This window comes from Eleutherodactylus coqui, chromosome 8 (genome assembly GCF_035609145.1).
Source record: "Eleutherodactylus coqui strain aEleCoq1 chromosome 8, aEleCoq1.hap1, whole genome shotgun sequence".
Classification (NCBI taxonomy): domain Eukaryota; kingdom Metazoa; phylum Chordata; class Amphibia; order Anura; family Eleutherodactylidae; genus Eleutherodactylus; species Eleutherodactylus coqui.
This window is the reverse complement of record NC_089844.1, coordinates 31,442,522-31,502,176: the sequence shown is the minus strand read 5'-3', so window position 1 is coordinate 31,502,176 and position 59,655 is coordinate 31,442,522. Positions and strand designations below refer to the sequence as shown.

Genomic DNA, 59,655 nt, shown 5'->3' with positions numbered 1-59,655 from the left:
AATAAGCCCTAGCCTTTCTTTTTCAGGATTTTCGGGGAGGCTTTAAATATATATCCCCTACCCCCAAAATAAGCCCTAGTTACACTACATTAGAAAAAAGGAATATATTACCTAGCAGGCTCGGTCTAGGTCCATCCCACTGCTCTCCAGAGCTCCGACGTGGTTCCCGCAGTCCTCGGCCACTCATACAACATCACTTCATGGTTACGGGATTTATAAATCCCATCTCCAGGAAGCAATGGCTGTGATTGGTCCTTCAAGCGCTGCATTAATTGTCTGAGCCGTGGCACTCAAAGAACCAATCAACAGCTATCGCATTCTGGAGGCAGGATTTATGAATTGGCCGAGCCGCTATATGAGTTGGTTCGGCCAATTTATAAATACCGCCTCCACAACGTGATAGCTGTTGATTGGTTCTTCGAACGCTGCTCAGCCAATTAATGCAGCGCTCAATGAACCAATGCGACGGCTTTGATTTGTTCAATGAGTACTGCATTGATTGGCTGAGCAGCACTCAAAGAACTAATCAGAGCCATCGCTTCCTGGAGGCTGGATTTTTGAATCCCGTAACGGGGAAGTGATCATCTGCGGGTCGGGTGAGGACTGCAGAAATCGCACCGGCGCTCTGGATAGCAGCGGGAGTAACCTGGACCGAGCCTGCTAGGTAAGTATAATAAGACATTCCCCAGAAAATAAGACCTAGTACCTCTTTTGGGGCAAAAATTAATATAAGACAGGGTCTTATTTTTTGTGAAAACACTGTATATACAGAACTTTTGTAGTGACAACTTTGGGCCATTACACGTGTAAAGACACCTTTACTTGTTACTGCGTAAACAGCATTTTGGTTCTTGTTTGTTTTTTTTAGAGGGGCGCTGCTTGACTTTTTTTGGAGATTAAAGGGGTTGCCCAGGCTTTAAATAATAATGGCCTATCATCAAAATATAGCATCCTCTGGGTAAGGTGTTTTTCCTGGTATTTTTCCCATAGGCTTCTCTATAAGGGTTAAGGAAGTTTTTTGAGACTCACACAAATTTAATAAAAGCCATGTATCATTAAAGAAGAAGCCTAATTCACCTTATCATTCCACCTCTAATTCATCACTGCTGCTCCAGTGTCCCCAACATTACCTAATACCCATGTGATCGCTGCAGTCAGTCACTGGCGTCACGGGTCATATAGGTAGGTGGTAATGTCATCACTGCAGCGCTGAAAACAAAGACCAGCAGGTGCCCTCTAGTGGCGGCACAATGATCAGGTAACAAGATTTTTACCTTCACACATAAATCTTCCATTTCCAGCAAAGTACAAGAATCTGGGTTTAAAATTCTCACTCGCTGCCCTCTCGCCTGCACGTGACGTTCCCTTCCATTTTCCCCTTTGTGTTGGAGATGTGGAGAAGAACAAGATACAATGCTGAATATATTTTGGGAATGCCCTACACTGACTAGCTTTTGGTTTGAAGTTTGGCGAATTACCTCCAAATTCATGAATTTCATCCTACCCAAATCCCCTGTGCTACTTTGTTGCATCTCAGTGTGTGCCATTGTCCACCTACAAGTCTTCGGTGTTGCACCATCTGGTGAACACAGCTAGGGCGTGTATCCGAGGCTCTGGCAGCAGACCTTGCCTCTTTCCATTTCAATGTAGTTCAATGTAATACAAGAGAGATGGAGGACCTGACTGCCTCACTAAAAGCCACACAAGATACATTTATGAAAACATGGCACTGCTGAATCGAATTTCAAGACTCTATGAAATTCCGTAATATATATAATCTATAAGTGCCCAGGGGCTCTGAACTACACTATCCTCAGAATCAGAAGTATCCAATTCCATCCCTCATGTCTGTTCAATCTCCTGTTCTTCTCCTCTTCCAACTTTTCACGATAATCCTTATCTCTTCTCCTGACCATATCTCCCCCCACCCCTCTTTTTTTTCTCACCCTATCCCTCCACTCAGTTTCTTTCCACTACATCGGGGTTGGGGCAGCAGCTTCCACTCCAACCCCTATGAGTAACAGTGCTAACAGTAGGCACTTACTCAGCAGACTCTGGCCGATCAACTATTGATGACCTATTCTGAGGATAGATCATCAAAATTGGCAAAACCCTTTCAAATTGGAAACCTAATCACATTACATAATACAATTCCATTAAGTATACTTCAAACATCTCAGCAAACTCAAGAATTACCAGGCATGGCTCTATATTACTCTGCATTATATACCAGGTGCCACTGTCTGCTCACTATGTCCTGACATCAGTACATTGTGTTCACCACTGGACACTGCATCCTGACGATATACAGCATTAGGACCCAGTCCAGCGTGGAACACATGGATCAGAAAAGAGGGAGTGGTGTGTGGTTTTGCAGCATTGATCCATTGGCCCCAATATTACTTTGTGGGATCCATCGGTTCATTGGTGGGTTAGTATGAGCCCTTATTTAATGGATAAAAGATTTGGGCATAGTAGTACAGAAAATTGTCATAAGGGCTTGCATGAAGCCGACCCTGGGCCTTATACCACCATACAAGGCCTTTATCACACAGCTTAGGGGCTACAGTTGCAAGGAAAAGTAAGTGAACCCTTTGGTATTTACTGGACTTCTGTATTGAATACTTATAAAATGTTATCTGATTCTTATCTAACTTAGAATTACAGACTAACACAATCTAAGAAACACAAAGTTGCACCATTCATGTCTTTTATTGAGCACATTGAGTAAACCTCTATAGTGCATGTAGTAAATGTAAGCGAACCCTTGAATTTAATCATCTGTAGATCCCCTTTAGCAGCAGTGATCCACATCAAATGTTTCCTGTAGTAGACTTGCATTGGGCTGAGGAATTTTGCAAATGCGTTTCAGTTCATCAATATTTCTGGGATGCCTTGCCACGTATGCACAGGTCAATGGAAAACGTATGGCTGTACCTTTTCTATACAAAACTCTATTAAGAAAAATTGTTTACACTAAAAAACCTATGATTTTTAAAGGTACAAGCAGACACAAATGTATGGCTATCTGTTTAATGTATATGTTTAAAAAACGTACATGAACGTATGCTTAAAATGGCATGCATTTGTATATATTTTTCAGGTATGTTTAACATATATGTTAGACATACATGTAGATTTTAATGTGATAAGCTCCTTATTGTTAATGTTGTGCTTCTAGGTTTCCTTCTGCACATCTTCACAGGTAGGGGTTAATTGAGCTGGCTGGGTGTGGTATTCTCCACAAGCCATTCCCCTTGCCTGCGGAAGATAAATACCAGCAAACTCTTGTGAGAAATTGCTGGTCATTTTAGTGCTTTACTGTTTTCCTCTGTGTTGAGCCCACTCAGAGCTGGTTGTATGCATGTCTAGTCTGTAGTGTCCCTGTCTCCTCCCCTGAAGACAGTCTGGACACCTGTAGTCCTTGTCTGTTTTTTTATATGCAGACCCCCTCTTCCCTTCCCTTTGACAGGTGCGGCCTCCAGACGTCTGATGTCCTACGTGTGTGACAGATGGGTGATGCCTGACACTGTTCCCTATGTCAGCACGCTGTCTGACTCTCTATTCCCCTGGTGTGAGAACACTTGGACTGGATATGGTTGACCATCTGTATGCATGTGAGCTCTGGGTGGGGTTCCTGTTATAAGTTGTATGTACAACCTGGTATGTTGGTGTGAACAGTGACGTGTTTTGTATGTCTGTGCAAGTGGCCAGACATATGCTTTATATGCGGTCCTGTTCTGCGTTCAGTGTGTGTGAACAATGTTTTGTCATGTCCTATGTATGTTTTGAGCTTCTCTTCAGGCTTCTAATCAGATATAGCCAGGACCTTATCGGGGTGATCACCCTGCTTTTAGGCAGGTGTTCCTCTTTTTTCCTGGTTAGTGAGGGACAGGGGTCCTGTTACGGCACTCTGCCCCCCGAGCGCCAAGTGGGATGCCCTGACCTTCCCGCACCCCACTGTCCCTGCCTACTTGCCTCGGCCCTGGCTAACCCCAGGCGGACAACTGGACGGCGGTCCCTGCACTGGCTAGGGACCTGGCGGCTGACCAGCAGGAAACTACCTAATGGGGGGAACAGAGTGCCGACAGAGGAGGCAGGTGTAACAGACCAAACAAACTGACAAGGCTGGAGATGGAGCTCACAGGCAAACTGGCAGAGTGCTGGATAGCAACTAGTGCTAACTGGGCCAGACTAGATTAGAGGCAAACAGAACCAACAAAAACAGACTGAGTAATAGGGGACCAGAGGGAGCTGACCGACAACTAGGGACTGGCTGAGGCGAACCGCAGACAGACTGGCTAGGTGCATGCAGAACCAATAACTGGCAATGAGCTCAGTTCACCGCCAGTCTTTTAACCACAAGGTTCCGCCCAGGGGCGGAGAGTGGGAGGAGGCAACTCCACCCACTGCTGTATAAGAAGCACAGAGGAGTGCGGGCGTCACCCTACGGGCGGGCACGCCCACGCCGCCGCCCACTGGCCAACCCAAGCTGCTGGGATGACCTCGACACAGGGCTCCAGGCTGCTGGAGCCGACGCCGGAGCGACGCGCGCCGACTGCGGGACCCCATGCCGCACTGTATGGTAACAGGTCCTTCCATCTTGCCTGGAGAGGTGTAGTTTGTAAGTGCAAATACTTTATAAGTGTGTCTGTGGGTTTTAAATTGATACACTTGCATCCATTCTGAGGATCGTCGCTTTAGTGCGTCGAGCAGACGTAACATAATGACCAGCCTTATTATTTGCCACAGACTGCTGTCTGGTATGTACCTGTGTTTTATTCCCTCTGCTGATTGGCTGGCGTCCGCACTAGGCCCATACGGATAAGTCCTGCGCCACGCTATGTCAGCAGGAGAGGTTTCCATCTTTTTTCCCTCTGGGCTGTGCACTCTTTTGGCAGACTTCTGTGACTGAGGCCGGTTGTGTAAGGCGCAGTGGTTCTGCTTAGAGGTGCACATTAATTGACTCTGTCCCATTTTAAAGGCAATACCTGAATGTATGTAGCGAGCTCAGCCCCCAACCCGGCTCCATACAAGCCCTGGGCACATTCATCATTTATATGTGGTAGGTGCCATAAACGGATTAATAAATGTTTGTTAGACCACCTTCACCCATGCAGGATCCACTGCGGAATGCTCACAGCGATTGCGCCGCCTGAGAAGACGGCCTTATGGCCCATTTAAACGCAACAATTATTGCTCAAAAGATGGCTTTTGAGTGATAATCGTTGTGTGTAAATGTGCATTGTTTGGCAGAACAGCTGATAAGCAGGACTGCATACTGTGTCTGCTGTCCATGGTGCTGAATTCTCCATGGGAAGCTAAAGATTACTTGTTTTCTTTTAGCAACCCCTGGCTGAACAATGGGGCTAATTACAGAGCTCAGACCTCATGCTGAGTTCTGCAACAGGTCCCAGAAGCTCATTTGCATGTATATGAAGCTGATAAGGTACTAATAGCAATTAGTGCCTATTGGTACTTTATGCAAAACTATCGCTGATCTTTCAATCTTTTGAAATATTAACTTTGTATCTAAATAGGCCCTTATAAGGCAATTAAAAAAGCATAACATAATTTTGCTGCCACTACAGCGCACCCTGCTGGTCTTTGTTTTCCAGCGCTACAGTGATGACATTACAGCCTACCTATATGACCCATGAGGCCAGAGACTGACTGCAGCGATCACATGGGTAGTTGGTAATGTTGGGGACATTGGAGCAGCGGCGATGAAATAGCGGTGGAATGGTAAGGCGAATTAGGCTTCTTCTAATACATGGGTTTTATTAAATTTGTAGAAATCTTGAAAGATTTCCTTAAGGCCGGCTTCACACTGGCGAAAGCCATATCGGGCTGTGATTCACGGCCCAATATTGCCCTCGCAATCCATGTGAAACCCCTCTCATCATTGCAGGAAATCCCTTCATCCCCGCGGAGAATCCCTTCACCCCCCTGTGGTTGAAAGGATTTCCCTGCCACTTTTGAAGGGATTCCCCACAGGGGTGAACGGAGTCCCTGGTCCAGCAGAGAATCGCAATGTTCTCCCATTGTTTTCACCACCATTGTGGTGGCTGTATTTACACTGAATGGCTATTGTTTGAATTAGCTCTTCCGAGCAATTATTTCCCCAATAGTACATCCTATATATTGTACATCGCATATCTTATATTTGATTAAACATCTTACATTTGATGTACTGAAATTTATCTAACTACAAAAATTATATTGTGGCGATGTGCTGCAGGAAATAAGAGATTTATCTGGATTAGCAAAATTACAGGCTTTGCAAATGGAAAGACCACAACGGTAAAAACCAGTTACTGAAAGCCAGATGTTATTAGGTTTATTGTCACTAATGAATAGAAAGAGAGATAACGTGCAGCCTATTGTCGGGGTGGTTTCGGCTCCATATTTAATCTTGCTGGTTAATATGTGATATAGTTTCAGGCAACATATGTATATTTTTTAAACAATATTAATAATTTCACTATACTCTTCTCTATTTGCACAGCCCCCATTGGACAGACCATCAGGAGATTTGGTTTCCAGTATCATCTCTATGCTGATGATACCCAGCTATACACCTCCGCCCGGGATGTCACAGCAACATTCCTTCAGAGTGCCACCGACTGTCTGCCTGCTGTCTCTAACACTATGTCCTCTCTCTACCTAAAACTGAACCTCTCAAAAACTGACCTGCTGGTGTTTCCTCCTTCCACTAACTGACCTCATCCTGACATCTCCATCCCAGTGTGTGGCACCTCCATAACTTCCAGACAGGACTCCCGCTGCCTTGGGGTCATATTCGACTACGATCTCTCCTTTACCCCCTACATCCAAGCTCTGGCCCGAACATGTCAGCTGCATCTCAAGAACATCGCAAGAATCCGCTCTTTTCTCACTGTGGACACGCTAAAAACGCTCACTGTTGCCCTCATCCACTCTCGGCTCAATTATTGCAACTCTCTGATAATTGGCCTCCCCTGCACCTGACTCTACCCTCTCCAATCCATCCTGAATGCGGCAGCCAGGCTCATCTTTCTGTCCAGCCGCTACTCGGACGCCTCTGCCCTGTGCCGGTCACTGCACTGGCTGCCCGTTAAATACAGAATTCAATTTAAACTTACCACCCTCATCCATAAAGCCCTCCACAGCACCATACCACCCTACATTGCTTCCCTCATCTCAATCCATCAACCAGCCCGGGCTCTCCGCTCTGCAAATGAAATCAGACTGAGCGCCCCTTTAATTCAAACCTCTCATTCCTGCCTCCAATACCTCTTCAGAGCAGAAGAAAAACTATCTGGGCAATCACTGACACACTAAGGCCTCATGTCCACGGGGAAAATAAGAATTAAAATCCGCAGCGTTTTTCCCGCACGCGGATCCGCGCCTCATAGGAATGCATTGACCACCAGCGGGTAGATAAATACCTGTGGATGGTAATTAAAAAATTTCTGGAGCATAAAAAAAAATGGACATGCTCCATTTTAGTGCGGATCACGTGTGCGGGAGCTCATAGAGCACATAGCTCAATTGATCTCCTGTAGAGATGAGCGAACACCAAAATGTTCGGGTGTTCGTTATTCGTAACGAACTTCCCGTGATGCTCGAGGGTTCGTTTCGAACAACGAACCCCATTGAAGTCAATGGGCGACCGGAACATTTTTGTATTTCGCCGATGCTCGCTAAGGTTTTCATGTGTGAAAATCTGGGCAATTCAGGAAAGTGATGGGAATGACACAGTGACGGATAGGGCAGGCGAGGGGCTACATGTTGGGCTGCATCCTAAGTTCACAGGTCCCACTATTAAGCCACAATAGCGGCAAGAGTGGGCCCCCCCCCCCTCCCAACAACTTTTACTTCTGAAAAGCGCTCATTAGCATGGCATACCTTTGCTAAGCACCACACTACCTCCAACAAAGCACAATCACTGCCTGCATGACACTCCACTGCCACTTCTCCTGAGTTACATGCTGCCCAACCGCACCCCCTCCCCCCCACAGCGCACACCAAACTGTCCCTGCGCAGCCTTCAGCTGCCCTCATGCCACACCACCCTCACGTCTATTTAGAAGTGCGTCTGCCACGACGAGGGACCGCAGGCACACACTGCACAGGGTTGGCACGGCTAGGTAGCGACCCTCTTTAATAGGGGCGGGGCGATAGCCCACAATGCTGTACAGAAGCAATGAGAAATACAATCCTGTGCCACCGCCATCAGGAGCTGCACACGTGGGCATAGCAATGGGGAACCTATGTGCCACACACTATTCATTCTGTCAAGGTGTCTGCATGCCCCAGTCAGACTGGTTATATGCACCTTAACAGTAACCGCGTTGGTGGTAATGTGGTGGTGACTGCGGACCTAGTACCACGGTTGTATTTTGTTGGTTTTCGGAATGTGGCCAGGATTAAGTGGGCCGTGGCGGGGGGATGGTGGGGGGGCTCTCTAGTAGTGTCGGTAAAGGTGAAATTCTTGGACTGCCGCCAGACGAACCAATGCAAAGGCATTTGCCAAGAATGTTTTCCCTGTTGGAGGAGGAGGGGGATGTTTTTGAGGCACTACGTGTCCTCTCCACGTGTCCGTGGTTATATGCACCTTAACAGTAACCGCGTTGGTGGTAATGTGGTGGTGACTGCGGACCTAGTACCACGGTTGTATTTTGTTGGTTTTCGGAATGTGGCCAGGATTAAGTGGGCCGTGGCGGGGGGATGGTGTGGGGGCTCTCGTTGTGTCGGTAAAGGTGAAATTCTTGGACTGCCGCCAGACGAACCAATGCAAAGGCATTTGCCAACAATGTTTTCCCTGTTGGAGGAGGAGGGGGATGTTTTTGAGGCACTACGTGTCCTCTCCACGTGTCCGTGGTTATATGCACCTTAACAGTAACCGCGTTGGTGGTAATGTGGTGGTGACTGCGGACCTAGTACCACGGTTGTATTTTGTTGGTTTTCGGAATGCGGCCAGGATTAAGTGGGCCGTGGCGGGGGGATGGTGTGGGGGCTCTCGTTGTGTCGGTAAAGGTGAAATTCTTGGACTGCCGCCAGACGAACCAATGCAAAGGCATTTGCCAACAATGTTTTCCCTGTTGGAGGAGGAGGGGGATGTTTTTGAGGCACTACGTGTCCTCTCCACGTGTCCGTGGTTATATGCACCTTAACAGTAACCGCGTTGGTGGTAATGTGGTGGTGACTGCGGACCTAGTACCACGGTTGTATTTTGTTGGTTTTCGGAATGTGGCCAGGATTAAGTGGGCCGTGGCGGGGGGATGGTGTGGGGGCTCTCGTTGTGTCGGTAAAGGTGAAATTCTTGGACTGCCGCCAGACGAACCAATGCAAAGGCATTTGCCAACAATGTTTTCCCTGTTGGAGGAGGAGGGGGATGTTTTTGAGGCACTACGTGTCCTCTCCACGTGTCCGTGGTTATATGCACCTTAACAGTAACCGCGTTGGTGGTAATGTGGTGGTGACTGCGGACCTAGTACCACGGTTGTATTTTGTTGGTTTTCGGAATGCGGCCAGGATTAAGTGGGCCGTGGCGGGGGGATGGTGTGGGGGCTCTCGTTGTGTCGGTAAAGGTGAAATTCTTGGACTGCCGCCAGACGAACCAATGCAAAGGCATTTGCCAACAATGTTTTCCCTGTTGGAGGAGGAGGGGGATGTTTTTGAGGCACTACGTGTCCTCTCCACGTGTCCGTGGTTATATGCACCTTAACAGTAACCGCGTTGGTGGTAATGTGGTGGTGACTGCGGACCTAGTACCACGGTTGTATTTTGTTGGTTTTCGGAATGTGGCCAGGATTAAGTGGGCCGTGGCGGGGGGATGGTGTGGGGGCTCTCGTTGTGTCGGTAAAGGTGAAATTCTTGGACTGCCGCCAGACGAACCAATGCAAAGGCATTTGCCAACAATGTTTTCCCTGTTGGAGGAGGAGGGGGATGTTTTTGAGGCACTACGTGTCCTCTCCACGTGTCCGTTCCATGTAAGCAATAGTAGCACTCAAGACAGGCCCCAGTAACAATTCTGAAGCAGCAGTATAGCGGGAGCGCAGTCTTCGTTCCATGTAAGCAATAGTAGCACTCAAGACAGGCCCCAGTAACAATTCTGAAGCAGCAGTATAGCGGGAGCGCAGTCTTCGTTCCATGTAAGCAATAGTAGCACTCAAGACAGGCCCCAGTAACAATTCTGAAGCAGCAGTATAGCGGGAGCGCAGTCTTCGTTCCATGTAAGCAATAGTAGCACTCAAGACAGGCCCCAGTAACAATTCTGAAGCAGCAGTATAGCGGGAGCGCAGTCTTCGTTCCATGTAAGCAATAGTAGCACTCAAGACAGGCCCCAGTAACAATTCTGAAGCAGCAGTATAGCGGGAGCGCAGTCTTCGTTCCATTTCAGTAGCCTTAGTATAGCCAAGGCACAAGTGACATTTATGTAGCTAAACTGTAGGCCAACCCCACACACCTTTCTGTACCATGAGTGCAGGCGAAGAACATAGAAATTACTATGATTACACTGTAGGTGAGGGCCCCAAAAAATTGGTGTACCAACAGTACTAATGTACCTCAGTAAAAATTGGCCATGCCCAATCAAGATGGCAGGTGAATCGCTTTGGTTAATGTGGCTTAAGTGGTAACTAGGCCTGGAGGCAGCCCAGTGTAACGAAAAATTGGTTCAAGTTAAAGTTCCAACGCTTTTAAGCTAATTGAAACTTAGAAAAATTGTTCTGAAAAATTATTTGAGTGAGCCTTGTGGCCCTAAGAAAAATTGCCCGTTCAGCGTGATTACGTGAGGTTTCAGGAGGAGGAGCAGGAGGAGGAGGAGGAGGAATATTAGACACAGATTGATGAAGCAGAAATGTCCCCGTTTTGGATGGTGAGAGAGAACGTAGCTTCCATCCGCGGGTGCAGCCTACGTATGGCTTACGTATCGCTGCTGTCCGCTGGTGGAGAACAGAAGTCTGGGGAAATCCAGCCTTTGTTCATCTTGATGAGTGTTAGCCTGTCGGCACTGTCGGTTGACAAGCGGCTACGCTTATCGGTGATGATTCCCCCAGCCGCACTAAACACCCTCTCCGACAAGACGCTAGCCGCAGGACAAGCAAGCACCTCAAGGGCATACAGGGCTAGTTCAGGCCACGTGTCCAGCTTCGACACCCAGTAGTTGTAGGGGGCAGAGGCGTCACCAAGGATGGTCGTGCGATCCGCTACGTACTCCCTCACCATCCTTTTGCAGTGCTCCCGCCGACTCAGCCGTGACTGGGGAGCGGTGACACAGTCTTGGTGGGGAGCCATAAAGCTGGCCAGGCCCTTAAAGACTGTTGCACTGCCTGGGATGTACATGCTGCTCGATCTACGCACATCCCCTGCAACATGGCCCTCGGAACTGCGCCTTCTGCCACTAGCGCTGTCGGCTGGGAATTTTACCATCAGCTTGTCCGCAAGGGTCCTGTGGTATAGCAACACTCTCGAACCCCTTTCCTCTTCGGGAATCAGAGTGGGCAGGTTCTCCTTATACCGTGGATCGAGCAGTGTGTACACCCAGTAATCCGTAGTGGCCAGAATGCGTGCAACGCGAGGGTCACGAGAAAGGCATCCTAACATGAAGTCAGCCATGTGTGCCAGGGTACCTGTACGCAACACATGGCTGTCTTCACTAGGAAGATCACTTTCAGGATCCTCCTCCTCCTCCTCCTCCTCCTCAGGCCATACACGCTGAAAGGATGACAGGCAATCAGCCGGTGTACCGTCAGCAGCGGGCCAAGCTGTCTCTTCCCCCTCCTCCTCATCCTCCTCATGCTCCTCCTCCTCCTCCTGTACGCGCTGAGAAATAGACAGGAGGGTGCCCTGACTATCCAGCGGCATACTGTCTTCCCCCGCCCCCGTTTCCGAGCGCAAAGCAGCTGCCTTTATGGTTTGCAGGGAATTTCTCAAGATGCATAGCAGAGGAATGGTGACGCTAATGATTGTAGCATCGCCGCTCACCACCTGGGTAGACTCCTCAAAATTACCAAGGACATGGCAGATGTCTGCCAACCAGGCCCACTCTTCTGAAAGGAATTGAGGAGGCTGACTCCCACTGCGCCGCCCATGTTGGAGTTGGTATTCGACTATAGCTCTACGCTGTTCATAGAGCCTGGCCAACATGTGGAGCGTAGAGTTCCACCGTGTGGGCACGTCGCACAGCAGTCGGTGCACTGGCAGCTTAAAGTGATGTTGCAGGGTGCGCAGGGTGGCAGCGTCCGTGTGGGACTTGCGGAAATGTGCGCAGAGCCGGCGCGCCTTTACGAGCAGGTCTGACAAGCGTGGGTAGCTTTTCAGAAAGCGCTGAACCACCAAATTAAATACGTGGGCCAGGCATGGCACGTGCGTGAGGCTGCCGAGCTGCAGAGCCGCCACCAGGTTACGGCCGTTGTCACACACGACCATGCCCGGTTGGAGGCTCAGCGGCGCAAGCCAGCGGTCCGTCTGCTGTGTCAGACCCTGCAGCAGTTCGTGGGCCGTGTGCCTCTTATCGCCTAAGCTGAGTAGTTTCAGCACGGCCTGCTGACGCTTGCCCACCGCTGTGCTGCCACACCGCGCGACACCGACTGCTGGCGACATGCTGCTGCTAACACATCTTGATTGTGAGACAGAGGAGGAGGAGGAGGAGGAGGAGGGTGCTTTAGTGGAGGAAGCATAGACCTCCGCAGATACCAGCACCGAGCTGGGGCCCGCAATTCTGGGGGTGGGTAGGACGTGAGCGGTCCCAGGCTCTGACTCTGTCCCAGCCTCCACTAAATTCACCCAATGTGCCGTCAGGGAGATGTAGTGGCCCTGCCCGCCTGTGCTTGTCCACGTGTCCGTAGTTAAGTGGACCGTGGCAGTAACCGCGTTGGTGAGGGCGCGCACAATGTTGCGGGAGACGTGGTCGTGCAGGGCTGGGACGGCACATCGGGAAAAGTAGTGGCGACTGGGAACTGAGTAGCGCGGGGCCGCCGCCTCCATGATACTTTTGAAGGACTCCGTTTCCACAACCCTATACGGCAGCATCTCAAGGCTGATGAATTTTGCGATGCGGACGGTTAACGTTTGAGCGTGCGGGTGCGTGGCGGCGTACTTGCGCTTGCGCTCGAACACTTGCGCAAGCGACGGCTGAACGGTGCGCTGAACTACACTGCTGGATGGGGCCGAGGACAGCGGAGATGAGGGTGTGGGTGCAGGCCATGAGGCGGTAGTGCCTGTGTCCTGAGAGGGGGGTTGCATCTCAGTGGCAGGTTGGGGCACAGGGGGAGAGGCAGGGGTGCAAACCGGAGGCGGTGAACGGCCTTCGTCCCACCTTGTGGGGTGCTTGGCCATCATATGTCTGCGCATGCTGGTGGTGGTGAGGCTGTTGGTGTTGGCTCCCCGGCTGAGCTTTGCGCGACAAAGGTTGCACACCACTGTTCGTCGGTCGTCAGGCGTCTCTGTGAAAAACTGCCAGACCTTAGAGCACCTCGGCCTCCGCAGGGTGGCATGGCGCGAGGGGGCGCTTTGGGAAACACTTGGTGGATTATTCGGTCTGGCCCTGCCTCTACCCCTGGCCACTGCACTGCCTCTTGCAACCTGCCCTGCTGATGCCCTTGACTCCCCCTCTGAAGACCTGTCCTCCTGAGTAAGCGTTGCACACCAGGTGGGGTCAGTCACCTCATCGTCCTGCTGCTCTTCCTCCGAATCCTCTGTGCGCTGCTCCCTGGGACTTACTGCCCTTACTACTACCTCACTGCAAGACAACTGTGTCTGATCGTCATCGTCCTCCTCACCCACAGAAAGTTGTTGAGACAGTTGGCGGAAGTCCCCAGCCTCTTCCCCCGGACCCCGGGAACTTTCGAATGGTTGGGCATCAGTGACGATAAACTCCTCTGGTGGGAGAGGAACCGCTGCTGCCCAATCTAAGCAGGGGCCCGAGAACAGTTCCTGGGAGTGCTCCCGCTCCTGAGCAGGTGTTATTGTAGTGGAGTGAGGAGGCTGGGAGGAAGGAGGAGCAGCAGACAGAGGATTCGGATTGGCAGCAGTGGACGGCGCAGAACTGCGGGTAGACGATAGGTTGCTCGAAGCACTTTCTGCCATCCAGGACAGGACCTGCTCACACTGCTCATTTTCTAATAACCGTCTCCCGCGTGGACCCATTAATTGGGCGATGAATGTGGGGACGCCAGAAACGTGCCTCTCTCCTAATCGCGCAGCAGTCGGCTGCGACACACCTGGATCAGGAGCTTGGCCTGTGCCCACACCCTGACTTGGCCCTCCGCGTCCTCGGCCACGTCCACGTCCACGTCCTCTAGGCTTACCCCTACCCCTCAGCATGCTGTATTACCAGTGATTAGATTTCCCAGGCAGGAAATAAATTGGCGCAAGACTGCAGGCCAAATATAATTTTTGCCCTTTTTGGAAAACGAAAGGCCCCACTGCCTCTAGTGAATGAATTATCTAAGTTTAATAACTGTGCTGTGTCCCTGCTTATGTGTCACAGAACGTGAGGGTAGCAGAGTTATTATAACTCTTGGAGAGCAGGTATTTTTTTTCCCAATTAAGGAAAGCAAATGGCGAACCCAGCAGTAAAGCGTAGCTGGCTGCGTATGATTTAGCAATGTTTTTCACGCAGCTCACACGTCTCCACAGGCGTAAGGACGGACACAGGCTGGACAAATAGATTTGTTTTCAGTTTTTTCCCACCAACAGGCAGCACTGCGTATATTCAATGAACCTGCGAAGTTTAATAACTGCGCTGTGTCCCTGCTTATGTGTCACAGAACGTGAGGGTAGCAGAGTTATTATAACTCTTGGAGAGCAGGTATTTTTTTTCCCAATTAAGGAAAGCAAATGGCGAACCCAGCAGTAAAGCGTAGCTGGCTGCGTATGATTTAGCAATGTTTTTCACGCAGCTCACACGTCTCCACAGGCGTAAGGACGGACACAGGCTGGACAAATAGATTTGTTTTCAGTTTTTTCCCACCAACAGGCAGCACTGCGTATATTCAATGAACCTGCGAAGTTTAATAACTGCGCTGTGTCCCTGCTTATGTGTCACAGAACGTGAGGGTAGCAGAGTTATTATAACTCTTGGAGAGCAGGTATTTTTTTTCCCAATTAAGGAAAGCAAATGGCGAACCCAGCAGTAAAGCGTAGCTGGCTGCGTATGATTTAGCAATGTTTTTCACGCAGCTCACACGTCTACACAGGCGTAAGGACGGACACAGGCTGGACAAATAGATTTGTTTTCAGTTTTTTCCCACCAACAGGCAGCACTGCGTATATTCAATGAACCTGCGAAGTTTAATAACTGCGCTGTGTCCCTGCTTATGTGTCACAGAACGTGAGGGTAGCAGAGTTATTATAACTCTTGGAGAGCAGGTATTTTTTTTCCCAATTAAGGAAAGCAAATGGCGAACCCAGCAGTAAAGCGTAGCTGGCTGCGTATGATTTAGCAATGTTTTTCACGCAGCTCACACGTCTACACAGGCGTAAGGACGGACACAGGCTGGACAAATAGATTTGTTTTCAGTTTTTTCCCACCAACAGGCAGCACTGCGTATATTCAATGAACCTGCGAAGTTTAATAACTGCGCTGTGTCCCTGCTTATGTGTCACAGAACGTGAGGGTAGCAGAGTTATTATAACTCTTGGAGAGCAGGTATTTTTTTCCCCAATTAAGGAAAGCAAATGGCGAACCCAGCAGTAAAGCGTAGCTGGCTGCGTATGATTTAGCAATGTTTTTCACGCAGCTCACACGTCTCCACAGGCGTAAGGACGGACAGAGGCTGGACAAATAGATTTCTTTTCAGTTTTTTCCCACCAACAGGCAGCACTGCGTATATTCTATGAATAATAACTGTGTTGTGGCCCTGCCTATACAATTCTTTCCCTGCAGTATCAATGGAGGGTGCAATGCTCTGCAGAGGCGATTTTGAGAAGCCCAAAAAAAATGCAGCACAGCCAACAGCAGCCTGGACAGTACTGCACACGGATAAATATGGCCCTAGAAAGGACCGTTGAGGTTCTTGAAGGCTACACTCACTCCTAACACTCTCCCTGCCTATGCAGCACTTCTGTCCCTAATGCCAGGTGCAACGGTCTGCAGAGGCGATTTTGAGAAAGAAAAAAAAATCCCACTGCTAACAGCAGCCAACACACAGCTATCAGTGGCCCTAATAAGGACCTTTGGGGGGTCTTGAAGCCTACACTAACTACCAATTCTTTCCCTACAGCAGCTCCGGTATAAACAGCACTGTCCCTCATCTAACTCACACCGCATCTGAGGCGAACCGCGGGAGGGGCCGACTTTTATATTAGGCGAACACCTGATCTCGCCAGCCACTCACAGCAGGGGGGTGGTATAGGGCTTAAACGTTGCAGGGGGAAGTTGTAATGCCTTCCCTGTCTTTCAATTGGCCAGAAAAGCGCGCTAACGTCTCAGGGAAGGAAGTGAAAGTAACCAGAACACCGCATGGTGTTCGTCACGAATAACGAACATCCCGAACACCCTAATATTCGCACGAATATCAAGCTCGGACGAACGCGTTCGCTCATCTCTAATCTCCTGCATGAAAAATAAAAGACAATTACTGCATCCGCAGCCCAAATTCGCGTTACAAATCCGCAGCGGATCTGATTTTCCCCGTGGACATAAGGCCTAAACTTCCGGCGTGCTCTACAAACGCACCTCTTAAGGAAGGTATACCACATCCCCGAAACCAAACCCCTCTGTACTCCGCCTGATAACGTGCTCCCTATCCTACTGAGTGCAATCCCTGCTAGCTGTAATCAACCACCCCTGCAGTCATACTGATTCAGCCACTATACGGCCTCACCACTGTCTATGTGTATAGCATCCCTCACTCTCCATACTGTGCACATCTCCAGCCCCTTTACCTTCTGTATCACCCCATTACCTGTAGTATGTAAGCTCGTTGGAGCAGGACCCTCACCCCTACTGTTTCCATCAACTGATTAATATGTAACTGTGGTCTTGTTTTTATTTCCCCTGTATTGTAAGCGCTGTGGAATATGTTGGCGCAATATAAAGATTATTATTATATTGCTTACTTTATATAGTAGAAAAAAATAACAAATCCTGTTTTTTAACTTTGTGTTATTTGTTTTTTAATAAACCATCCCAGCTATAGAATAAACTATATATATATTAAACACCATTGGGGATATTGATTTTTGGATACTTTGTTTGCTTCTATATACGGCTGCTTGTAATGTATAAACTTGACTTTGTGAAGCGTTGTGTTTTATTTGGACAGGTTCGCCAACGAGGATATTTTAATAACACCAGGGTGATGACATTGAAGGCCGGCTTCACATAGATGTATTTGAGCGTGCATTATCCAGTAAATAGCGCCCATTAACCTCAATGGGTTTGTTCACACGCACGTATTTTGTGTGCGCATTTTTGGTTGCACAAAAAAAATAGAACATGCTCAATCTCTATACGTATTTGCGCTAAAAAAAGATCCCCATAGAAGTCAATGGGGGTGCGCAAAATGCACGTGTGATACGCAAGGAGATACGTGAAACACTGCGTAATTCTGTTGGGAAAAAAACATCTGGAACTAATGAGCCCTTTTCTATTGGTGCATTTGAAATACAGTAAAAAACACGTGCAAAAAGGTTGCACTAAGGCGCTCTGTCCTTACGCTGGTGTGAAGCCGGCTTCAGACACTACCCGCTGCTTTGACCACTGCTGCCCAGTCAGAGCTGCATGTAGTGTCTACATTACTGACGCATCTTAGTTAGAGAGGCCGTGCCACCATCTTTGTTTCTCCAGGTCCAGACGGTCACTTTAAAGGAGTTGTGCCTCAATTCCAGGTTATTCCCTATCAACAAGATAGGGAATAATTTACTGATGGTTGGGGGGCTCACCACTGAGACCCCCGCCGATCTGGAGAACAGGATCCCTTGTCCCTTTCACTACGGGGTCACTGCAATGAATGCAGCGGTGGCTGTGCATGCTCGGAGACCCTACAGTGATGGGGGGGGGGGGGGCACTGCTCTCTGGGCAGCGGGGATCTTAGACCCCACTGTGATAGGGGACTGCTGCTTTCCGGGCGGCGGGGGTCTCAGACCACACTATGATAGGGGACTGCTGCTTTCCGGGCGGCGGGGGTCTCAGACCCCACTGCGATAGGGGACTGCTGCTTTCCGGGCGGCGGGGGTCTCAGATCACACTGTGATAGGGGACTGCTGCTTTCCGGGCGGCGGGGGTCTCGGACCACACTGTGATAGGGGACTGCTGCTTTCCGGGCGGCGGGGGTCTCTGATCACACTGTGATAGGGGACTGCTGCTTTCCGGGCGGCGGGGGTCTCAGACCACACTATGATAGGGGACTGCTGCTTTCCGGGCAGCGGGGGTCTCAGACCCCACCCAGCAGCACATTGTTCCTTGGATAGGGGATTCCCTGTTAGTCTGGAACCCCTTTAACTTGCAGCATCATTGAAATGAATGGAGCAGTTCCTATTCCAGTGATTATTGGGGGGGCTGACCCTTACTGATCAGATAGGGGGAAACTTTATTTTGTGGGACAACCTCCTGTAATGGAGAGGACTGCATGCTGGGAGTTGTAGTTCTGCAGAAGTTGTAGTGGCACAGGCCGGCTGCCACCGGGTCACTGTATGTATATATACATATATATGCACAAGTCATAGAGTTTCTTCGTTTTTACATTGGGACAAAGAACAATTCGCTGCCGCTGGAGTTTCCCGCTTTCCGATAGTCAGAGTGCGGAATAGGAGGAACTACAGGATGACGTCACCAACACCGGGAGGAAGTGACGCCAGGACTAGAATCGGAAGTTGAGGCGCGGACTCGGGCGGCGCGCATGCGTGTTGGTGCTCAGGGTCACACGTGTCTGGTAGCGAGTGTTCGGGTTTAGCTCTCCCGGTCGGACTCGGGCGGCGGCGGTCCTGCAGCAGTCATGTTGGTGCTTTTTGAGACCGCGGCGGGTTACGCCATATTTAAGGTAAGTTGGGGCGATGTAGATGTCAGATGAACTTGTACAGTGACGGGGCTCGTCGGCGCACGTGTCTGCTGGACGGACACTGCTAGATCGCCGGCGGACTCCTCATTGGCCAGGAGGGATCTGTGATCTGCTGCAGTGCAGACGCTTGTGCTCAGCTGGTGCTAGATCTCCCGGAGTGCAACACGTGGCTGCCAGCAGGAGATCCACCGCCGGACTGGTGGCTGCCAGCGGGAGATCCACCGCCGGACTGGTGGCTGCCAGCGGGAGATCCACCGCCGGACTGGTGGCTGCCAGCGGGAGATCCACCGCCGGACTGGTGGCTGCCAGCGGGAGATCCACCGCCGGACTGGTGGCTGCCAGCGGGAGATCCACCGCCGGACTGGTGGCTGCATTAGCCCTTTTATGCTGCAATGTTCCCCATCCATAAAAAATACACTGCATCTGGCCAGCATTTTCATATGCATGCGCTGCGGAATAAGTTGGTGCTATATAAATAAAGATTATTATAAGAGTGTGGCATTTTAAAAAAGCCGCGCTGCAAATGTCTGTGTGTGTGAGAGACGCGGTCTCTGAGGGCTCAGACATTGTGTGAATGAGCCCCAATGCAGGTTCCTTCTGTCCCCCACAAGGACAGTACGCCACCTGCTGGGCTGATGTGGAGTGAATTTATACCCCAATTCTAGAAAAGGTGGGGCGCTGCGTAAAATGTGAAGAAAAAGGGAATGCGATGATTTATAAATATAACCACATTTCATTCACAATAGAACACACAGCAGAAAGGGAGACCTTTTTCCATTTCATTGGTTTTTTTTTTTAATTAACTCGTTTGGAAACTGATGGCAGCAGCACATCTCCCAAAAGTTGTCTCAGGGCCGTGTCTACCATTGTGTAGCATCCCTTCATTTTACAACAGTCTGGGAAGCGAGGAGACCGACTGCTGGAGTTTGGGGAGGGAATGTTGTCTGTATGGATGGAGCATATGTTATTCTAAACCTCTCTATACTGCTCAGCATTGGGAGGGCCTTTCAGTTTGTGTAAGCTGCCCATGCCATAGGCACTAATGCAGCCCCATGCCATCAGAGCTGCAGGCTTTTGAGCTGTGTGCTGATAACAAGCTGGATGGTCCCTCTCCTCTTAAGCTTGCAGAACACAGAATCTATGGTTTCCAAAGAGAATCCCATTTTTTGATCCATCTGACCACCGAAGAAGGTTCTCTACCTGCCTCAGACCAGTGTAAGTGAGCTTTGGCCCATTTGTATGATGCAGCTCTCACTTGTATCTGCGCATTACCCGGTGACCTGTGTTCTCGAACGTTGACTTCTGGAGGTATTCCAGCGCCCGGGCAGTGATTTGCATTAGTCGTACCTGTTTTTATCATCTCAGTCCCATTATTGGACACCCAGTCCAGGTTGGATTTCCCTTCAGTATCATTGCCATACGATTCTATATGGTGACCCTCCTGCTTTAATGACCTGCAGGCTGCATAGTTGCCTTAAAGGGGTTGTCCCGAGGCAGCAAGTGGGTCTATACACTTCTGTATGGCCATATTAAAGGAGATGTCCCGCGCCGAAACGGGGGTTTTTTTTTTTTTAAACCCCCCCCCCCCCCCCCCCCGTTCGGCGCGAGACAACCCCCGATGCAGGGGTTAAAAAAACCACCCGCACAGCGCTTACCTGAATCCCGGCGGTCCGGCGTCTTCATACTCACCTGCTGAAGATGGCCGCCGGGATCCTCTGTCTTCATGGACCGCAGGGCTTCTGTGCGGTCCATTGCCGATTCCAGCCTCCTGATTGGCTGGAATCGGCACGTGACGGGGCGGAGCTACACGGAGCCCCATAGAGAAGAGGAGAAGACCCGGACTGCGCAAGCGCGGCTAATTTGGCCATCGGAGGGCGAAAATTAGTCGGCACCATGGAGACGAGGACGCCAGCAACGGAGCAGGTAAGTATAAAACTTTTTATAACTTCTGTATGGCTCATAATTAATGCACAATGTACATTACAAAGTGCATTATTATGGCCATGCAGAAGTGTATAGACCCACTTGCTGCCTCGGGACAACCCCTTTAATGCACTTTGTAATGTACATTGTGCATTAATTATGAGCCATACAGAAGTTATAAAAAGTTTTTTACTTACCTGCTCCGTTGCTGGCGTCCTCGTCTCCATGGTGCCGACTAATTTTCGCCCTCCGATGGCCAAATTAGCCGCGCTTGCGCAGTCCGGGTCTTCAGCAGTCTTCTATGGAGCCGCTCGTGCCAGAGAGCGGCTCCGTGTAGCTCCGCCCCGTCACGTGCCGATTCCAGCCAATCAGGAGGCTGGAATCGGCAGTGGACCGCACAGAAGAGCTGCGGTCCACGAAGACAGAGGATCCCGGCGGCCATCTTCACAGGTAAGTATAGAAGTCACCAAAGCGCGGGGATTAAGGGTTGTCTCGCGCCGAACGGGGGGGGGGGGGTTGAAAAAAAAAAAAACCCCGTTTCGGCGCGGGACAGCCCCTTTAAAGTTTACGCATATAGAAGTTCAAGCTCTTCAAGAATGTTTCTTGCTCGTTAATCAATGACCTCTTTTTATTAGGTTCTAGATGAGAGCAAGCTGCAAGAAGTGGACTGTATATGGAAGGAATTTGAGACCCCAGAAAAGGCAAATAAAGTGTAAGTCCCAGAAGGTCCACCCAGCGCCTGTGATCAGTCTGGGAAATGGGTTGTAGAAAAGTATGTGTGATGTCACATTGTATAGTCAGTATGTAACATATGGCAATCTGACTAATCTATATACAATGGTCTCTTCCATTGTGGTTTTTTTTGGGGGGGTGGGTGTGGATAATTTGCATGACGTGTGTTCTGTAAAGTAGAGCATCGGGTTCACCAAGCGGTGTACGGTAGGTCTATAAAGTGTACCTATACATGATATGTCATTTATTGTTGCCAATGATGGATCTATAGTTGGATTGAACTACCTTGATGAGATTCAACAGTTTCGTCACTACCACTGAGGCAACAAGTGGCTATGTCTGGTTCTTAAAGGGAACCTGTTATCAGTTTTGAGCCCCATAAACTAAGGGAACAGGGAGTAGGGGAGCTGTTTCATACTCACCAGGTGCCCTTTTCTTCTGCTGTGTCTTCGCGAAGTTGTGTGTGCGCACAACGTAGCACTTTTTCAGATGGCTCTATAGTGGTCTCGCATAGAGATGAGTGGGAGAGCGTGTGCACAGATCCATCTGAAGAGTCACACTGTGTGCACACGCCAACGTCATGGGGGCACTCGGTGCAACACAACTCTGTGAACCTCCATCCTCTCACTTTAAGCCTCATAGCGTAGTTTATGGGGCTCAAACATGACGGGTTCCTTTTTAAGTCTTTAGCCTACATAAATATATAATTCAATCCTCTTCTCCAGAAGATGTTTAGTTCTGCTTCTATCTGACTCGGTTTTCTTGTTTTCCAGGGTTAAGTTAAAACACTTTGAGAAGTTTCAAGACACGACTGAAGCTTTAGCAGGTAGGCCCGAGTTCTGCATCTATGCGGTGACTTTTATTTCTGTTCCATTGACGGTTGCCGATGATGGATCTTTGTTAGGCTGATGCAAAATGATTTTAACCTAACGTTTTCGTCACTACCACTGAGGCAACTGCTTTCCTGGAACTGGAGGGAGCGTGTGTCTAAAGGAATGAGTCCTTCAAAGGGATCCTGTCCTATGGGCTGTGTATATACTAGTAATGGTAGCCAAGAGTGCATGCACAGTCACTTAAAGGGATGATATATATAGATGTGTGTGTGTGTGTGTGTGTGTGTGTGTGTGTGTGTGTGTGTATATATATATACACACACACTCCAGTGTGCTGCCAGCTGCATGGAAAGAATATGAAAATCGGATACATTTCAGGCTGCGCTTAATCAGCAGAGCCCTTTTTCTGTAATGGGTTAGGTCTTTATGTCAGATTCCCTTTGAATTTAATTTTTGTTTTATGCTAATCCTGCTGTTTGTGATTAAAATAGAGTTTTGGTTTTTTATAATTGCCGTCTTCACTTGTCTGTTGCTCAGCGGCCACTGCTTTGGTCGAGGGAAAGATCAGCAAAAACTTAAAGAAGGTCCTAAAGAAAATTGCTGCAAAAGAAGCGCATGAACAGCTTGCAATTGCAGATGCCAAGCTTGGAGGTGTTATTAAGGTACTAATGTGTGAAGCCTCATGCATAACAAGGGGTTTATTGAAGGTCGTTCTTTCCTTGTGAGGTCGGAGTTTTTGATAAGTTTATACATCTTTTCTAAATGTCAGAGATAGACTTGCAGGATAGAGATGAGACTAGTATGGGCACAACCATGTCTGATGGCGTCTGCCAAGAGGGCATGGTGTATATCACAAAGTACATAAACAAGATCGGAACTTTAAAAATAGGGGAATAACCAGGTAACACATTTTTTCCTTGCATGTTCCTAACTGTAGGATAAAGTGAACCTCGGCTGTGTACACAATGCCATGGTAACGGAGCTCATGAGGGGCATTCGCAATCAAATTGATGGCCTTATTACAGGACTCTCAACCCGGGAAATGGCTGCAATGTCCCTTGGCTTGGCTCACAGGTAACTTGTTGTTTTTTTTTTTCTTACTCTTAATCAGCCTTTATTCTAAAACTTCTTAATCCTTTCGTTAACTTTCTTAACCAAAATGCGGTTGATTACTTGGAATGATTTTGAATGCCTGGATGTAATTGGAGGAAAGCTCCATTTTTGATGTGATGGCACTGTTTCTGCATAAGCTGTTAAACAATCTCTGTAAAAACTTTAAATGGGTTGTCCAGTTGTAATCTACTGGTGACCTATACTTGGGATAGGCCATCAATAGTAGATTGTCGGGAGTCTGCCACTTGGGATCTCTGCAGGAAGCATATAGCTCTGTTCTCTCACTGCAGTGGCCAGGCTTGGTATTGCAGCTATCCATTTCAATGGGAACTCTGCTTGTAATACAAAGTCTGGCTACAGCAATGAGAATGGAGCTGTCTGTTTCTTGTAGAAATGCATTAGCCCAGCAAACAGATGATTGGTAGGGGTCATGGGAGGTGCATTCTTGCTAATCTACTACTGATGGTCTATCCTGAGTTTAGGCCATCAGTAGTTTATAGCTGGATAACCCCTTTAAGAATACATTACATATTTGTACCCCTCCTAGAACATTTAGAATCAAGAAGTACATTTTCACTTCTCTTGGCTTCAGAGCGAAACTCTCAAAGTATTCTATGCTGGCAGCATCTGTACAGGGCTTGCCTCATGGCATTCTAGTTTGCGTCCTCTTTATTCTAAGCGCTGTAACATGATCTCAAGGAAAATGTGAAGCTGGCCGGACATCAGGGATTACAGGTTGCATTGTTCTGTCATGTAAAAGGAGATTGGTGGGGGGGATTCAACAGGGCAGATAGACTTTGTAACAGTCAGTGGTAATATTTGTCAGTGGTAAACGTGTCAAGTAGAGATGAGCGGGCATACTCGGTAAGGCGATCTACTCGAGAGAGCATCACCTTTTTCGAGTACCTGCTGGCTCGTCCCTGAAGATTCGGGGGGGCTGCAGAGGTCGGGGGCGGCGTGGGGGAGCGGGGAGGGGAGAGAGAGATCCATCTCTTCCTCTTGTCCATCCAAAATCTGTAAAATTTGGGCATCTGTCATCCTGCATTAATGGAGCTCAGCTAAGTGGTCAGCAAGCTGTTGTCCATTTGCAGTAGCAGCCAGCAAAACCATGAATGCAGACCGTAACTCTGTAAAGATTATTACTTGTACTGCTGCCAAGTTGAGCACTTTATGCAGCTGATGTCTTTGTATAACTTGTAAACTTTTTAAATGGAGCCTTTGATGTACGGCATCGCCGTAAGGGCCGGGCATGAATATGTTGGCTACATATGACTAAACAGGCCCTTTTGTTGCCAATGATTGAGTTTAGTTGAGCTGAATATCTATGATTTCATTCAACACTTCGTCACTACCACTGAGGTAACATCCGGGGCATGTAGAGTAAAACTAGCACTATACTAGACCAGAGTTGTACATTGTGCATGCGTGTGCCAGTCATATTAGCTGAAGCAAGCTCATCACACAGGGACCACATGTAACTTGCATTGCCGGTATACACTGCCAGTGATCCCTGGTGCTCGCATGCAGATTACCGCTACGTGTCATGATGCATCTGGACTTGTTTCAATTGGTGATTCCAAGTGCAGCCTGGCAATTAGCAGCGATCTCCCATCAGGGTAAGGGGCAAATTATCCACAGCATATACGAGCACCCATAGCAGTGCCATGCCTTCGGGTATTCAATGTTTATGTCCATAGTTATCAATAAACGGGCATTGACTCCTCTATGAAGACAACTACGTGGCGCCTCTTGGCCATTGGAGTTCAGAGGTGCTGTAATTGGCATACAGCGCCCTAAGCAGTATCCATTAAACATTATTACAAGCTTTTATCGATTTGCTCTTTATTAAAGGGTTCTGTCTGGATGGTTCCCTTCAAGAAGTTTCATTTTATGAGAATATGTATAAAATGCTAAATCCATTAATATCACTATTTTATGGAACTTTTTTCAGTATTTGCTTTGAGTAGCAGTTTGCTTTTTTTTTTGTTTTGTATGTCCGCAGCTTATCTCGCTACAAGTTGAAGTTCAGCCCTGACAAAGTTGATACGATGATTGTACAAGCTATCTGTAAGTATCTCGTCGATTATAAACCCCAGATTAGTGGCTCTGTAATGCAATACAATGAAGCAGTTCAGATAATTGTAAATAAACTTTCTCCCACAGCCCTTCTAGATGATCTGGACAAGGAGCTGAATAACTACATCATGCGTTGCAGAGAGTGGTATGGCTGGCACTTCCCTGAGCTGGGCAAAGTTGTCACAGATAACCTGGCATACTGCAAGTGTGTGCGGGCCGTAGGTGAGTTAAGGATTCATGCTTGATATCCTATCCTAGAGTATAGGTACCATTATATGGAACAACTGGCGCATAGGTGCTCGACAGCTGTCCCAACGACTAATGTTCCTGTGCGGTCACACAGGAGTTATAGTCGTTCAGAGACTGAAAGTGGAGCAGTCGGATCTCTTCCGGCCGCCCGCCAATATAGATTTAAGTGCCTGTCTACACGGGCAGATAGTCTCTCGGTTTTTAGGCGAGCGATTTCTTAACCGTCACATGCTTGTACGCAAGATGACTATTGCTAGAATTCTCTGTGGACCAATTATGTGGGTGATAATCGCCCCGTGTAAAAGGTATATTTCACACGATGTAAGTTCTGTGGAATTTCTGCAGCGTTTGTAGTACAAGCTATGTAGATGAGTCTTAACCCTTTCCAATCCAATGTGTATCCTGGTTTTCCTAGGGGGCTTACTCTTTTTCTGCCATTATACAACGGAGCTATCTGCTGGCTAAAGCCAGTACTGCATGAGGTGACACTTTGGATAGGCTCAGACAGCAGAGAGGCTGGCAATATACAGTAAGAGAACCCCGACAGATGTCTTCCAACATCGGAGCTGTACAGCCTTAAATGTCTTCAGAGGTCAGACAGTGGATTGGAAAGGGTTAAAAAATATTGTCTACATTGAGCAGAAGACTTCCGCTCAGAAGTTGCAGTGGATTTTGTAAATCCGCAGGGTATCTATTTGCGCTGCAGATTTTGATTGTATCTTAACGGTTGCAAGCCATAAAGGTTGAAGCCTGAGGCTATTGAGGTGCAGATTCGGCCAGTGGGGATTTTTTTGCAGAAAGCCCACAATGAATGTCCCTTGTATGAAGGTACACGAAGAGTGACATTTTACTACTTGGCGGACTAAACCAACCTACACCATGTCTCCTGATGAGTGCACTGACTTTGGGTTTAATAAAATAAAGAATATTCAGAATGATAGTACATCTCTGTTTTGGGCATTGAGTTTCTATCTAACTGCCTGGTTTTCATGAGTCCTTGCAGTCACTCCTTCATCTGAGGCAAACAACTAGCTTGTTTCATTGTCACCTTCAGTGTATATTTATGAAATGCACATAAAAGGAACACATTACAGAATGTCTACAGTTCTTTGTTTCCCAGTATATATAGTTGCAATACTATGTGTTCACTTTTTACCATTGAACAGGCGACAGAGTTAACTTTACCAGTTTTGACCTTTCGGAGATCCTTCCAGAAGAGGTAGAGGCTGAGGTGAAAGCTGCTGCAGAGATTTCAATGGGGACGGAGGTGTCGGAAGAAGATATAAATAATATCTTACACCTGTGTGATCAGGTGAGTGCTGGACCCATGATAGATAGGAGTCTGTTCCTATTTGCTTTCATCCAATTAGATGTCTTGACTAGAGATGAGCGAGCATACTCGTTAAGGGACAATACTCGAGCGAGTATCGTCCTTTTCGAGTACCTGCCTGCTTGTCAGAAAAGATTCGGGGGCTGAGGGAGGGGGAGAGGAGATCTTTCCCCCACACCCCCCCGCCCCCTTTCCCCTCTGCTCACCCCTGCTGACACCCGAATACTCGCTCGGGTATTGTCCCTTAATGAGTATGCTCGCTCATCTCAAGTCTTGACATGAACACCATGTAGATCAGCTCTAGCTAAAGAGTATTGTCTACATTCAGTGCAGCTGAAGTTTTTCTAGTTGCTCGATGAAGATAAAAGTATTTAAATTCTTTACATTGTATGTTTGTCATCGTGTTAGCTTGTATGTTCTTATGTTCTTTTTTTCAATTAGGTGATAGAAATTTCCGAGTACAGAACACAACTGTACGATTACCTCAAAAACCGAATGATGGCCATCGCTCCAAATCTCACTGTTCTAGTAGGGGAGTTGGTTGGTGCCCGTCTTATTGCCCATGCAGGTACGTCTTCAGTGCCAAACTGCTTTTACTTTCCTCCCAAGTCGTTGGACCCGCTCGGTGTTCCTCCTGTGGTCAGTGATGATGATGAAATTACATTGCTTGATGTAACATGATAGCAATTGTAGTCACTACCTCATCTGAGATCACACATGACTTCTATAATATGGGAAGCCTCTTGAGCTGTATGCAGGTTACTCTCAGGTTCCTCTGCTTGCAGAATTGTTTGGATGCTTCACTGTTTTACATCTGATAGCATGGGCTCATCATTTTTGGTTATTTTTATAGGCTCCCTCCTTAATCTGGCAAAACACCCGGCATCCACTGTGCAGATCTTGGGGGCTGAGAAGGCGCTGTTCAGAGCGCTGAAGACCAAAAAGGACACTCCGAAATATGGTCTTATTTATCATGCATCCCTTGTTGGGCAGACGGCACCCAAAAATAAGGGCAAGGTAAGTTGTATTGTGAATCCTGCTGACAAAAGCATTTGCGTATTAGTAACTTGGTACCAATTTCTTTCTGATTAGTAAAAGGGTTTGCCCATGAGTTAAAATTGCTTCACAACCACTCTGTCCTTCCTGGTTGCTGCTGGCCAGGACATGTGACTGCTGCAGCCAATCACTGGCTATGGAAGGTCACTGCTGTGGCCAGTGATTGGCTGCAGCAGTCACATATCCTGACCAGCAGCGACTAGTAAGTTGGGAAGCAATTTTTAGCATTGGCAAAGCTGCTTTAAGTCACTACAAAACTTGCTGGTAACATATCCCAGGTTTTACAAGTACTCCAAGTAGTCTTGATGCTGTTCTAGATCTTGGATTCACTTCATGGTTTTCTGTGTTTTTTTTTTTTTTTTGCACTCGATAGACATACTATCAGTTTCTATCATTGAAATGAAGAATCAAAGGGATTTTTTGGAGTGCCACTTTCTAAACTTTGCAGATGTTGCTCCATGAAGCTTCTATAAAACAAAATTTGATATTCTCTAGGATTTTACATAATGTACCTTCTGCGATCTCAAAATAAGGAACCTTGTGACATGCTAATCTATTCCTCTTCATTCAGATCTCCCGTATGCTGGCAGCCAAGGCATCACTTGCTATCCGATATGATGCTCTTGGGGAGGACACAAATGCCCAACTAGGGGTAGAGACGAGGGCGAAGTTGGAAGCACGTTTGCGACACTTGGAGGAGAAGGGGGTAGGTACTTTGTGCAGCTGGGACTTCAGCCTTCTGGTCCGTGATGATGACACCATTCTATTGCCTGATGTTTCTATGAGGGCAATATCAGTCACTACCTCATCTGAGACCCGCTGCCTGTTCACCTGTACTGTACGGTGTATCGGTGGTTAAATGCGGTCACTAATTTATCATCTGCTTCATTCCAGCTGAAGAGAATCAGCGGCACCGGAAAAGCAGTCGCCAAAGCTGACAAATATCAACACAAAAGGTAATAACCGTTATATCGCTGGCAGTGGGTGAGATGTAGATCTTTGTATTTTGCACTATGTCCATGCATATGTATATAGAAACAGCCTGGAAAAACTGTAGAGTTGAAATGTGCTTTGATGGAGTTCTCCTTTGCTTACAGTGCCGTCAGAACTTATAACCCATCTGCAGATTCCACACTGCCATGGACTGGCAAGAGGAAGTTTGAAGAAGTGGAGCAGGAGGAGGAGGAGGAGGAACAGCCTGTGGTTAAAGAAAAGAAGGCTAAGAAGACAAAAATTGAACCCGTTGAAGTAGAAGTAGAAGAAGCAGAAGGTACAGGCGTGTACATAGGAGAGAAGAGGGTTGGGGGGTATAGCAAAGATAAAAATGGGCTCCTTATTAAGGTACTAAATTTTAGCACTTGGCACAGAGGGCTCTGGGGTGTCGCTCTCCCCGCCCCCATACTTCATGAAACTTAACCCTTTCGACTGTCTGACCTGTGAAGACATTATGATTTAAGGCTGTACAGCTCCGATGTTGGAAGACGTCCGTCGGGGGGTTCTCTTACTGTATATTGCCAGCCTCTCTGCTGTCGGAGCCTATCCAACGTGTCACCTCATGCAGTACTGGCTTTAGCCAGCAGATAGCGCCGTTGTATAATAACAGAAAGAGTAAGCCCCCTAGGAAAACCAGAATACATATTGGACTGGAAAGGGTTGAGACATTTCCCAACACCCTTGTTTGGGTGATGCCAAACTTCACTGGGCCCCGTAGCAGCTGTGGTCTGTATACCCGTGAGAAGGTACTTGCTTCAATGCAGTCAACATTTCATTTATAAAGTGACTAGTTAAGTGCTGGTACAATACTCATGATACTTGAATTTTCCCAGGCTGCCTGTCCACGGGCGTTGCGGTATCCCTCAGCGGATCTCCGCCGCCCGGGAGCAGGAGCCGGCAGACGGATCTCCGCTGTCAGCCTTATCTAATAGGCTGACCACGGATGACAGTGGCAAATCGCAGCATGTTGCGATTTGCCAGCCGTGAACGGAGAATCGCAATGATTCTCAACTCGTGGACAGGGGGGAAGCGCTCTCCGTAGCAACGCTATGGAGAGCTTGAACTGCGTTCCCCCGCGGCCGGATTATCACCACGGGGAACGTAATTCAAGCCCACCCGTGGACAGGCAGCCTTAGGTGGGAATTGTTAGCTTAAAAAAGGTTGAGACCTTATTGTGGTTTCTTTCTAGAAGAGGCTGAAGTTGAGGAGACGCCAAAAAAGAAGAAGAAAAAGAAGAAAGAGATAAAGACTGAAGTGGAAGAAGAACCCTTGGAAGAAGAGCCTACTACTAGCACAGCTGATCAGGTGAGTCCTTACAGGTTAAACTAGATTAGTGAGATATCATTTTTAGTTATTTATTTTATTACGCTGCTTTAATATACAATCAGGTTTTTATTTACTTGATGTATCGTTTCTTATAACAGCCTCCCAAAAAGAAAAAGAAGAAGAAAAAGAAGGTCAAACAGGAAGAGGAGGAAGAGGATGAATGAAGATTGTGGACTGTGTGAAAGTTTTTGACTGTGTTCCTTGCAAGATCAGACTTTTTCAGAATGGGTCTTGCCAGGAGTTTGGATACTCAATAAGTTACCATAGTTTATACTGTTGAAAAAAGGGTTTTTTTTTTTCTTTTGTTTTTTTAATAAAGTGATGTATGACGCGTATACATCGGAGATGACAACTTTTATATGGACTGTTTGGCAGGAGTTTTGGAGATTATTATTCTGTCTGTATCAATAGATCACTTGATTGTAGACAGTAAAGTTTCCTGTCTTAATCAAATATGCTTTTGTGAAAGTTATTCTGTCCTCTTAAGAAGAGACCTTTTTGGCTGGCATGCAGACTACAGACGGGCACCACAGGAAGTGGGGGGGGTTATGAAAAATTCCTCACCTGGCTCCCTGTCACCTGCCCTAAACGCACCATAAGATAGTTTAAGGTGATTTTAGACAGGTTCCCTTTAAGGGATTTTTTCATTACAGGAACGTTCATTTGCCTGATTATTGGGCCATGAGAAGGTGCCACCGATCACTTAAAGGAGATGTCTCGAGGAAGCAGTGATTTTTTTTTTTTTTGCCCAGTCCCCCTAATTAAACATACATTACTAATTACCCCTGTAAATTACTTTCCTAGCTGGTTTCTACTTACCGTTCCAGCGTTTCAGCAACTTATAAAAGTTTCCCCAAGATGGCCGCCGGCTCTTTCCCCGTCGCTCGCTGCAGGCCGACGTGCGCGCTCCCGAGACGCTGCCAGCTGTGTCTCCATGGCAACCGGACGCCAAGCAGCCGCCGACCGGACGCCCCGCAGCCGCCGACCAGTCACCCACCGCCAGGCAGAAGGTAATCGGCGCAGCCCCCCCCCCCCCCCCCCCCCCCCCCCCCAGCGACAGCCCCCCCGGCCTAGCGCTAGATCCCCCATCACAGCGGCAGCCCCCCCGGCGCAGCGACAGCCCCCCCGCCCCCCCCCCGGCCTAGCGCTAGTTCCCCCATCACATCGGCAGCCCCCCCCCGGCCTAGCGCTAGTTCCCCCATCACATCGGCAGCCCCCCCCCGGCCTAGCGCTAGTTCCCCCATCACATCGGCAGCCCCCCCCGGCCTAGCGCTAGTTCCCCCATCACAGCGGCAGCCCCCCCCGGCCTAGCGCTAGTTCCCCCATCACAGCGGCAGCCCCCCCCGGCCTAGCGCTAGTTCCCCCATCACAGCGGCAGCCCCCCCCGGCCTAGCGCTAGTTCCCCCATCACAGCGACAGCCCCCCCCAGCATGCGCAGAAGAGCTGTAGCGGGGAGCACACTGAAGCGGCTCGTGCTGAATGGAGAAGACCGGACTGCGCAAGCGCGTCTAAAAAAGCAAGCTGCCGGCGAATTTAGACGGAACCATGGAGACGAGGACGCTAGCAACGGAGCAGGTAAGTGGAATAACTTCTGTATGGCTCATATTTAATGCACGATGTATATTACAAAGTGCATTAATATGGCCATACGGAAGTGTATAACCCCACTTGGTTTCGCGAGACCACCCCTTTAACCCCTTAGTGACCTGCCTATTGTGTTTTTACCTCCTGCAGCTGCAGGACATGTATGAAGGGTGAACTTGTTCCATACATCGCGGCTGACGGGTGTTTCTTACAGCTGACACCTGGTGGCAACAGCTCCAATAAGCCGTGTGGCTCATTGGAGCTGTTAACCCTTTAAAAGTCGCTGTTAATTTTTACAGCGGCATTTAAATCTCCTGAATGATGATCGCGGGGGGGCCGTATGGGACCCCAACGAGATCGCAGGGAGCCATGCGAGTGAGATGGTAGCAGGCTGTTATGGCAAAATGACTATCAAGCCATGCCCGTGCGGTGGCTTGATATACTGCCTGCCTGATGCAGTATGATATTGTGAGGGTATATGTATATATTGCCATATGTTTTTTTATGCTTATACCTGTATGCCAGTTCTATTCAAAGTTAAAATGAGAAAAACTTATGTCGCCTTACATCAGATATTCTAAAAGTTTGCAAGGCTGAGAGAGAGGTTTCCAGAAATTCAGAGATGATACAGAAACGAACACGAAGGCCGCGTGCTTGGCTGTTTTCCCAGAAGCGCCATATCTAGATAACGACTGTTCAACTACGTATATAACTTTCACTGTCTCAGGCCGGAAATCCGGACTTCCCATATATGGTTATGCGGTGAATTTGAGCCAATGAGCCCATCACCCATTCCTAGTGATGAGACCAAAGGGTATAAGATCCCATGTAATCTGTAATAAAGTACGCAGTTATGTCCCCGTGTGAGGAACTATACCAGACCTCCGTGTGTGGTGTCTCTTCTTTACCGCCGGCAGCGGGGCATTGGGGTTGGCCTGATTGGTGCTGTATGCAGAATTTTCCCTGACAATATAAAGCTATGGCATTACATCATGCTATAGGACTGATCACAAGTTCTTGTCCCCTCTGGGGTCTAAAAAATAAAGTCAAATTTTACTGTTCTTACATAATAATAATATAAAAACCCTTTTGCCAAATTTATAATAGAATCTAAATAACAAAACAAATACATATTTGGTAGCAGTGTGACTGTAAAAGTCCAATCTATCAAAGTAACGCATTATTTACCTGGAACAGGGAATGTGGTCAGAAAACAAACACCGCCAAAAATGTGCTTTTTTAAAAATGTGATCCAAAAGTCATATGCATTCCAAAGTGGAACCAGCGCGAATTACAGAATGTCCAGCAAACAATGGGCCCTTACACAACTGTCGACAGAAAAATAAAGCTATTGCGCGCAGAAGATGGCTGCAGAAAATTTTAAAAAATTAGAGTACTACAGCAGAAAAATCCCACTAAGTTTTTGGTATTGTAGTAATTGTACTGACCCATAGAATAAAGTCATGTCATGTTTGTTGCAGTTTATGCCCCGTAGAAACAAGGCGCCCTGAAAAATGGTGGAATTTCATTTTTCTCCACTTAGAATTTTTTTTTTAGTTTTTTTTCAGTACATTATATGATACATTAAATAGTACTATGCTCCCAACAGAGACGAAGCAGTATGGGACAACAGTTGCATGAATGATCATCCGTCTCTCACATTTTGAATCTGCCTGTATGTAGATGTGAAAAATGAGTGCAGATCTCATAGATCAGTACTGGTTACACACAAGATCCTTGGATGGAGCAAACTCTGTTTTTCCAACACCTCTTATAAATTCTTGATTGGAGCGTGATCTGTGGCCATTAAGAAAAGCTCAAGGAAACGCCTTGAACTTTGTCGTGTCCTTCAAACCATCACCTGGCAGGAAGCATTGTGTTGTAGGAGGCCACTTCCACTCTACTAATGGCCACTACTCGTGCCCATTGCAGGTGCTTTTGGCAGAATATGTGCATGGATGGCCCTAGACAAAACAGCAGGACTACTAAAAAATCTGCTCTGGCCACTAGATTTTTCTTTCTGCGTTCAGGCATTGGATGCTTCAGTCTGGTTGTTACATGCATGCACCACATCTTGTGCCCCAGTGGTGGCGCCGTAGTTGGAAAATTATTTGTAACTCATGGATAGAGATACTACTCGCCCTGGTGATGATGTAGATGCTCTGGTGCCGTTATCATAAGTGGCAATTTACAGTAGGATTTGGCAATCATGCGGTTTGTAGTCTACGCCGCTAAAGACTTGCATCCAACTCAGCCACGTGTGTGTGTGATAGATATATATATATAGCTATCTAATTATCAGGATCACCAACACACTGGAAATAAAGACTAAGGTCAGTAATAGCCTGTATAGGTTGTGCCGAGATGGCACCACCTGGTTAAAAATGGAAGTGTATAGCCTGGACGTAAAGACACACCATTGTTCTGTGAACTTTAGCAGTACTTTAATGGGTTTTCTAGGCAATGCCTGCTGTTATAGCTGGGATACCCCAGGACCAGAGCAGAAGCCACTGCTCCGATTCCTGTGTAGTGGCCGGCGCTTGTAATTGCAGCTCTCGTTGAAATGAATGGGGTGGGTCCAGATGATGCAAGGGAAGTCTAGGCTGCCTGAGAGGTGAAGAAGGGCTAGAAGGAAAGGTGCCTGGGAAGGATCCTGACAGCGGGTACTCTATGCCTGGGCGATGGTAGCACCATATGGGGAGAGAGTCCAGAAGGTTCATAGGAAATGAATGCTAAGGAAGTGTTGGGTAGAGGCATCACAGAGGGAGGGGGTTCCCATATGCCATAATTATGTAACCACTTCATCTTCATCCTCTTCCCTTTTGGCTCCTCTAGAGCACCAGCAAGGTCACCCCTTCAGTATCTCACACCTCATAGGGAAAATATGCTGGGTTAAGGGGTGTAGACGAAACGGTGGGTGATCCTATAGCTGGCGGAACACAGAGGAAATGTGCTGCTTGGGTCCACTTTATCTTATTGGAGGAAGCAGTAACGCTATATCTCAGGTTACCTTTACACGGACGAGCACGATAGTGAGTCGTGAAACTTGGGCCAATATCCAGCTCGCCAACGTGCTTTACCTGTGAATGTAAGGAGTTTTTCTTTAAAAACACCTCCCATCACTTTATGTAAGGTAGCAATCCTTCGGCACAGATCAGTAAGCGTTTCCCATTGTTTTCACGCCGTACAATGTGTTTTCCTGTCCCATTGAAAACCATGGGCATGCATTCCGAGGAACGGGAAAATATAGGACATGCTGTGACTTTTTCCTGCACCGAGATGTGGTGAGTAAGGGGGAGGGGGGGAGGGAATGCTCATTTTTCTGTCTGCATTGAAATAAATGGGGATCATATTCGTGTTTTGAGATTTATGCATCTCCTAACGCACAAATCTTGTGCAATTTTCTCGGCTGTGTGAAAGTGGCCTGATGCTGCAATGTCCACTGTGGACACTACCAAATTCTGCCCCATGGGAACAAAAGTCATAAGTCTATGATTATAATTTTAACTTGAAAAGAAATTCTTGGGGAAATGCTCTCCTCTTCGCATTAATCTCCTTCACTATCCTCTTTTCAAGCCTTAACACTTTCCTTCAACGCCCAGCCCCAACACACTCCATCCACATCAGCCCCTCCCTCCTTTCCTCACCTATGTATGGCTCCCATGCACTGTTCAACTTCCTAAGACGCCTTCAACCCCCCAATACTGCAGAGAAACGCCTCAGACACCCACACAAATCCCCTAGCCATGTGCTCACCCTTGCTACTCTGCTACTCCTAGCTGCAGGGGACATCTCCCCCAACCCAGGCCCACCCCGTACTGTTCTCTACCAAAATGCCCCTCCTGCCCCATTCAAATGCGCCCTATGGAACTCCCAACTATCCATGACCTCTTCACCAGTAAACACTTGAACCTGCTCGCCCTCACGGAAACCTGGATACAGCAGTCCGATTCTACCTCCCCCGCTGCATTGTCCTATGATGGCCTGCAGTTCTCCCACACCCCCAGATCGGATGACAGACGCAGTGGAGGAGTAGGCATCATCCTCTCCCCAAACTGTACCTTCCAGGTCATTCCCTCAGCTCCCTCGCTTACCTTCCACTCCTTCGAAGTCCACACCCTGCGACTCTTCCGCCCACTGCCTCTGCGTGTCGCAGTTATTTACCGCCCCCCAGGTCCTACCCGCCTGTTCCTAGACCACTTTGCTGCCTGGCTCCCCCACTTCCTATCCTGTGAAATCCCAACCCTCATCCTTGGTGATTTCAACATTCCTACTAACGACCCCAGCTCCTCATCTGCCTCCCGGCTTTTAACACTTACCTCCTCCCTTGGCCTATCGCTAATCTCCGACTCCCCCACTCATAGAGATTGTAACACTCTCGATTTAGTTTTCCTCCGTCTCTGCTCTGCCTCTCACTTTACTAACTCCCCACTTCCACTCTCAGATCACAACCTTCTCTCTTTCTCCATCAGGCACCCTAGCATCTCTCCTGACCCTCCTATCTATCCCACCTCTAGGAACCTCCAGTCTGTCCGCACTAAACAGTTTGCCGAAACTATTCAGTCCTCCCTATCGCCTATCTCTCGCCTCCCCTGCCCTAACCTGGCAGCCGAATATTACCACACCACCCTCAGCCGTGCCCTGGATGAAGTGGCACCGCCCGTGACGCGAGCCGTCAAACGCAGACCACGGCAACCCTGGCTCACGTCCCAAATGCGCTTCATCCGGCGGTGCTCTAGGTGCGCCGAGCGGCTGTGGAGAAAGTCAAAGCTGCCAGCAGACTTCCTCCACTTCAAATTCATGCTTAAAACGTATAACCTAGCCCTTCACCATGCCAAACAAGTTTATTTCACCTCCCTTGTCTCCTCACTATCCCACAACTCTTTGAGACCTTTCACTCCCTCCTCAGCCCCAAGGAACAGGCCCCTGCGACAGACCTGACTGCTGGAGAACTAGCTGCCTATTTCAAAGAAAAAATCGACCACATTCGAAAAGAAATCTCTGAAAGCTGCCTGGTTAGCCCTGATCCCAGTTTCATCAGCACTGCACCCAGCACCTACTCACTATCTACGCTAGAACCAACGACAGAGGAAGAAGTCTCCAGGCTCCTTTCCGCTGCCCACCTCACCACCTGCGCTAGCGACCCTCTCCCCTCTCACCTCCTCCGCTCCCTTTCCCCAGCTCTCATTACTCACCTTACCACAATCTGCAACCTCTCCCTAACCTCTGGCACTTTTCCCTCCTCAAACACTCCATTCTATCCCCTCTGCTTAAAAAACCAACCCTGGACCCAACTAGTGCTGCCAACTACCGACCCGTCTCAAACCTCCCCTTTATCTCCAAATTACTGGAACGCCTGGTCTACTCCCGCCTTACTCGCTTTCTCTCTGACAACTTGCTCCTCGACCCCCTCCAGTCTGGTTTCCGCTCTCTACACTCGACCGAAACTGCCCTTACAAAAGTAACAAATGACCTGATGACTGCAAAGTCGAGAGGTGATTACTCCCTACTAATCCTCCTTGACCTGTCTGCTGCATTTGACACTGTCGACCATAATCTCCTTCTCACTATGCTCCACTCTATTGGTCTAAAGGATACTGCTCTCTCCTGGTTCTCTTCCTACCTCTCTGACCGCTCTTTCAGTGTCTCCTTTGCTGGTTCTATCTCTGCTCCACTTCCTCTCGCTGTCAGGGTACCCCAGGGCTCGGTCCTTGGTCCCCTTCTTTTCTCTATCTATACTGCCCCAATTGGACAAACCATCCACAGATTTGGCCTCCAATACCATCTCTACGCTGATGACGCCCAACTATACACCTCCTCTCGTGAGATCTCTGGACCATTCCTCCAAAATATCACCGACTGTCTGTCCACTGTCTCTAACACTATGTCCTCCCTTTTTCTCAAACTAAACCTCTTTAAAACTGACCTCCTTGTCTTTCCACCTTCTAACCGACCTCACCTCAACATCTCCATTCCAGTGTCTGGCACCATCATAACCCCCAGATGGCATGCCCGATGCCCTGGGGTCACACTGGACTCTGACCTCTCCTTTGCCCCCCATATCCAATCTCTGGCCCAAACATGCCACATGCACCTCAGAAATATTGCTAAAATACGTCCGTTCCTAACCACGGACACGCTAAAGACGCTCGTGGTTGCGCTCATCCACTCCCGGCTTGACTACTGCAACTCGCTACTCATTGGCCTCCCCCGCACTAGACTCGCTCCACTCCAATCCATACTAAATGCAGCAGCTAGACTCATTTTTCTATCCAGTCGTTATTCAGACGCCTCTGCATTATGCCAGTCACTGCATTGGCTGCCCATCCACTGCAGAACTAAATTTAAACTCCTCTACCTCACTCACAAAGCTCTGCATGGCGCTGCGCCACCATACATCGCCTCCCTACTGTCAGTATACCACCCAGCGCGCTCACTCCGATCGGCTAACACCCTCAGACTAAACACCCCTGTAATACGAACCTCTCATGCTCGCCTACAGGACTTCACCAGAGCAGCGCCCATCCTCTGGAATGCTCTACCCCAAGGCATCCAGACAATTCCGGATGCACGAAATTTCAGACGTGCCTTAAAAACGCACCTCTTCAGGGAAGCATACCAAATCTCCTGACCTAGTCCCTCGCCCCTCCCTATGGTGCTCCACCCTGTTTGCCTTCTGATAAATGATCTGTACATAAAATTTCCTATTGCCTGTGTTCCCCAACCCCTGCACCTCCTGTACCACCCTCAACCCATTTGTGTCTAACCCAATGTACCTTATATTGTAATTGTTGTATTGTTTTGCATTTATCCAGGCCTGAAAGCGCTGCGGAATAAGTTGGCGCTATACAAATAAAGATTATTATTATTATTATATTATGTTAACAGGCTTTAAGGTCTCCTACCCACGGGCGACACCGCATTGCTGCGAGAAAATCACAGCGATATTGCATCGCTGCACCCTATGATATCGCTGCGATTTTCTCGCAGCAATACCGCGATTTTGTAGAGCTACGAAGTCGCATGTGACGCTACAAAATCACGCGACTTTGTAGCATCTGCTACTGCCAAAGTTGCATCTCGTGCAAACCGCATTTTCGTGCGATGCAACAGAGAGGAAGGCTTCATAGAGAAACATGGGCTACAAAACCTAGCGTGTCACGGGCATATCGCCGGACCTGCGAGGTTTGTGTGTCGTTTTGTAGCATGCTACAAAACATCGCATGTGTGAAGGAACCCATAGGAAAGCAGGGGCTTCTCATACATGCGATTTATAGCATCGTAGCAGCGCGACTTTGTCGCCTGTATGAAAAAAGCCTAAGAGTTTAGAACTATTCCTGTTAAGGAGATTCTGCAGTTTCTCCAAAAAGGCTTGGAGAAGGAATTGGTCACTCGCACCTTGAAGTTTCAGGTGTCAGAATTCGGGTCCTTGTTTGACTACAAATTAGAAAGAAGGTCTATAGCTAGTAAGGCCACTTTCACACGGGTGACAAAACCGTGCAAGTTTCTGGAGATCCAACAGCGCTACAAAACGCATGTTTGCCAAAACCACGCTGTACAAAGGGTTCCTTCACATTAGTGATGTTTTCACTGATACTATGTTGCGGCATGCTCTATCTTTCTGCGATGTGCTATTTTTCTCTCTCCCACGTTTCCCTATGGAGCCTCCTTGTTTATCGCATCACACGAACTACATGCTATGTGATACATTGTTAACCTTAGAAACCCTTATTAACTTTCTTGTGATAAAATCACGTGATTTGATCGCTGGCAGCAGCGTCGCAATGTTCGAGTTTTCACAAGCAAAAGCATCGCTGTCACTCAAAAATCACAGGCACAAAGTGCGTTTTTCTAGCCGTGATATCGCTGTCACTCGTGTGAAAGAGGCCTCAGGTTTATTAAGGCATGCTTTAGGTTCAAACCCATAACCGGAAATGGGACCCTTTTTTGAGATCTTAACCCCTTAAGCACCAAGCGTTGTAAATTTACGGCACTTGATCCTGGGCTGTTAGTATTGTCACTACAGGGTAATGTTTCCCCTGTAACTGACCAGAGGTCTTATGACGTCATGGGGGTAATAAATGGTAAAAAAAAAAAAATAGTTTCAGGAATAAGTGAAAAAAAAATAATTACTGAATAAAAATATATACATAATATAGAAAGTGACCCAAAGCTGATGCCAACCCAATCAAAACGTACGGAACAAAATGAGGAACCCGTTCTTGTACTTTATTTTAGCGTAAGTATACTAATTAAGAAAAAAACGTAAAATGTTTTAGCTTTTTTTTACCCCCAATAAAACTAAAAAACTGAAACTCAGTGAAAAAGATATAAAAAAAACAACCTTATATCTAACGGAAAAAAAAATCACTGCAAAAATTATTTTGGTAGCTAAGGCTGCCCTTCACAGGGCGATTCTCCGCTTGAGCAGCATGCAGCATGCTGCGATTGCCACAATTCTCCACGGTGAGCCTGTCAGTGCTCCCCACTCCTTCCCCGCGGCGGAATATTGCTAGCGACATTACGCCTTGGCTGTGGACAGGGGGCCTAAAGGAAAAAAAATAGAGCAGTAAAACCACCACATGGGTAAAATCCCTAAAAAGTGTCTGGTCCTTAAGAGGTTAACCTCGTCCTTAATAGCCACACAAGCGACCCATTTGGACTGATTGAATCACTTCCCATTAAAGGGGTTCTGACATGAATAATTTTTTTATGCTTTAGCAGCCATTGTCCCCTGGTGTGCCTAATGGACCCAGGGAACCCAGGGTTTAATGGCTGCTAAAGCATAAAAATATAACACTTACCTTGTCTTCTGTTGTTGTTGACATCGGGGGGTCAGCTCCCGGCAGGCAGTCTTCTTCCTCCAGCAGCCGCGCCGCTCCGGGATCGCGCGCATGCGCAGTAGAGAGGTGCCCTCTGACAGGAGTCAGGACGGGCTGCGTCTCCACTGCGCATGCGCAGCACTCCGGAGTTCAGCCGGACGGACGGGCCGCCCACAGCAAGCACTGCTTGTGACGTGCTTGCTGTGAGCGGTCCGTCCGTTGACCTCGGAAGTGCCTGACGGACGGAGCAGAGCCAGGAAGCGGTCTTTTTGACCGCTCCTGCTCTGCTTTAAAGGCACAGAAGATGATGCCGGCTGGAGGGGACATGCCTGGCGATCGGGCCAGGCCAGGCAAGGTGAGTACAATTTTTTTTTCTTCATGTCAGAACCCCTTTAAATATTTTACCTGTAAAGGGGAAGCAGTGCCTACTCCCCCCTTACTAGTGGCTTACAACTACTGTGAGAGGATGCTTTCGGCCACCAGAGTTAAGTGTCACCCCCTCCAACCCGTGACTCAGCCTGGCGAAGGAAAGAGTAGAAGACTGTGTCTTGAGTCCTAGTAAAGGTTCCTACTCCCCTGCCACTGCAACGTTGATATTGGAGCAGCCGGGGCAATGTCCCAATGTTTGGGGAGTGGCACAGGAGTTTACAAAAAGGCCCTGATGGCCTTGTTGACTGGGGCAAAGACATAGAACTGAAAAAAGCCCTAAAGACCGGGGGCTAAAGGTTCCAGATTGGTGGTAGTCTGAGAGGAGTCAGCAGTTCTGTGGCCCCAATATATTGGACCTCAAAGGGTGTGCACACCAAAGGACTTTAGTTGGTTCACAGCCCTGCACTGGTTGAAGGTGTTATAGGCTTGTTAGTGACAGTAATGTGTTACATAAAGAGCATATGTATGTTTGATTAATGTGTTTATTACATATGCACATGTGTAATATAATGGCACAGCAAGCTACCAGACATATAGAGAGAGTTGGAGAGCAGGTGGCGAGGCGAGATGGACCTGCGGTGAAAAGTGTTGTCAACTACGGCGGGCATTCCTAGTGTAAGGATGAGGCTTCCACGAATAGGTGGAAGATCTAGGCTACAGAAAGTGTAGTACGTTTCAGTCACATCTAACAAAGGTAATCAGGTGACTTGTTGCCGACTTCAGGAGGTGTTGTGAAGGTGATTTACCAAGTTAGGCCTCCTGTCCACAGGTGATATTTCACTGTTACCCGCGTCGATAATCCGCACGCGGGTAACGCAATGAACGCTTTCCACGCGATAACTATGGAAAGCGCAGCCCGATGTACACCTATCATAATGATTGGTTCATCACGGAAAATATATGAAGATTTTAGAATGCAATGTTTAAGTATCTAAAAAAAGCTCTCCAGTGGAGTGAACTAGCTTAGATATTGCTTTTCTTTAGTAAAGTTTATTTTCATTAAAAATGCTGTCTCCGCCTCCATCTGTCGCCTCCACGACATACACACCAGCACCCACCTGCTTCATACCCTTAAGACGATCCTCCTGGTTGCATTAACATATTAACTGCGGCTAGAAGAGTGCCTGGCAGCCTTTGTACAGGTGATGCCACTTCCTCTGGCGCCGTGGCGCTCCCTGGTGGCCGTCTGTGTGACAGGGGTCTGCGCTGCTGGCATGTGGGGTGTGGGAAGCGCTGTGTCTGCCGGAGTTGACTTTGGGTGCGTGGCTGATTTAGGGTCAGGTTCTGCGCTGGCGGTGTGAGTTTTGGCTGTTTCTTTTGCTGGGTGCTGCTGATTTTGTCACTGGGTTTTCCACTGCAGAGGGGAATCCACTGCGTTTCTGCTGTGTGTAAATAGGCCTATAATGTGCACCTTTAGGGTGCCTGTCCACGGGCGTGATTTTGCGGGCGGTAAACCACCGGCGAATCGCGCCGGGACCTGTCCACGAGCGGAGCATCATTGCTATTCTCCGCTTGCGGCAGGCAATTCGCAACATGCTACGAACTGCCCCGATTCTCCGCGGCCAGCCTATCTATCAGATAGGGCTGGCCCGCGGAGAATCGGGGACTCCTGCGGCAGAGATCTGCCGTGGGACTTCACATCGCCCGTGGACAGGGGGCCTAATACATACGATACATATTTTGTAGATAAAATAATGTAACAAAAAAACAATATGATTGTAAACTTTCTTATTTACTTGTTTCTTTATAAAAATTCAATAAACAGAATAAAAATTAGTCACTACTATTCTGGAGGATAGGGTCATTATCAGATCTAACTTTACCTTCTCACCTAAGGTTGCACCCAAGTTCCACCACTGCCAGCTTAAACTGCCAAAAAAAGATATTCAAAACTGCCTAATCCAGTCTATTCAGGCTACACCTCCATGGAGAAAATATCATGCCTTTTCCAGTATTTTAGAGCCCAAATAGGGGGAACATGGATGGATTAGCCGTCCTTCTTGACTATTCTTCAGCAAGACGAGCTTCACCTGTAGGATTTCATATTAAAACTCCTGTAGCATATTCAGCATCTTGCATGCCATACCCCACCACGTCAACAATATTCAGGCACTACCCTGTGTGGATTGACATGACCTGCCGTTCAGGAGTCCTGAGCTAACAGTCAGTCCCCTTCTACCCATACAAACGTTGCATGGTGCAATACACCCACTGCACTATGTATAGATATGCAAAGTTATATGTAACGTCAGTGGGCCCCTGGAATTAATTTCACTGTTGGACCCTAGGCACCCCAGTCTGGAGCACACACAAAACATCCACACCAGCCATGACAATCTGTTATATCAGTTAAATGGAAAAGTTACACAATAATCATTAAACATTAGAATCATATTACACTCTGCCCTCCTGCACACAGGACCCCCGACACATCCAATACATCTTTGGAGTCGTGTCACCCCCAGGCATCCTGTTGTCCTATTCAGCCGAACTGACGAAGGGGTTCTTCCCCGAAACGCGTATTCCATTGCTGGTTTTTAATTTGTGAAAAAATAATAAAAAAGAAGTGCTTTCACCATCACACATTGGACTTTGATCTACATATTCTAGTAGCTTAGAGGGTTGCGCCTCCATATCAGTTCTTTTCACATCCTTTTCGCTACACTCACGCCCACACTGGTGGAGCGTCATCTGGTTGGCAGCACTGCCACCATTCAAAATACTCAATCATTGAAAACTCTTTGTACTCCATAAATATTCCACCACCCTCACTGGGTCTTGCTCCACCCTCCTTTTTCATTTCTTTTACTTACACTCTTGTGTCACTACAAAACCTGGCATGCAGTTCCATCTCAGGCAGATGTACAAATGATTAAAGTTGTGGTGTGATTAGATGAACTATCTTGCCACCTGAGGCACTAAATGTGGTTCCCTCCTTGGCCTATAAGAGGCTCTCGGAGGCTCCTTGTGTGTAGTGACCTCTTCTTCCGCTTGTGTAGAGCTTGTTGACCACTAGACGCCTCTACGACACAGAGAAGAGATTTCACCCCGTTACCAGAGTTTGAGAGGGGCGCATTATTGGGATGGGAGAAGCTGGATGGAAGTATTAATGAATTGCTGCCACCTGAGTCGTTCTGACCAGACTGTTGGGACCAGTGGATGTGTGACCGGGCTCAGGACGCCCCCAACAGACCACCAGTAGAGAGGATTGTCTGATCATCCGAAAAGCATGAGCAGCTCCAACTGTTTCATTGTCCACCATCCAGAGACAGGTGGCGCCATCGTTAAAGGCTGCTGTGTCTGTCGGAACCATTTCCAGGTGCTTGGCTGAAGGACATTTAATCTCATGGTGCCCATTACATGTACAGCCTTTTACACCCACAATCGCCTCCATTTGCAGTGGTGTCATAAATGATGAAACTGGACTGCTACAGAGTAGAACCAGGTTGTCTTCAGCGACAAATCCAGGTTTAGTTTGGGCACTAACGACAGTCGTGTTCGTGTCTGGAGGCCTCGGGGTGAGCGGCTCAATCCTGGCTTTGCTGTAGATCGGCACACTGCCCCTACTGATGGTGTGATGGTCCATCAAATACGACAGTCGGTCACCCCTAGTAGTGCTACAAGGGACTATGACAGCTCAGCGATATGTCAAGGGCATCTTGCAGCCACATGTGTTCCTCTCATGGCGGCTTCCAAGAGGCAACAGGATAATGTTCGGTCACACACACACAAGGGGGTCACAGGAGCCCCCACAACATTGTCACACTTCTATGGCTGCCAGTCACCACATTTATCGCCAATAGAACATATATGGGACCATCTAGGGCACCAACTTTAACAGCCACAAGCTATAGGCTCAGTTACAGCAAATGTAGGCCAATATGCCGTAGGATACCATATAGAACTTGTATAACTCAATGCCTGCCCTTATCACATCTTGTATCCAAGCTAGAGGCAGTAAAAGAGGGTACTAGAGCCTCCATGCCCGCCCGTATTTCATCTTGTATCCAAGCTAGAGGCAGTAAAACAGGGTACTAGAGCCTCCATGCCCATCCGTATCACATCTTGTCTCCAAGCTAGAGGCGGTACAACAGGGTACTAGAGCCTCCATGCCCGCCCGTATCACATCTTGGATCTAAGCTAGAGGTGGTACAACAGGGTACTAGAGCCTCCATGCCCACCTGTATCACATCTTGTATCTAAGCTACAGGCGGTACAACAGGGTACTAGAGCCTCCATGCCTGCCAGTATCACATCTTGTATCCAAGCTAGAGCCTCCATGCCCGTCCGTATCACATCTTGTATCCAAGCTAGAGGCGGTACAACAGGGTACTAGAGCCTCCATGCCTGCCCTTATCACATCTTGTATCCAAGCTAGAGGCAGTAAAACAGGGTACTAGAGCCTCCATGCCCGCCCGTATTACATCTTGTATCCAAGCTAGAGGCAGTAAAACAGGGTACTAGAGCCTCCATGCCCATCCGTATCACATCTTGTCTCCAAGCTAGAGGCGGTACAACAGGGTACTAGAGCCTCCATGCCCGCCCGTATCACATCTTGGATCTAAGCTAGAGGTGGTACAACAGGGTACTAGAGCCTCCATGCCCACCTGTATCACATCTTGCATCTAAGCTAGAGGCGGTACAACAGGGTACTAGAGCCTCCATGCCTGCCAGTATCACATCTTGTATCCAAGCTAGAGCCTCCATGCCCGTCCGTATTACATCTTGTATCCAAGCTAGAGGCGGTACAACAGGGTACTAGAGCCTCCATGCCTGCCAGTATTACATCTTGTATCCAAGCTAGAGGCGGTACAACAGGGTACTAGAGCCTCCATGCCCGCCTGTATCACATCTTGTATCCAAGCTAGAGGCGGTACAACAGGGTACTAGAGCCTCCATGTCCGCCCATATCACATCTTGTATCCAAGCTAGAGGCGGTACAACAGGGTACTAGAACCTCCAAGCCTGCCTGTATCACATCTTGTATCCAAGCTACAGGCGGTACAACAGGGTACTAGAACCTCCAAGCCTGCCTGTATCACATCTTGTATCTAAGCTACAGGCGGTACAACAGGGAGTATACTAGAGCCTCCATGCCCGCCCGTATCACATCTTGTATCTAAGCTAGAGGTGGTACAACAGGGTACTAGAGCCTCCATGCCCACCTGTATCACATCTTGCATCTAAGCTAGAGGTGGTACAACAGGGTACTAGAGCCTCCATGCCTGCCAGTATCACATCTTGTATCCAAGCTAGAGCCTCCATGCCCGTCCGTATTACATCTTGTATCCAAGCTAGAGGCGGTACAACAGGGTACTAGAGCCTCCATGCCTGCCAGTATTACATCTTGTATCCAAGCTAGAGGCGGTACAACAGGGTACTAGAGCCTCCATGCCCGCCTGTATCACATCTTGTATCCAAGCTAGAGGCGGTACAACAGGGTACTAGAGCCTCCATGTCCGCCCATATCACATCTTGTATCCAAGCTAGAGGCGGTACAACAGGGTACTAGAACCTCCAAGCCTGCCTGTATCACATCTTGTATCCAAGCTAGAGGCGGCACAGCAGGGTACTAGAGCCTCCATGCCTGCCCGTATCACATCTTGTATCCAAGCTAGAGGCAGTACAACAGGGTACTAGAGCCTTCCTTCAGGTGTTCAGTTCTGCACAATAAATGATCCTTTTGCTGATATTGTGATCCCTTCCTTATAACAACGTTATAAATCACACAGAGAACGTTTCATTCAATTCCGACAACTTCAAGGGGATTATTTTTGACACTGAGTGCATATCTCACATAAACACTAGCATAGTAACATAGTTCGTAAGGCCGAATGAAGACAATGCCCATCTAGTTCATCCTCTTTATCCTCCTGTGTTGTTGATCCAGAGGAAGGCAAAAAAAAAACAAGAGGCAGGAGCCAATTAGCCCTTTTGGGGAAAAATTCCTTCCCGACTCCCTAATGGCAAGGTATAACATTTACCTAGTTACACAAAGTTAACTTCTTACAGAAGTCCAGAGAATACGATCATGCATACAAGTGAAGGCTTTGGTGACTTCTTTGTATCAACTATGCTGGCTGCCTGCATCAATCCACTGTATGTATGCTGTTTGTAGATGGCAGTGCAGTAATAAAATATGCTAGTTTTGCCCATTGCTGGCTGAATGGGGGGAGGCCCTTAGGAATAGCTGCAGCTGATCTGGACAATGCAGGGCAACAAGTTAAGGAAGCATATATTACTGTGCTAAATATACAGTAATATAGCTGTGGAGCATCGTGAATGGGCTCTTCAATTTGCTGTCCTGCGCTGTCTGCCTGCAGTACTGAGCTGTCAAATGACGGCTTCATCAATGACCAGCACCAGTGTAAGTACAGCACCAGAACAGATGCCAAGTGGAGAGTGTCCCTAAAGCCTCCTGTGAAAAGGACAAGGGCACCTGGTGCATTCTAGCAGTGATCCACAGAGATACAGAAGTGATTCAGAAACTGCTGAATTCCACTTATGAACTACTACTACAATGACTTGAACTCCAGTATAAATAATATTGATGGAAATGTGAGTTTTGCTCAGTTATATCCCAAGATTTTATGCCTGTTGCATTGTTTCATGCCAAATTCTGCACCTTACAGAGAAAGCACCCACCATTGTGGCAGACTTCATCAAAGCACATGAGGTACTGAAATAAATTACATCATATGGTCATGGCTTTAATTGAAGAAGGGGCATAAATTGCAAAAGCATTTACTAAAGGGGAGTTTAAAGTAATTTATAAAAGGCACTTAGAAAGTGCGAAGGATGCATAATATATTAAGGTATACTTCACATAGAGGTAGTCCTGGTCCAATGTTTGCTCAGGAGTCTGCAGTATTATAGTAGTGCCACTGCCCTTATTATAAGTCAGTAGGATCTGTTGGGTCCTAAGGGATCCATCAGTGTTATGGCTTCCATTATAAACAGACACAAGACAGATGTGAACACAGACTAGTTAGTCAATGTCTTCTATGATAGCAGTGAACAAGGGGGCATCTTACAGAAATGATTATTCTTGTTATTTAGTGAATGTCCACCAGAGGGAGCCATACTGTCATTAAACAAAAGGGTAATAAGAAGTGATAAACTTCATGATGGAACATAATTACAGCTCACAAGTGTTTTATTATAATGGTTATTATGATCAATATTATTATTGTACATGGTTTAATAGAAGGGTGCGGATATAGATGTCAACAAAATGCATACAGAAGCATGATACATGAGAAGACCCTGCCCAAATGAACTTACCATCTTTGAGGTGGGTATAAAAACTGGATACTTTGTTTATATTTAAAGGGAACCCATCATCACCTCTGAACCCTATAAACTATATTATGAGGCTGGAAGGTGAAGGAACAGGGAGCCCGGGGAGTTGTGTTTCATACTCACCCCATACCTGCTCTGTGCCCCAAGAGGTTGGTGCGCGCACAGAGTGACTCTTTGCAGATGGCTCCTATTTATCTCTATGCTGAAAGGAGTTATGGTGCGTGCGCCAACGTCACGGAGACCCAACACAGGAACAAGGAAGCCCAGCTCCCCGGATTCCCCATTCCCTCACATTTGAGCACCATAACATAGTTTATGGGGCTCAAAGGTGATGACAGGTTCCCTTTAATATTCTATCATGTGCATATGTCTATATTTTTAAAATACATATCATGTATATTCCCTTGCAGTGATGGAGTTCTGGGTTTAAAATTCCACCAAGGACAACATCTGCATAAAGTTTGTAGGTCCTCCCCGTATTTGCGTGAGTTTCCTTCCACAAACCAAAAACATACAGCTAGGGGAATTTATATTATGGGCCCCAATGGAGACAGAACCCAATATCAATAAACTGCTGTGTAATATAAATATTATTGTATGAATGAATGTATTGTTATATGAATTAGGTCAGGTATATAAACACGTCTAGGTAAACCAGGGCATCACAGAGGCTGAAGGACACAAAGTCTGGCTTCACACTGATCTATGTGCAATTGCGCAGGCCTTAGCACAACGTTTTTGCGCTATGAACAAAGTGTTTTGCATGCATGTTGGCGCATTTTACTGCACTTTCTCTGCCTGCAGGGTATGTTCATCTGTGTGCGGCAAACAAACGCACCGATTGGCTAATTAGTTCCAGATATATTCTGTTTCCCACGCAATTACACAGTGTTTCACGTATGTCCTTGCACACACATTTTGACTTCTATGGGGACCTTTAGTGCGCAAATACGCAGAACAGTAGAGCATGTCCGCTGGGTGTTCCAGACGGTTCTTAACCCTTTCCAATCCAATTTGTATCCTGGTTTTCCTAGGGGGCTTACTCTTTTTCTGCTGTTATTCAATGGCGCTATATGCTGGCTAAACCCAGTACTGCATGAAGTGACACATTGGATAGGCTCCGGCAGCAGAGAGGCTGGCAATATACAGTAAGAGAACCCCGACGGACGTCTTCCAACATCGGAGATGTACAGCCTTTAAAAAAATAAAAAAATTAAAAATTTGCATGTGGCTTCGCCACGATCACCGCCAAACCATGTGCATTTTTCAGTTGTGGTTTTTGATGTATTTATATCTGCGCCTCACCTGGCTTGTCTCAGAACACCCCAAGGCAAACTTCACACCGGCAAGGGCGACATCGGGCCGTGAATCATAGCCTAATATAGCCCTCGCCGTCTATATGAAAGCCCTAGGGATGTGAGGTGTCCACAAGGACTTTCAATGGGGCTGTGATGCGGGAGCACGCAGCCAGGTAGAATATGCTGCAATGTGTTTCTCACATAGCATCGCAGTGCCAGGCAGGAAAAAAAAAAAACGCTCATGTGTATGACACTATTCAAAAGAATGGGGTTCACATTTGTGCGAAATTTGTGCATCTCGCAACACACAAATCTTGTGCAATTTTTCAGCCATGTGGTGCTGACCTAAGGCCACCTTCACATAGGTAGTAAACACTGAAAAATGTCCGCAGGCAGAATCACTGTGGAGATTCTGCAGCATTTGGCCGCCTGCAGACAGTCGGGTCAGATCCCACCGCGAGATCCCACCGCAGCGGGATGTGGACCCGTGCCCCTGCAGAGACCTGCGGCTCACCCGCTTCTGACGTCTTCTATCTCTGCTATGCGCCGGCTGCATGCACAGAGAGGAACCGGCCCGTCACTACTGACGTTTCTGTGCGGGCCTCTAGAGAAATAGAACATGCCGTGATTTGTTTTCCGTGTGTGTTTTCACGTGGGGAAATCGCGGCTGTGTGCATAGGATTGCATGCAGTCCTATGCAAGCGGGCACAGGCGGAAATTCTGTGGGAAATCCCAACGCGGAAATTTACGCCCGTGTGCAGGGGGCCTTTACAGTATGAGCCGAATCTCCTTCCCGAGGTGCAGAAACTTTCCACAACTAATCTGCAGCTTTTTTGAAAAATGTTGTGGATTCTACATCCATAACATGTATGTTAACACTGCAGAATTCAACCCTTGAAATATAAGCGTTAAATTCCGCAGCTGGTCTGCAATTAAAAATGCAGCCAAATCCGCACCATTTACATGTGGATTTGGCCACCCTGGAATTGCTATGGATATTCCATGGCTGGATGCCTGCGTTGACCCAGCTAAGTACGTAGTTGCCCGAAGGGCAGCTTCACATGGATGTTTTTCCACTGTGCATTGCAGATGTGGACTTAGTGCGCGTGATATGCATGGAATATAAACCATTGATGTTGATCCATCTTTTTCACTATACCTTGTATTACCTTCAGTTATTTTTCCTTGCCGTCCTTCTGATCTGCTGCTTCCAGGTCCTGTTTTTGGCCCTCCATGATGACCGATGCAAACTTCAGACTACCTAATCCTCACAGTGCATTGGTGGTGTTAGACTACTAATGCATTACACCTGCTCCAGTGGCGTAACTATAGAGGGTGCAGGGGATGCAGTTGCACCCGGGCCCAGAAGCCTTAGGGGGCCCATAAGGCCTCTCTTCTCCATATAGGGAGCCCAGTACTATGAATAAAGCATTATAGTTGGGGGCCCTGTTACAGGTTTTGCATTGTGGCCCAGAAGCTTCAAGTTACGCCTCTGACCTGCTCCCTGATTGGCCAGAGCTGCTCATGTAACTAGCATTCACCAATCAGAGAGCAGTGCACAGTGTGCATTAGAGGGTTAGAAAATACTATCGGCCCTCTTGGACTGCCGAAAACAGAGCCCAGAACTGACAGATTGGAGGGACAGCATAGCAGACCACCTGCAGGTAATATATTCTCCTCCACCTCTGGACCCGGGGCAGATTTGTTTCCTGAAACTGGAGGGTTGCTTCAATTTCCGTCTGTATTTTGGATTCCGTGACCCTATAACCAGGACAAGACTGGCCCATCAGACGCTAGCCATACACGTTAGATATATGTTGACCTAACCTGCCAATTTTGGTGGGACGGGCTAACCATGTGTATGGGGAACCCCCAACTGTATTTGCGTGTGCCTGAGCACTGTGTTTTTACGGAATGAACAGTGCTTTTTTTTTCTTTGCACGCGCATTGGGGTATTTTACTGTACTTTTTCGGCACCCAAGGCATGTTCTTTTGCGCACAGCAAAAATATATGCACCGTTTGAAATAGCTAATAAGTTCCAGATGTGATATTTTTCCTGTGCAAGTAAGCAGTGTTTCACGCATCTCCTAGAGTATTTTGCACGCATTTGCGCATTCCCATTAACTTCTATGGGGACCTTTGGTACGCAAATGCGCTGTAAAATAGATCATGCTGCGTTTTGTTTTTTTTGGCGCAGCTGAAATGCGCAGAAAAAATATGCACATGTGAATGAACCTATTGAAATCACCGGGTTCTATTCTCTGCGTATTGCGTGCGCGAATACGCTCGTGTGAAGCGGTGTAAGTTCTATGTTACCTATCTGTGATGGGAAGCCAATATCATACAGATAAAACATGATCATATTTGGTGTACTGACTGTTGTATCCCCTGCTGACATCCCCCTAATATATTCTTCAGGACTCCTTGATTCTCTGCTTCAGAGTGCACAATCATTCTCACTATCTCTCCTTCCTTCCCTGTACAAGATAAGAGGTTTCCCTACTCACAGCTTTAAATAAATACACACTTTCTTCTTAAAGGGGCAACAGCATTATGGACGTGAGGGTGGGGTCCGCTCATGCACAGCTCGGGAAACAGAGTGCATTGTCAGACACTTTTACAGAAGTATAGACTTTACTTGGGAAGGGATCTGGAGAAACTGATGTAGTCTTAATGTAACGTGAGGGTGAATGTTTTGCAACTACATAAATGTAGTTTACTATTAACTTAAACCTATAAAAGTCACAGTTCTCCGGGCCTATGTAATCCATAAGTTAGAATTTAGGGTTGGAGGGAAGGTTTCACAGAACTTTTGATTACAGGTAGTCCCCTACTTGCGAACAGGTTCCGTTCCGGGAGCCCGTTCGCAAGTCCGTTTTGTTCGCAAGTCGAACAAATGGTAGTATGGAGGGGATCGCGGGTGGATCCCGCTCCATACAACGTCGGGTGCCGGCTGTTCTTACAGCGGGCACCCGGCGGCAGCAGTTCCGACGAGCTGCGCCGCTTGTCCTAACTGTTAACACTTTAAATACCGCTCTGACAGCGGTATTTAAAATGTTAACAGTTCTGATGAGCGGCGCGGCTCGTCGGAACTGCTGCCGCTGGGTGCCCGCTGTAAGAAACAGCCTGCACCCGACGTTCAGGGGGCCCGTACAGCGTCCCACGATGAGATCGCGGGACGCTGTGTGGTTGCTAGGCAGCCGGGGACCTCCTGAACGGCCCCAGGGCTGCCTATGCAGAGTGCCTATCAAGTGCACGGACTGATAGGCGCTCTGCATAGACAGCCCTAGGGCCCTTCAGGAGGTCCCCGGCTGCCCCGCAACCGCGATGTGACCGGACAGGCTTCTATCAGGCTTGATAGAAGCCTGTCCGGTCCCTGCACAGTATGATGTAATGCCATAGCATTACATCATACTGTGCAGAACAGATAGTTCGTATCTAGCGAAATTCGTAACTCGAATGTTCGCAAGTCAGGGACTATCTGTATATATATACATACACACCAATGGCCGCCTGCAGACCGGCGGGTCGGATCCGGCGGCGAGAATTCTCGCCGCGGGACCCGACCCCAGCGCCTGCAGGGACGAGCGCGTACTCACCCGCGCTTGGCGGCCCCGGCTCTTTCATGTGCTGGCTGCCGGGCAGCCGGCGCATGCGCAGACCGGAGCCGGTGGCCAGGTGAGTGACGTTTCTGTGCGAGGCTCTGCGAGCCCCGCACAAAAATAGGACATGCCGCAGTTTGTTTGCCGTGTGACATTTCGCGCAGCCAAACCGCGGCCGTCTGCATAGGAGTGCGTATTGTAATGCACTCCTATGCAGGCTTTCAGGATTTCCGCCCGTGTGCAGGCGGCCATAATCACGGCCGCTTAATAGGATGAAATGAAACCATTGATTTCAATGTATTCCGGACGTTAACAGTATGGATGAGAAAAGATAGGACTTGTCCTATCTTTCTTGCATGTAGTTAATACTGCGTGCGAGACAGGACTAGAGATGAGCGAGTATACTCACTAAGGCTAACTACTCGAGTGAGTAGTGCCTTAGCCGAGTATCCTCCCGCTTGTCTGTAAAGATTCGGCTGCTAGCGGGTGACAGGTGAGTTGCGGCGGTGAGCGGGGGGGGGGGGGCGGAGAGAGAGATCTCCCCTCCGTTCCTCCCCGCTGCTCCCCGCCCGCCGCCAGCCCCTGATTCTTTAGAGACGAGCGGGCAGGTACTCGCCTAAGGCACTACTCGCTCGAGTAGTTAGTCTTAGCGAGTATACTCGCTCATCTCTAGGCAGGACCTATCTTTCCGCTGTTTTTTTCAATCTCGCGCATGGAATTTGAATTTACAAAGAAACCTGGTTCATGCACAACTATGCTCTGAGCCTGGCCGATGACCTCTGCGTACCTGTCCGGATGGTTCTCTTCTGTGCTGTGGACGTCCTGTCCGGCGCGCCAGCACACATGCGCTGTATGGAACATGCCATGCCGTCGCCAGGCGGAATCCGCACTTGAATAGAACATGCTGTGATTTTCCCTCCGCGGGTGGAAAATTACAATTGATTTCCATTCTGGGACATGGAAAAACGATTTTCCATAGCATGTCTATGGGTAGTATTTGCTGCGGAATCCGGAGGCGGACGCCCACTCCGGATTCCGCAATGCAAATACACCAGTGTGCACTGGGCTTTAATGACCCCATATCTGAATCCAGCAGGTTGCCCTGCACCCCACAGGTGAACTACGCTACCACTGGCACCCTGGGCTTCCCTGGCGTTCAAAGCTGCACTGCATGTTACTGATAAATACGAGGTATTGGTTAATATTTTGGCCAAAGAACGTGAGCTCCAAATCAATGTCAAGGGTCCTTGTTTCCTGTGAGTTCCTACACTAGCATTAGCTAAAAATCACAGAAAGGGAAATATAAAACAGACATTGCATATGCAACAAAGTTCAACAAGTTTTCTGAGCCACTCGTAAATTTGCTTGTGACGAGACGACTGTTTTTGGAATTCACGTTACTCTTGAACAAGTGGGTTCACACTTAGCAAACTCAAGCACATAAAACGATTTTACCTGTGGTGACGCCATTTACCTGCAATGTGGTAGAAAACAGAACTTACTGGTATGTCATAAAAACTTTGAACCTTCCTCTTCTCAGTAATGTGTTGATTGTGTTCCTGTCTTTTATAGTTTGTAACTAAATCCCTAAATCTGCTCCTTCTTTCTGAATAACCCTGTGTATAGCCGTTGGTATATCCTGCACCCGGAGCTTGGTTGGTACAGCGTGTTCTCTGGAGAGGTTTGAATGAATACACACAGCTCCCAGCCAATCAGGAAACTCTATACTGACCTCTGCATACATTCTCCAGGGTGTTGATCCATGGAGAATAGACAGATCTCCAGCTGAGCAAATTCACTGAAGATTCCCATGCAGCTTCTACTACTGTGGGGGAAGGGTGTTATCCAAAGTGCATGGGGCAGAGTGGTGCATCTAGTGGGCAAAACGTAAGACAATAGTAAGAGAGCACACAAATATATCTGCAGCAAAGCAGATGGAGAGAGCATGGTACCGATATACTTCTATAAAATGATTTCTAGATGAGGCTGTCAGGCTTGGAGGAAATTTGTCATCAGGGGAATTTTGATGCCAGTTTTTAACTTTCTCCAGTTTATTGCTGTATTCACACAACTGAGAGCGAGTCGCATCCGAGATTATTAGGCAAAACAGCAGACGTTGCGTCCGCGTGCTGTCCGATGCCCAGGATGCCACACATTACATGTGCTATTCTTGTATGAGACTAAGGCCAAATGCACACGAACAGATTTGCATTGTGGGATCTGCTGTTGGCGTCCGCACTGCGTTTCCACAGCAAATACCGTTCATAGCATGCTATGGAAAAATCGATTCTTCTTGCAAAAACAAATTGTGATTTCTGCAAGCGGAGGAAAAATTGCAGCATGCTCTATTTGTGTGCGGTGTCCACATGGACCCCTTCTATTGAAGTCAATGGAAGCAATCCGAGCCGCGGCCCGTCTGCAATTGACATTGCGGACTGGTTGCAGATTCTGCATCATCGCCTAGCGACAGCGTAGGGAATATAAATAGTTAAAAAGAATCTCTGTACTGCTCGCCGCAGCCATCCGCAGTGCATATTATGAAGAAAGAAGACGGGTAGGCGCAGACGGTGGATGGGCACAGGGATGGATTCCACTGCAGGATCCCACATGCAGAATCCGACCCGTTCGTGTGCAGGCGGCCTAACACAATAATGGGAGAATCTGCACTCAAATGAAAAGAATGTATCAAATGTGTTACAATGTTTCTAAATTTGTTGTATCCTTAAAGGGGTTGTCCCGCGGCAGCAAGTGGGTCTATACACTTCTGTATGGCCATATTAATGCACTTTGTAATATACATTGTGCATTAATTATGAGCCATACAGAAGTTATAAAAAGTTTTTTACTTACCTGCTCCGTTGCTAGCGTCCTCGTTCCCATGGAGCCGACTAATTTTCGCCCTCCGATGGCCAAATTAGCCGCGCTTGCGCAGTCCGGGTCTTCTGCTCTCTTCAATGGAGCCGCTCGTGCAGAATGCCGGCTCCGTGTAGCTCCGCCCCGTCACGTGCCGATTCCAGCCAATCAGGAGGCTGGAATCGGCAATGGACCGCACAGAAGAGCTGCGGTCCACGGAGGAAGAGGATCCCGGCGGCCATCTTCACCGGTAAGTATAGAAGTCACCGGAGCACGGGGATTCAGGTAAGCGCTCCGGTAAGCTTTCTTTAGGTCCCTGCATCGGGGTTGTCTCGCGCCGACGGGGGTGGGTGGGGGGGGGGGGGGGTTTGAAAAAAAAAAACCCGTTTCGGTGCGGGACAACCCCTTTAAATATGTTTACAGATGTGGAGTGACTTTGTGCCACCCAGATATTGGAGTGAGCTTGCAACGAGTTTAGCAACTTTTTAAAAAGGTGCAATTCTTGATTCTGTCTAAAAAATTGACTCCACTCAAACCCCGCCCCCTTTTCTAGGCACTTATAAAAAGTGGAGTGAGGCATAACATCTGTTCTTTCTGTCCCAAATCAATAACAAGGGCGGATTCTCACAACCATATTGCAGGTGCATTTTGTGTTTCTCTTATTGGAAGTTCTCTATAACAGTTTAAAGCCAGATTCACATGAGCATATGCACATTTGCGCTGTATTTTGCCACATCAGGAATTGCGTATTTGCATGCACAACAACTTTTTTTAATGTACTTATACGCTTGCAAGTCGTGCATAATTGTGCAGAAAAATAGAACATACTGCATATTTTTTGCATGATCGAATTGCACACACCAAATACGAACCATTGAAGTCATTGGGTTCTATTTTATGCATTTTGCGCACGCCCATTTTTCGTGCATACGTCCGCGTGAATCTGGTTTAACATCTGCATTGCCTCTGCCGGGAAATTCTCTAGCAATTTTCTGTATAAGTGCGCAATCACATTGATAACAGTGACCACTATCTGGATGTTCAAGCAGGTCGCCATGCTGCAGCTCATGCATATAGTCTTTATCTAGTAGCTTCCCTTGCAGAGCATTACTCTGGGTCCTCAAGTTGCCCTTTTAAGATTCTCCCTCCCTTCTTGCACTAGGGGTGTGAGTTGGGAGGAGATTGATGGCTGGGGATGCAGATTCATTATCATGCGAAGAGCTGGAGGAGGGAGAGAGATAGGAGGTAGAGAGGAGAAAGAGCAGACACAGAGGAGGAGGGTGAGGGTGCTCTTCTGGATGACATCCCCTACACTCACCCAGGGGATCCCTCACTCATCCCGGATGCCCAGCGCTGGATTGCAGGCAGACATGCACCTTGGGTGAGGTTGGGGGCCAGTTGAGCAGTAGACTGGATTACTGAGGAGGGATCTCGGTGTTGCTGGGCACATTGCGGAGTATGTGGGCATGATTGGGCTGAGGATCCTCAGAGGGCACCACAGGCACCAGGTCATCACTGTCATCTGCTGCTGTGTCTGAGCCTGTAGACATGGGAAACATCTCCTCCAACATCTCCTCCTTCCAGTCTCTGCACATTGTCATGCTTGGCCTGGACTCTGCCGGAAAGACGACCGTATTATATCGGCTCAAGTTCAATGAGTTTGTCAATACGGTGCCCACCATCGGCTTCAACACTGAGCGGATACGACTGAGCAATGGGGCCGCCAAGGGAATCAGCTGTCACTTCTGGGATGTGGGGGGTCAGGAGAAACTGCGCCCCCTCTGGAAGTCTTACAGCCGATGTACAGACGGAATCATTTACGTGGTGGATTCTGTGGACTCAGATCGGCTGGAGGAGGCCAAAACCGAGCTACACAAAGTCACCAAGTTTGCAGAAAACCAGGGAACTCCGCTCCTGGTCATCGCCAATAAACAGGATTTGCCCAAGTCCCTGGCAGTGGTTGAAATTGAAAGACAGCTGGCACTGCAAGAACTGAGCCCATCTACCCCTTACCACGTCCAGCCGGCCTGCGCTATCATTGGAGAGGGGTTGACAGAAGGCATGGACAAACTCTATGAGATGATCCTCAAGAGAAGGAAGACACTCAAGCAGAAGAAAAAGCAGCGGTAACGCTGCGTTTATTGACAGGATGCCAACCAAAAAATGCCTACCATGATTTTGGCCGGCGATCTGCTGCTGTTGGCATTTCTAGATACCTGCAAACTCCTTGCACTGTGTGACAAGGGGACCAGTTTACCCCAGATGCAGGGCAGGACCCTGCCATTTATAAAATGCTGTACTGCAAACCTGGCATTGGACTAGGTGACAAGTGTCCTCTGTGACCACCTATGTTAAGTGATAGACGTTACCCAATCTAAATAATTTATCCATCCTCCCACCAAAAATAATGAAACTTGAAGTTTTGAGTGTACAGTGTTGACATTTTTATCTGTGGACATGTCCGAGCACCACTGCCTCCTGAGGGGCGATGAGTCTACAGGGGGTTGGCATCTTTCCTGTCTGGTCTGCCAGCTGTGCCTGGTGTTCATTTTTCCCTTCCTCCTTCCATTCTGCACTGTTTCTCTTCTCTCATTCATAGCCACAGGTTACAAATGTATCGTTAATTTTGTGCTACATTTCTGTGATTCCGTCTCACAATGAATAGGGGGGTTGAGGTTTAGGGTAGGACTCATGGCTGATATCATCTGGTGCCCATTTCTACTGCATGAGATTAATATGTGAGATTGCTAGAATTGCCTGTTACCCTTGTCTTTTCTAGCCTCCTTATTATTTTGCACTCCTTACTAAAAATGATTGTTGAATTTTAACGACTCCCTTGTTTGTCCGTTTTGTTGGTCTCTGTGGTGTCTTTGCATTTACGGTGGGCGATCCTCCTCATTTTAATGGAGAAACTGGCAATAATGCACTTGTCTGTGTGTGCACAGATCTCGCTATAGAATGTACTCCATACAAGATTTCTGTACCTCCACCTAGAGAGTCTTCTATGTACTGATTACTTGTCTATTTTCTTCCTATCAGTTCATGAATAGAGATGTTGCAATCAATCCGCCCGGTTTGAGATTGACACAAGAAGAGATTTTTTTAAAAGCTTTTCTCATCTCTAATCATGAGCTATTCATGG

At 47.9% G+C, this 59,655-nt stretch overlaps 2 protein-coding genes and 3 non-coding genes across 6 annotated transcripts; all 5 read left to right on the top strand.

Moving 5' to 3' along the window:
- The first annotated feature begins 18,818 nt into the window (after window positions 1-18,818).
- NOP58 (NOP58 ribonucleoprotein) lies at window positions 18,819-31,075 on the top strand. Of its 2 annotated transcripts, none has more exons than XM_066575415.1 (15): window positions 18,819-18,973; window positions 21,550-21,626; window positions 22,420-22,472; window positions 23,017-23,141; window positions 23,417-23,553; window positions 25,595-25,659; window positions 25,756-25,890; window positions 27,084-27,229; window positions 27,689-27,815; window positions 28,101-28,264; window positions 28,875-29,009; window positions 29,198-29,259; window positions 29,401-29,573; window positions 30,489-30,601; window positions 30,721-31,075. In XM_066575415.1, the coding sequence occupies exons 1-15, from the start codon at window positions 18,929-18,931 to the stop codon at window positions 30,784-30,786; spliced, it is 1,623 nt and encodes a 540-aa protein (XP_066431512.1). In that variant the 5' UTR covers window positions 18,819-18,928; the 3' UTR covers window positions 30,787-31,075. The 2 variants fall into 2 exon arrangements, with proteins under 2 accessions (XP_066431512.1, XP_066431511.1); XM_066575414.1 differs by having other exon boundaries at window positions 30,486-30,601.
- Window positions 21,890-21,979, top strand: LOC136578182 (small nucleolar RNA SNORD70). Its single transcript, XR_010786602.1, has one exon. It is a non-coding gene; the product is annotated as a small nucleolar RNA SNORD70 (small nucleolar RNA).
- Window positions 22,520-22,609, top strand: LOC136578184 (small nucleolar RNA SNORD70). Its single transcript, XR_010786604.1, has one exon. It is a non-coding gene; the product is annotated as a small nucleolar RNA SNORD70 (small nucleolar RNA).
- LOC136578183 (small nucleolar RNA SNORD70) lies at window positions 24,875-24,962 on the top strand. The gene has a single exon (XR_010786603.1). It is a non-coding gene; the product is annotated as a small nucleolar RNA SNORD70 (small nucleolar RNA).
- Window positions 31,076-57,724: 26,649 nt separating the features above from the next.
- On the top strand, window positions 57,725-59,341 carry ARL4C (ADP ribosylation factor like GTPase 4C). The gene has a single exon (XM_066575413.1). It carries the CDS (start codon window positions 58,062-58,064, stop codon window positions 58,641-58,643), a length of 582 nt encoding a protein of 193 aa, XP_066431510.1. The 5' UTR covers window positions 57,725-58,061; the 3' UTR covers window positions 58,644-59,341.
- The last annotated feature ends 314 nt before the right edge of the window (window positions 59,342-59,655 follow it).

Coding starts and splice junctions, on each gene's coding strand:
- ARL4C (XM_066575413.1), top strand. CDS start 58,062: ATGGGAAACATCTCCTCCAACATCTCCTCCTTCCAGTCTCTGCACATT.
- NOP58 (XM_066575414.1), top strand. CDS start 18,929: ATGTTGGTGCTTTTTGAGACCGCGGCGGGTTACGCCATATTTAAG. Junction 22,473..23,016: donor CACGACTGAAGCTTTAGCAG/GTAGGCCCGAGT, acceptor TCTGTTGCTCAG/CGGCCACTGCTTTGGTCGAG. Junction 25,660..25,755: donor GATGATTGTACAAGCTATCT/GTAAGTATCTCG, acceptor TTTCTCCCACAG/CCCTTCTAGATGATCTGGAC.